The following is a 65296-nucleotide window of genomic DNA, read 5'->3' on the forward strand; positions in this document are numbered from 1 at the left end:
AGTTAATGTGTACCAGGAACTTAACAGGAATCAACATTAGGCTAATACCAGTTGAAGAAGTTCTGTGAATCTTGAATTTATAAGGACTTTGAGTTTTAGGTATATGACTGAATACATACTATGAAATAAGCTATATACAGCTGCTAAATAGTTAATGCTAAATATAATATAGATGCACTTATGCATATAATATACATGTATATTATAAATGCATGTGCATATATTGTATACATACTTATGCATATAAATACACACATACATGTATACAAGATGTATATATTTTATGGACATATATGTTATTAAATATATGCATATATGTATATAATATAGTATACATAACATATGTGTAATAATATTTCTAATATAATGCATTAAATTCATATTTATATGTATTATATAATGTAAAATGTTTTATATATGCTAATTTGGTTCTTTTCCTCAAAGCTAGTGTTGGAATTAATGAAACTTTTATATGGTTTTGACATTGGAGATATTTCTTTCCTACATATTCATAAAGTCCTAACATTTTGATTGTTCTGGTGCCTGAGGGATGTGCTCATTTTTTTTTCCTGTTTCATGAAGTCCTATATCCAATACCAACATCTTCAAAATAATCACTTTATTTCCCAATCTCTTTCTTTTCTATTTTCCAGAATTCAGGTTTCCAGTGTTCATCATTGTATGTATATAGTTTTAAGTATTTTGCTACTCCTACCTGGAAACTAGGTGCTCCAAGTCCTTTTTAGAATGAGATAGAGAAATATATGAATAAAAGTAAATCAATTACCATAAAATGCCTGTCTTGATAGATACAATTTATAGAGCTTTGTTTTCTAACAATGCATTTTATAAAATGGGTTTACTAACTAGATTTTTGGAAGTGGCTTCTCTCATTTCTACATTATGGCAGTGAAATGGATTTGAGACTATCTTGGCTTTATAAGAAAGAATATGGCATTCTTAAAAAGCACCTCATTCTTAAACCCCCCAAAACTGGACTGAAGCCATGAATTTCATAGTATTTTGTGAGTCACGGTCTCAGATACCCCATTGGCTGTATACTTTGAGGCTGCTTCATGCTTGATGAGACAGCTGCATGGAGAGTCCCAGCGTTCTTGAAAAACCGTGCCTGCCTGTCTATAAAAGGAGATGTATATATTTTTGCCTCTCAATCTTCCACAATCCTCAATATAAAGGTCCAAAGGTTTATATAAGCCAACCAAATAGATATTTAGTTGTTGAGCATATACTGGGGATTCATTACCATTTTTAAGAGTGCTGTCACTCACACAACTGGAAACAAGAATGCAAAACAGTGTTTCAATCACAACAATGGGATAAAATTGTGTAAAGTATTACACTTTGGTCGTGAAAATCAGCTTTTTTTATATGACTCTAAGTGAAAGTAAGCATTCTTTCCTAGCACAGAGCTGATTTTATATGATTTTAAATGTGATTTTTTATATGAGTTTAAATACAAAAAATAAATGTATTTTTTCAATCTCTTGCTTTAAAACACACTAACTAATCAGCTGACCAAAGCTCTACTGGCTATTATATCTACTTGCAAACTAGCAAGTTCAATTTTCAACATAACAACACAAAGTAAAATGAAGTGGAATGCTGTGATTTTAAGGGGGCTTTGCCCTCCTTTGTTCTGTGAACTTTACTGGCTTTCACACCACAGCAGTCTCACAGCTCTTTGTTCAAATTCAACATCGAATGTAAAGAATGGCTTTACATTGTGATTTTTCTTACGCAAGGAATCCAAATGTATCAAGAAAAATGCTCATCAAGGCTTGGAACAGAAAGAGGTATTTATTTTACATGTGCCCGAGTTCTGTGTAACTCAACATCATGACAAATGAGTTGACATTGCAACTGAGAGTTGAAATTCTCTTTGTCTCCTATGAATCATAAAGCCAAAACACATGGCCCAACATAACACTTTCAAATATTAGTTACTGATAGTGGTAAACATTGAAGATCACCATCTCACATACCTAAGTAGAACCAGACATGTGAGAGATATTGCAGATTTGACTGGCTTCTGCTTCTTATCTCTGTCAGATGCCTATTAGTCAATTTTCCTCTTAAACACAGGCTATAGTTCCTGCAATTATCCCAGTGTGCATAAGAAATACAAATTCTATCTGGGAGGTAAGCCACTTTGAAGAGTGGAGAGAACACTGGATGGAATTGGGAAGGGAGTGTGGCCTAATCGTCATGGCGTAAGTTGTGAAGTCAAGCAGATTTGGATATGAATCTCGGTTTGGTCACTTCCTAGCTCTTTGTTCCTGGACAAGTTATTAACTTCTCCATTCTTCCATTTTCTCATTGGTCAGATAGAGTCATGAGGACTAAATTGGATGAATAGTATTTTTGAAGTGCATCACATCACGCCAACTTCATAGTAGGAACTTGATATGGGTGGTTGTTATTAAATTAGGAGAACTACCACATTGTTTCATGCCACAACTCTCTGGAACTCATCTGCAATCATTTTCAAAATACAAATGAAAAATTTGTACCAGATGAGCCTAAATAACAACCAGATCTCCAACTGTGTTTATACTATCCATTATTTGCCTCTTGCTTTATCTCATGCTCTTTGAGTTGATTTAAATGGTGACCAATATGTATATAAGAAATTTTAAAGGGTTAAAAGATAAGAAAAGCAAGATGTCTGTAAAGTATTCAGGCTCATTTAGCTGCCATTTGTCTAAGCAATAGAAACAAAGCTATGAATTTTTTGAGAGCAAAAATATGGGGGTGGAAGGGAGTAGATAGAGCCTAAGGGGAAGTGAGGAAAGCATGAGAATAGGAAAGAATTCTAAAATCTGCATCTCCGTATCTTAGAGAAAGAGGAGAGAAATCAGCACTAAAGAAAAGGAGAGAGAATTGCTGGAGATTTTGCAAAAATGACAAGGCTGTGTATTGCAGAAATGTTATTCCAGTGATCAGAAAATACATTGAAGAAGCTTCTAGAAAAGACAAAATAGAAGTAGCAACTCTACAATGCACTTAAAAACAAAATGTAAAGAAAAGAAAAGACTGCTTATAATAGAGAAAGGGATCTGAGATGCTGAAGGCCCTTGAAGGGGATTAGGTTGCAACAAAGGAAAGCAGGCTTATGGAGGACGGCTCCTTGAACTTTGCTGTCTGGTTCCCATTACTCTTACTCTTCAAAAAATGTCATCCATTTCTTTCAGAGCAGAACATTTTGCCAAATATGCTATTTAAATATTGACTATAGAACATTTCCTTGATTTGAAAATATACTACCAAGATTGGCAAAAATCCAAACTATTTCTTTCTGTAGGCTCTGTCATGATTTATACAGGTGGTCCTTCTTACCAATACAAAATGGAAAAAGAACAGAACGTAAACTGCATAATACATGCAATTCCTGACAATGAAATGCATTGGCTGGAGGTATTGTGAAGGATATTTGAGATATTACTCAAGAGATTCTGATTATGTACACAAACATATCTGAAAAATACTGTTTCTGTTTTTAAGAGGAACATTTGAAGAACAGAAAGAGAAGGTTAAGGGAATGCTATAAAATTAGTTCTTCTTATGTATGAAAAAATTTTGGCCAATGCTTCTGATTTTTGTTATATTAACTTTGCAGTTTAATTTTCAAAGATTTGAAGAAAGGAAGTTGTTAAAGATGCATGTGCTCACTTATTTTTCTCTGCTATGTCTCAAGACCTAAAGCAGGGCCTGGCACTGAGCTGGCACTTGAAAAATATTTGTTACATGAATGCATAAGTAAAGCCTCAGAGAAATCGAATTAGCAAATAAACTCTGCAATCATCACCGGCTGAGAGCTAACTGGGCCAGAACATCCTGAGATATAAATTTAATGTCATGGTTTAGGGCACCCCAACCTGAGTGCAGAGCCTCAATCCTGATAATAGTAAATAGTTTGGTTTATAATCAACTGAGAAGAGAAATCAGCTTGTTCATTATGAAAAAAGAAAAGGAAACAATATAGCTCCTTATCTAGATTTATTGTTTCATGTATATGCCCACATGGTTATGTGTGTGTGTGTGGTGCATCCATCCATCCTTCTGAATCTTTCCATGATACAAACTCGGTCACCTTGTCTGGTTTAGATAGGTCTCTTTAGACAATACTGCTGTGGTGACTACAGCTGAAAAAAATATATCTAAAGCCCTAAGCAGCATTTTACATAGTGTTTCTAGAATATCTTTTCAAGTCATCTCTAATAGCAAGGATACTTTTCTCAGAATTGTTAGTTAATTCCCTTTGGGGATCTTAAAATATGTAATGGTCCACAATTATGTATGAAAAGTACTTCAAAATTAGACTCATCCTACCTCATCCCTCGACTATCTTATGCCTAAGTAATTTCAAGAACTTCCTAAATTACTTCTCTACATCTTCCCAACCTTCTCCCCCAACACACTCTCCAATCCACTCTAATACATGGCTCCCTCGCTTAAGAACTTATAATGACCCCTCAGTAAAACATGGCAAGGGAAAAACAGCTTAAGATTATTCTTAGGAAGCCATTATTCTTAGGAAAGAATGATATATCTAGTATAAAGCTATAAAACGACAATCACCAAAACCAGAAAGCACTGCGTAGATTTCTTTGAAAATAAACAGTAGGGTCCTAAGAGACCTAATTAAAAGAAAATGGGAATAATACCAGTGAAAACACTGCCAGTTTGGACTAATAGGTACAAGAGAAAGTAGGACTCTTAGAAGAGGCAAGGCTATCAAACTGCCTGACTGCAGATCTTGAGACTTCTCAGCCTCCGTAACTGCATGATCAACAAAATGAGACTGTAAGCTATTGGGCTGTGAATGTGCACTATTCCTCAGAAAGAAAAGGGAAGAATGATGCAGAAGGTGATTCAGAGATCATCAGAGCCGCTATTTTCACCCCAGGCCCCGGGACAGAAGGGGTTTCTGCTGGTTTCAGTGGGCCAGGATGCTGCCACCAGGTGCCTCAGGGGTAAGGCTGCCCTCCCAAGCCCTGTGGGCAGGTCCTCTGCAGAGAGCCCTGGGGCGATAGCAAGCTAAAGCAGCAAGACCAAGCCTTGCAGCTGTGAGGGTAAAGCTGTCACTGCAGTGGGCCTGGGAGATAGGACATCAGGCCAGAGAGGATGATTCTCGACACTCAAAAGCCAAAATTTGCCTTTCTACGTTTGGACTTACTTGGGACCCATCACCCCTTTCTTCTTTCCTATTTGTTCCTTTTGGAATGGGAATGTTTCTCCCGCGCCTGTCCCAACACTGTATTTTGGACATATATAACTTGTCTGGTTTCACATGCTCACAATTGGAGAAGAATTTTGCTTCAGGATGAATCATAGCTCAAGTCTCCCCCATATGTGCCATATGTGATTTAGATGATATTGAGATGAGATTTTGGACTTTAGATTTTAGAGTTGATGCTGGAACAAGTTAAGATATTTTGGACTGTTTGCATGGAATTAATGTATTTTGTATGTGAGGACATGAATTTGGGATGATTAATACTATGGACTGAATTGTGTCGCCCCAGAATTCATATGTTTAAGGCCTATGCTCAGTGTGATACTATTTGGAAATGGGGATTTTAGGAGGTTTAGATGAGGTCATGAGGGTAGAGCCTTCATGATGGGATTAGTGTCCCTATAAAGAGAGACCACCGAGGGGCGCCTGGGTGGCTCAGTAGGTTGAGCGACTGCCTTTGGCTCAGGTCATGCTCCTGGAGTCCCAGGATCGAGTCCCACGTTGGGCTCCCTGCTCAGTGGAGAGTCTGCTTCTCCCTCTGACCCTCCCCCTTCTTGTGCTCTCTCTCTCGCTCACTCTCTCTCTCTCAAATAATAAAATCTTTAAAAGAGAGAGAGAGAGAGACACCTGAGAGCTTGCTTCCTCTCTCTCCACCTCCATATATCAAGTAAAGGCCATGTGAAGATACAATAAAAAGGTGGCCATCTACAACCTAAAGAGAGAGCCCTTTCCAGACACTGGCCCTGCTGGCATCTAGATCTTGAACTCCCATTCTCCAGTACTGTGAAAAATAAATTATTGTTATTAAAGCCACCTAGCCTGTGGCATTTGTTATGGCAGCCCAAAATAACTAAGACAGACACCAAAACCCTAACCTAGATGTGCTGCCTGGCAGATCAGGTGAGGGAGAAGAATGGGGGGAATGAGCAACTGCTGCTGAGAACAGAAAATATAAACCCCACCACACAAGAAAATACACAGACACCGGTGTTCTACAGCAACACTGGTCCACAGGCTTTTCTACAATGATGGAAATGTCCTGTATCTGTGCTATCTAATATAATACAGTATCCATGAAGCACGTGTGGCTCCTGAGCATTTGAAACGCTGTGTGACTGAATTTTTAATTTGATTTAACTTTAGTAGTTCCAAAAACTATTCCCTGAAGTCTCAGAGACTATTTTGAAAAACTCTTTGAAAAATTAGTTCAACCTTTTGCCTCGTTGCATCCGAGAGAGCAAGACGGGTCACCAGCAGCTGTACTGGAGCCATCCGAGGAAATTTGGCCAGGGTTCTCGTTCTTGCCGCGTCTGCTCAAAACGGCACGGTCTGATCCGGAAATATGGCCTCAATATGTGCCGCCAGTGTTTCTGTCAGTACGCGAAGGATATAGGCTTCATTAAGTTGGATTAAGTGAACCTCCTTGTATTGGTCATCCAAGATAACCTACGTTAACTGCAGATAATCATGATACCTACTTTAATGTCAACTCATTGTACATAAAATAAAAAATACTCCAATTAAAAAAAATTAGTTCAAATTTATAAAAGAATGAAAAATGAAGAGTCAATCAAGAGTTAATAAAGCCACCAAAGATGAAAGCTGAGGTCTCTAGAAAGAAATTTGAAGATAACAAAATCATTAGGAGAAATTAAGACTAATGGGAAGCAGGAAGAAGCAAAATAGATGTGACTGAGGTAGTCTTAGATATAAAGGAAACACTTGAGAAAATACTACATTTTGCGGGAAAAAAAATACAGGAAAGTAAGCAAATAAGGAAAAACCAGTTGATTCAGAGGCAGATTCCACACACACATAATAAATCTGTCTTTACCTGAGACAGAACAAATAGAATTGAACCAAAAAAAAAATATTCAAATATATATTGTAAAAATCTTCCCGAAGTGAAAGAAAGAAAATATAAATATGTTGATTCTGTGTTGTGTTTCAGGAAAATCTGATGCAGAACAACCAACTTTAAGACACATCTTGAGCGCTTACTAAAATTAAAGGATAAAAAAAAGAATTCAACATGCATCAAAACCAGAAAAGCAAATCACCTACAAGCCAGAGAAAAACAAAACAAAACAAAACAAAAACAGAGTCTGGCCTCTGAAATCTTATCTGCAATGTTCAATGCCAAACGACAGTGTTACAATGTCTAAAGACTTCCAAGGGTATTTTGTTTTGGGGAAAAAAAAAATTTAAGTGTGGAACCCAAATTTTATATCACCAGGCTGTTTACAAACTTAAACAAACAGAATGCTATTCACAAATGAGCAAGGCTCACTGAATATGGAACTCCTGGGTAACTCTGTAAAAATCATGTGATGAAGCCAGTCAGCAAAGAGATGAATAAGGAAAACAAACAAAAACCTCAGGAATGAAGAAGCTGTAATTGATGGTGGGCAGAAAATCCATTCAAATATAAAATTAATGCACCTGTGACAAACTGGAAACCAGAAGGTAAATATTAAGAAGAGGAACGTGTAAGCATGATAAATATTTTAGAAGTTGGTTTGTGAAGGAAAGAAATGGAGAGGGAGGGGGGATTTAAGAGCATGAACATCTTTACCTGTCATAGGAAGAACTCATGATATACTTTCTAAATTTGATAAATTAGAAAAAGACCTATTTACCTTAGAAACTAATCATAGATTTGGCGTTGGTTGCAATTATCAGAAAAGCTATCAACATAGATTAAGTTGAAGCAAAAAGGTGAATTAAGAAAGGACCCTGAGGAAACCAAAAACTGGAAGGGACCTCCAGAGCAACTAACACGAAAGAGTCAAAAGATACCGGACCTCCCCATCTCACCCGCCAGCACCTCTTGAGAGTTTCACTCGAGCTACATTAAATTTTCTCCACTCGCAGAGAGGAAAAGTCTGACGAAGAGCTCCAGAACGTTACCCATTATTGCTTTAGGCTTGGGTCTTGGTTTCTTTTTCTGCTTATCCATTCTAAAATTCTGAGGCAAGTTTTCTGAGTGACCTACTTAGGTCAGGTGTTCAATTTTGAACCAATCAGTTACGACAGAAACAGGGCTGAATAAAGAGATGTGATTGGCCCAGGGTTAAGTCACATGTACACCACTGAACCTATCAACTATGGCCTGGAGGCCCTGGCAGAGGTCAAGTGAGTGGGGTCGGAGGGACAAGGGTATCCCCAAAGAAGAGAGTTATTTGATGGAGCATAATAGATTTAGGTCAAGTTGGCCTCAAATATACTCAGAGCCACCACTGCAGTTGTCATCATCTGCTGTAGTTACCAGCATTACTTACCAAACAGTTCAAATTTCCTGCTTTTGTCCAGTTAGTTGTGACAAAGTGCAAAGCCCTTCAGAACTTTCTTTCCCACAGGTACGGAAATAGAAACATCCAGGCTGCCTCATCAGGTTGGTTCTCTAGGTGTTTATGGGAAGCAAAGCTCTCCTGCCAAGCTGTGGTGGACATATGCTGTGAGAAATCAACCTTTATCGCTTTAAGCCATTGAGATTTGATGGCATTTTGTTACTACAGCATCACTTAGCCGACCCCGTTGATACTCCATTCTTTTCTTCTAATTTCCACTGTGATTCTTCACTGCCTATTGGCTGCTAACTGTATCACAGCTGAACAAGTCTACCCTAATGCACTTTGCTACTCTTCTTGCCTCCTGCTGGTAAGGAAACACCCTCCACTTCTTTTGGCCATCTATCAGAGAAGGTTCCCATAGGGCTGTAGGGTCCCTGGTGAGAATATGCCTTCTTTATATTACAGGCAATCTTCTCAAAGACACCAGATACTGGGCCCTGGGACAGACGAAGGTAGAGCACAGATTTTCAAGCACTTTTACTTCAACCATCATCCATTTCAAAATTTTTACCCTGATATTTAATTTGTCATAGGTTCCTAGATTAATGCTTCACTTTTCCAAAATTTTTATTTCAAAGCTTAATATGTCTCTTCCTCCTATCATGTGGCTTCTTTTATTGATCCCCTTCTCCAAACCATCAGACCTCAAAGGGCTCTGAGTGATGTCTTACAGTGTGGCAATACAGTCTAATACAAGGACTTTGACAGAGGAAACCTTCATAAACTGAATGCGAAGGACAAAAAAACAAATTAAAAGGTTTACTTTTTATGGAAGACTTTCTATCAATGAATGTACTAAAGCACGAAGAACTAATGGTTCTCAACCAGGGAATGACTTTGTCTCCCAAGAGGACATTTTGCAGTATCAAGAGACATTTTTTGGTTGTCACAACTTGAAGGCGTGTTACTACTGACATCTAGTAGGTAGCCCAGGCTAAAGTCAAGACTTAATTAGGAATTTGTGTCTTTAATGAGGACTTTGCTACTTCGGAGGCTGCCATGTCACTCCTTTTTTAACACAACATGCTATCTCTACTTGCAACCAACCGTAAGACAAAGGAAATGACACAATACAAGTAGCAAATAGCATTGTCCTAAGAGTCACCAAAACTCAGGTCCTATATTGTAACTCTCACTTGTTACCTGATTAAAAGTGGAAGGTTGACTCTTAAGAGAGGCTGTAAATTATTTCCTCATTTTCTTAAGAAAGACCTGAATCTCAAAAGCTTAACAATAATGTATTCTCACAAAGTTAGAAAGGATATCTGAATCACAGTTGATTTTTTTTTTTAAGTTACTAGGAGGTAAAAAAATAAATGTTGACCTCCATTTTAATACCCCTAAGGGCCTGAAACAAGGATGCAGAACAAGATCTCTTGTTCTCCTAAACAGAAGTTGAGCCAATAACATAGGGCACTTTATGAGCCAAATAATGTCTGGTGTCCTGGAGCTAAAGAAAATGTTGGCACATCTTGCAAAATCACAGCTGTTTCAGTCTCATTTAGTGACTGTCCCACTCTCTGCAGCCCAGTTTGCCTTTTGAAATATAGCACAGCGAGCTACGCCGCAGTGTGTGATTAAAGCGACTGACAAGGGAGGTTTTATTTTTTAGCTCTTTGTCTCAAAAGCTTTAGAAATCTTGACAAGTACTGCTAAGAAATACAGATTACTTTTTTAGAAAGAAGATGCATAGAGATTTCTTAATGTGCACATGATTGTGCACATTTTTATCAAGAAACTAAATGCACTTTGGAATCATGATGGTAAAAAGGTAACTTTCTAAGGTGAAAAAGAAAAGTTGAACTAATTTAATCATACAGCACAACAGTGCTGTTGTAAGAAAAGATCTCTGCAACTTCACTTAACTCTGTGCATTTTTGTAGGTTGCAAAACAGTCTGCCAGCAAGCCCTTCTGAGTCAGACCTTTGAACTAGATAATCAACTGATAACCATTAAAAAAATTAAAAGGTTAAATGAAAATAAGCTCCAAATGCTAATCACATGGTACCATTCAGTTCTCCAATTATATAACTGTGTTTTGAAAGATTGCTAAAGTAAAATTTTCCAAAAAAATTTAACATCATGACTCTCAAGCAAATAAAATATGACTCTGTAGTCAAAAGTTTATTAAGGCAAAATTTTCAAAAAGGTAAAACTGTAATTCCTATGCAAATGTAAAATGAACATGCGTCAAAGATTTTATTTAAATAATTCATTAGGGAGGGAACCACTAAAATGGTAAAACCATTTCAAAGAGTGTTTCAAAAGCTAAGGTAAAATTAGGATAAGATTGCTGGACTAGATATAAAACTGGTTAATGTCCAACAGGATAATAAAACTGTAAAGCCATTAGGGTTGTCTTTTCCACCAGGCAGAAATTATTTGCATCTCTATGGGATAAAAATCTACACATTAACCTCTGCCCTACAACATTGTTAAGTAGACCATTCAATACAAAAGCAAGGCCAGCTTTGCATTGAAAGAGCACTCAAAAATCTCTTCTGGCTATTTCCAAGTGTCAGATAACTTTTCCAATAAGTCAAATTATCTTCCATTAATGAAAGTTCTTAATTCTTGATGATACTAGTTTTTAGAGAAAAGCCTTTATCATCTTTCTTTGACCCACGTACAACTTCCATATCATATTTTCAGACTAGTGCCCGAAGTGTGCCTTCCTTTGTTCCGTGCTGAGATAAACACTAGAATTTCCTAAAATACTATGTAAATAAATCTACATCTAGGTTATTTATTCATTAGATATAATGTAATATATATTTAAAGATATGAGGGAATAAACAGGCTATTATACAAGTGCAGAGATTATAAATTTTTTGAGTGTAAGTCTAAGACATTTTATATTTTGATAAGTTCCCCAGGGTGTCTAATAAACTTAATAAATATGAATGCTATAAAGATAGCCTTAAGTATAATTCTAAGACTCACCCCCAGCAAAGAAAAACAAAAATTAAATAGTCTCTTACAGTTTGTGATAGCTGTTAACTAATTTGCATACCACTTAAGACAATGCTCTTTGTACACCAAGAGAAAGCATAAGATCACTAGTAACAATATCAAATATGTGCATATACAAACACAATCCAATAAAATTCCTAATTGTTCAATTGTTTCTCTTATCATGGACAGTGGTAGCAGTCTTCCGTACTTAACTTCTGAAAATTAACCCATGTACAAAAGAATACCCATCTACAAAATAAAAAGCATACATCTTTAATTTCTAATATTTTTATTACAGACTTTTAAGATACATATTTATTTTCATATTATCAGCCTAAAGAAAACAAGTCACAAAAATAAGCTTTTGTATGTCTGCCAAGGTAAATTGTTCTATTTCAAATTTATCAAGTTATAAATAAACCACATAATATGCTTATGTGAACCAAACCACAGCATAATCTGAGTGCATTTGAAAGGCACAGAGTACTCTCATTGTTTCAATAAGAGAAAAGAAGAGCATTACTTAGGATTAAAAGCCTGGCCCTGCAGCTATCCATTATTCAACAATAATACAGCATGAATTATTCACTGATTATAAAACAAAATACTGTGTTAAAAAGCAAAGGTGACTAAAATAAACATGTGTTCCTGGACCTTTCATTTAATATTAAGCATGTCAGAATACCTGGAAGCAAATAAGCAAAGCAAGACCCACATAAGGGAGAACCAAGCTGCCCAAAAGCTGTGTAGCTTGAGATGCAACATTAAAGCTCATTTTTAAGGAGACTGGATTCCCACCACTAATTTCACAAATTTGGATAAAGATGATCTATTCCACAAAAAGCTTATTAAAATGCAAGTATGCCACCTCGATAAGACAAGGTATAAGGCAACTTGACAAAGAGTTCTTTCAAGTCAGTGGCTCAAAATAGAACCTGGGTCTCCAAGCTTTTGTTAGGCCTATTTTTCATTAAAATCCTGATTAATGAGAGAAAAGGGGATCTTAAAAAGCCCAAAGACAGCAGGTAAAAGTGTAGACTCGGGAGAGCCAGAGTGCACAGAATGTGTGGAACCAGAGAAAGGAACTCAGAAGGATAATGGAAGAGAAGAATGGTCTGAAGACCACTTCTCCAAGGGTCAGCCCAGCAAATAAGGATGCTAAAATATAGTACTTGAATGTGAGCCTAAGAAAGTTATGCTTAGACGATCAAATGATCCCTCTCTCCTTGACCCGTCTTCTCTTCTAGTTACCATGTATTGTTTTGACATTTTGCCCCTATACATTTACATAAGTTAGAATCTATAGGTATATATTAAAAAAGAAAAAACTAGTCTTTATTGTAATGTCTTTAATAGTTCTAATTTATAGTGATATTAAGTGACACTTGATTAGAACACAGAAAATGCGGTGTTTTAGCAATAACATACAGAACTGAGAAAACAGAGAATAGAATGCATTACAACATCTTAAATTATATTTTTCAATTTTCAGGGAAAAAAGAAGTCAGTATATCAGCTTTTAAATAAGGAGTGGGTGAGGTGGGGTTGGGGGGAAATGATGACTTGTTCGAGATTTGAAACTTCTGTATGAACACCTATCGTATGTGATGACATGCATATCTTCCCAGGACACAAAGACCCAACATGTGAATACTGTATGTCTATGTCCTACGCTTAATTAAGAAGTTGGCAGAGGGATGGGCGCCTGGGTGGTTCAGTTGGTTAAGCGACTGCCTTCGTCTCAGGTCATGATCCTGGAGTCCCGGGATCAAGTCCTGCATCGGGCTCCCTGCTGGGCAGGGAGGCTGCTTCTCCCTCTGACCCTCCCCCCTCTCATGTGCTCTCTCTCTCATCCTCTCTCTCTCAAATAAATAAATAAAATCTTAAAAAAACAAAAAGTTGGCAGAGGGAGTTTGGGGAAAATTATTTGAAGCTTAATATTGTCCAAATTCACTGTTTTAGTTCTAGTCATGTGCTTTCATTGAGGAGAATTGAAAAGAGTCATGTTTTAATTTATTTTGTTCATATTTCTCATATTAGAATAAGCTAAACAATATATTTAAATGCACTCGATATCTGGTTCTATTGTCAATATCTGAGCAATATCATTTAAATCAATTTAAATATAATTAGAAGATGCCTGAAGAAAACCACTATTAAGAAAATATACAAAAACTATAGTATATCCTTTGTAAAAATGACAAAATTTGTTAAAAGAACATCCATTAAAAGAAGGCACTCTATAAGTATAGTTTCAAATAGGTAACTTATACCTTAAAATGGTTTAATGTCTAAGCTACTAGACATAAACTGGACCAAAATTGAGAAAGCAAAACTACCTAACGCATAAAGGAGGAAACTGTGATTCTTGCTTCTCAAATTCACAGAGATGGCCGGTCATTTATAGATACAATAGAATATATACTGGTGCTTTTGCAAATAACCCACCATTTCTATGCAGAATTATGGTATACCCTGGTGTTTTTGCAGATCACATGCCTCAGTTTTCCAATGCAGAACTGCCTCTGGGTCATATTGGGACGGCTCTGTTTTAACAATCAGCAACTGAAGAATGTCAAGAACCCTTCCCATCAGAACTTGGTCAGACCAGTCAGTATGGCATAAAATATGCTTTGCTGAAGGAGTTAGCACCTCTGGTTTACACTGTTCTCTTAAATGGCATGACAAATGTTTTAACAAAGCTAGCTGGAATAATAATTGCAACCATTCTGTATAATCAGATATTGAGACTCACATGATCCGATGTTAGAGAAAAATATGAACAAGTATTTTTTTGAGCAGTATGTTTTTTAAAAGGTTTTAAGTCTGCTTATCATGCTCAGACCCATCATATACACTTGGTTAAATTCATTTATTTTATATATTCATTTACACTGCCTCATTCCTAAAAAGACTTGAGGTTTGTGTACTTTATTTTAAAACCAAACACAAAAAAATGCATAAATATATCTAGTATTCTAGCCAGAAGATCCTTTTATTCATTCATAGGTAATACTTTGGCCCCATGTGCATTGATGTAAGTAAGAAGGATTTTGGCTCTCTGCTCTATGACATCAATAAGCTTTTCAATTCCTTGTCTACCTCCTTGACTTTCCCAATAAACTTTATCAAGAAACAGGGACTGAAGGAGTTTCTGCCGTAAGTGCTGGCTCTTCAAAACAGAAACTGCAGATTCGGGAAACCTGAGAAGATAAAATGATATTTCATTCTTAGTAATTGCTTAGAAATATTATGCCTTACCCAACTGCTTTGCCCTTCATTAATCTGGCATAAATCACACTATCAAGTAGTACCTGGAGAATGAAAACAGTTTTGTCACCGTCAAGCTGACACTTTTCTTAATAATAATATACTAGAAGGATATGTTTCGAGGGAACTGAAATTTCTATGTTGAATTTTCCATTGAGAACTTGACATACTAACATCTTACTTAAAGTCATTATCTGTAGGCAAAGAGAGGCATGGAATTAAAAAGAGTTCTGTTAGCCTGGCAAAAATACTTTCCTCAATCTTAAGCTCCATTTCACCCATAGAAACCACTTCAATCTGTCAAGTGGAATAGTATCCTCATAAGTATCAACGTGGGGTTTTACACAAGAAAATATGAGAAGCAAAATGCTGACAAACGCGTGACTGAATTTAATGTGAAATAATCCAAAATGTAGGTAGTAAAAAGAGAAAGGAATCATTCCATAATGCCCAATTAAATAAAGAATTGTTTCTGATTCAGATTATACTTCAGGAATTCTGAAAATCTGGGAGCATTTTACTAAATTGGAATACTAAAGTGTTTTTCAAATAAATTTAACAAAACTCAAGTTTTAGAGTCAGGCATTCCACAGTGACCCATCTCTGGAAAACCTGAGGCCAGTTTGGAAGGGTCCTTGTTGAACTACCTTAAGAGAGTGATTTGTGCTTCTTGTTCTTCATTTAGAAAGTAAAACCAAGGGGTCTAGCATGTACATTATCTGAAGAATTTTGTCAAGTTTCAAGTTCAAACTCATAAGGAATGTCTTGCTGAATTTTCATTTGGCCCATCCAGCTTTCACTGAAATACTGATGAAAGCACAATAAAAATATTGGGGTTGCATAGTAAATTTCACATAAACGTAGTTGCTCCTTAACAACTAAAACAGGAACATATCCTTGTTCGAGGAATACAGTTTGCCCAAAGTTTCAGGCCTCCTAAACGCCTTTTCCAAATTTCAATGGAATGAGCTAAGGGTGGCATTCAGGGGACATAAATGCAAGGGACTCAGATGCTCCTATGCTGCAGAAAAACCAAAGGGCACAGAGCTGGACTCATTTAATGAGTATGAGTGAGGGTGGAATTAAATAATGCTGATAAGATGCTCTGAGCTCCCTGAAGACATGTACTATATAATTTAGTGGCCATAGTATTAATTAAGCATTTTTGCTCTATGAAATATTAATAATCCATGATTTATAAATTCTATGACCCTTCAACTAATTTAGCTGTGGTAGAATGTATGAGATGAAACTGTGAAACCCATGGATCTCTTTAGTGACTAATCCTTTTCATAAAGGAAAAGCAAAAAATTACCTGTCTGTGCATTACATTGATTAATAGGAATATTCTATGCATAAATCTGGGCTAGGAATGTCTTCATTTTTGCTTTGCAATGTGTGACTTACTTATTCAAAAACAATTTAACCTTACACTCATTACTCCTCATATTGCATTTAAAGTTAACTTCTTTGAAAGCATAAATAAAGCAGTATTCATATCAATATGAATGTATAGAACAGATGGACCATATTCTTAGGCACTCCTAATTCCAAGAGAAAATTTAAAGATTTAAGAAGACCCCAAAATATCAACTCAGTAAGTGATGCCTTTGGTCAATTTTTCTACACATAAAATTTCCTTAGTTTAGTCACATTAAAAAAAGAATCTGTCATATATTCTACCTTCAATCCATGAAGAGATATAAGAATGAGTATTAACAGGGCAAGATATGGCAAAAACTCATGAAATTGGGGCTTATGAAACTCTCATAGGAACAGTATTGTCTCTAGTCCTGAAAGTACATCAAATCCACACTACCTGATTAGAAGTGCTAAGAAGAACTAATGAAACACACTTTAGAGTGTTGTTACCAAGAGTAATAGTAACAGCATGAACAAACACAAGTTACTGCAGAAAAATGATTGGACTTGGATTTGGAAGATTGGGCTTCTACTCTCAGTTTTAGACTCCTTCATGTGCTCTCCAGCAGTCACTTAGCTTCACACAGTTGGTTAACTCTTTCACTACTGCACCCCTCTATTTCCAATTCTCAAACATACCCCAGTGTCTTGGTCACTCTGATTTCTGACTAAGGTAGGAAGGCAATGAAGAGTGGCTATAAGCTGGGGCCGAACATCCAGCCTCAATCCCTGTAGCTAAGGTTGAATGGTCCAGACTCTATAGTGGGTTCCTGCCACTATTAAATGTACTAGTTTCCTTTATTTCCAAATACATAAGCTCAAGATACTTTTCTCCCTAGTCTATGTCTACTGGAAAGATTTCCAAATGCTCAAAAACCCTCCTACCTGAATTCAAACAGCTGCTGTCCTTTGATATTGTGTCCTAATCAGCAGATTAGCTCTAATTTCCCACCGCATTCAGAAAAGTCTCGAGTTTATTATGTCTTTGGACATCCTGCCATGTCACTATCTGTGTGTCTGTTAGTCCCCCTGCCCCCTGCCCTGATAATGGAGCTTCTGCCATGTCCTCATCCCTGCTCTGCCAGTTCCTATTCCTAAGGTCCCTGCATGCTTCCAACTTTACCCACATGGATTTTCACAGTGAGGGCGAAGGAAATGTCGTGGGAGTTTTGTAGGTTGCATGGGTTGGTGACACTTGACACCGTGGCTGCAATCGTTTCCCATTCCCGGGCCTCCAATCCCCAGATTCCACACCCACAATTCCTTTCAAGGGTTAGATCAGTCACACATAGCATTTGAGTTTTCTCAAAACCTTACTACTTATTTAATAGAAATGTGATGTCCCATAGATTTTACTACATCTTAAAACTTACTCTTTGATGCCTTCTAACAATTTGAAGTTTAAGTTATCTTCGCTTCTGTCAAAGAAACCCTTGTTGTCTATGAAGACCAAATGCCTTGGGTCATGCTTTCGCTGGATAACATGTGCTAGAGCCACAGAATCTTGGTTGTCACATTTTGGCCTCAGTCCATTCTGTACACAGGCATCTTCCTTTCGAGGTCGGAATCCACAGCAATTTGTATCTAAGCGATTATAAATCTGAAAATGGAAAGCAAAAACAAAATCCAAGATGCTGAGTAAAAACAAAACTTGGGAAAGTTAGATTTCTGAAGAATTAGTGCTTTCTAAATAGCTGACTTGCCAGAATCTAATAAGGCCAGGCTCATTTAATTAAAGGCAACTGTCAGAATAAGTCCAAAGTTCATATCCTTCTGACTCAGCCATGGTTAAAAGCATTTCCAGCTTCTAACAGCTCTAAAGTCAGATCATCCAAGTTAGACATCTCCACCCTTAATATTCAAAGTTCCCACTGACATCATATGTAGACACATGGCCAGAAGAATCTCTGACTCTATTCATGACAGAAGATAGAAACCACTGCACTTTTACATAACTAAAGGCTATAGCTTGTTTTCTTCCTCGAGTTGGGTTATAGAAAACCTGAGTTATCTCAGTGGCTCTAAAAGTTTACTGCATCCCCTAACCTCTCTGGACTTTAGAATTACACTATCTAACCTGAAATAAATAACATAGTACAAATCTTTTGAAAAGATGTGACATCCAATAATGATACAAAAACTACTACCCAAATGGAGCCAACAGCTAGATTCTAAATAAGTGAGCAGGATGAACAAAATTATTGGGCTCAGTGGGGTTTATTACAGGAATAGGGTTTCTATCCTATAGAAGAGGTAAACATTAATTAGAAAGGGAGAATTGTGTTATTTCCATTTCTCTTGGGCGGGAAAGAAATAATATTTATTAGTCAGGGCCAATTAAAGCTTCAGCTTAGGAATTAGATAAATTTCAACTCAAATCTCTGTGACCTTGTACAGATTACTTTATATCACCAACTCTCAATTTAATTACCTATATAATGGGAATGGTATTATGGCACTGTACCTTGTACAGTTAGTGGGAAGATTAATGAAAATGTTTATACACCATCCAACCCTAACCCAGGCATCTAGAAGATACTCAAAAAAATGAAAACAGTTATATTGTTGAGACCCACACATATACACTATATGAAATGATTTACCTCAAAACAAGCTTCTGAGACAAAAGGCAATTTGTCCACATTAATGAAGACAAATTGAGTCTCAGAGAGGTTGAATAATCTGCTCTGGGTAGAATATAAGTAAGCAGCAAAGTTAAGATATAGACAGCTATATTTATCTCCAAAATTCTCATACGCTCATGATTCAAAAGACGGCTGGACATAAAACTGTCACTTTTATTCCTTTGGCACTAAATTCCCATTATTTCTCTTCCCCTGTTTTTATAGAGGGGCTAGCCACTCTAGGAGGTCAATTGCTCAAGAAGGAATGCAGAAAGAGTAGTGCCAAAATTTAGCCTACTTTGAAATGATCATTCATTCATTCATTCATCCAACAAATGTTTATTGAACATCTTCTCCCAACTATCTGTGGGCTAGGCACCAAGGCAAATGTTGCCCATGGTCACTACCTCCCACCACCACTACTCCCAGAGGAAAATGAAGTGGTCATTTAATTTTGCCTCACCACCACAGCAAATTTTAAGAACTGGACAAACGACCTTTCTGTACATAAGTGAACTTTGTATCAAATAGCATATTTTGAGAAACAGAGATTACAAAGAGGTCAGCCTAAGCCAATTTTCTGTGATATTTATGTAAAACCAGTCACATGGGACAGGGATGGTCAGTGAGCCAAGAAGCATTTGGATAACACAGAGGGTACATTGCTGATCTACCGGCAACCTACAGATAAAGGGAGCCCTTTGTCAGGATTGGTTCCAGGCAGCTGATCCATGGGGCTATAAGTCTAAGCAATGATTTATCCAAAAGGTCACACAGGCTTACTGCAGAGAACAGTAAGTTCCCACTTCTGGTTAAAGTGTCTTTGTCTGACATGAGGACAGGGGTTGCCCAAAGGTAAGCAAGGGTGCCCCAAGCAAATCACTATAGGTTAAATGACAAAAAGCACAAATAAGAACGATTAGAAAAAATTATTGAGTCCTTTCTCTTCAAACAATTTGATTCATTTTGTGTAGTACCTTGACTGCCTTTGAATATAAGAGAAATCAAGTGACATAAAGAGATTGCATCTGGTTGGCAATTATTTAAGTTAAGATCAGAGTCAGGGAGAACGTGAAAAATAACCCTTCTAGAAGCTGCTTCTCATCCAATCTCCCCTCTTCTATAAACATTAGCTAATAATTCCCAAAGATTCTCTATACCATGCTCCAACATCATCATATGTTTATAACCAGTTATAATGACATTATACAATAGAAAAAAAAAACAACAACCCTATTTAACTTTGACCACAATATGCAAGGTCTGTTATGTTGGATAAATGGTCAGAACTTAAGTTTTAAGGACTAATCTATCAACCACTTCATAAATGGTGCCCTGAACCCTGAGCTTTTTCTTCATTGTTGATTTCATACCAGTGAAGAAAGGACTAAAACTTATAGCTACATTTCTGTTGTTTCTACTACAAAGCCATGAGTCAAATATATTAATGTTAAATAATAAGCACTTTAGAGTTTAGACCCCAACTTTCAGTACTCCTATAAATATTATACTTTTCTATTTTTAAACTACAGGAGAACGTTAAAAGTTAGAGGTGGAAAAGACCGATTTAGGTCATTTTTTTATTGCCTTCCCAGCATTAGATTGTTTCCTACAGTGTATTTTTAAAGTGTTTTGTCTGATCTAATTTTGAATCACTCAACAGTCTGTGATGATTTCACCACTTCCCTAACAGGCTGTTGTTGTGCCATTCAAGTCTAACAGACCTTATTATTAAAAATGGGTGTGTGTTCAGCTCAACTCCTTGTCCAGAAAATGTTCACCCCCCACCTTTTATTTGGACCAACTGTGAAGTTGGTGGGTATGTTAATACATGTTGAGTGTGTGTGCGGGTGTGAGTGTGCACACCTACAAATATAGAATCAGACTGTAAGGCCTCAAATAATCTGGGTTTCACTTCGTTTTTCTTATCCTCTAAGTAGAGTAAATTATGTCTTTGTATTATTGCCCTTGTCTAGCAAGGGCTTAAGTAGCTCTTAAATCTTGTTCCCTAGCTCTTCTCAGAATTTTGTTTATAGTCTTCCTTTTGAATTCACATTCACTATACCAAAAATAATTTGACCACAAAACCAAAATCCACTCCCTTAAATTCAGTGCCATGTTGCTGGGCATTTAATTTAGTTATATATTGAATATATTTCTGCTTACTTCCAAGAGAGTCTACCTATTTTTTTAAAGCCTAATAAAGCATATCCTAGATAGTTATGAATCCATAATATGGTTTCAGTATATTTCTTTGGCGCACACATTAAAACAATCATTTCATTTAACTACCACATAATTAAGCACTGTAGTTCACATTCACGGGTCTATGTCTTTAGATAATTATCCTACAAAGAAGATTCATTGGGGGTAAATCTCATCAGTTAAGCGATCGTGAGTATTGATGATCATTAATGCAACTTGTTCAAATTCACAACCTTTCACTCTTTAAAACAAGGAAAATCTTTTACAGAATCGATCTTCTGAATCTGAAGATTACTACCAACCATCATTTTCTGTAAAATTGCTCTTTCCTCTTTAGGAAAATATATCTTTTCCATGTTTACCTAACTAAAATTATACTCAGAAAAATCCAGGTGTTCCAGCCAATTTTTTTGTTGTTGGTGGGAATATTTTTAGATATACTGCCTTCTTCTAAAGTTCCTTTTTTTAATTCCACTTTCCTTGTGGGGGTGTTACTTTTGCCTGCATGAAAAAAGTATCTTTTGAGTGACTCAGTTATGTTTACAGAGCCTAAACAAGGATGCCTCTGCTGCACTGACCAGCTCTCCAAAGCCCCATAGGAATCTAGAGAAATCCAATGACTTTCCACCCTTTTGCACACCACCCATTCTAGCTGTGTCTTCAAAAAGTGGGTCTATCAAAGCAATGGCGTCAATGGGACTAAATGACTAATTTCAAGCAATGTCTGAACAAAAGCAAGAAAAAAATATTCTAAAAGTGCTGCTAATATTAATGAAAAACATAAGAGCAGTCACTTAGCAACTGTTTAGTATATGCCAGGAACTGTACACTTAATGCTTTACACGTATTGTTGCATTTAATGCTCACAGCAACCTGAAGGGATAAGTGCTACCAATGGTCCTGTTTGATAAGTGAAGCAAGTGAGGCACAAGGAGACTGGTTGGCTAACCCAAGGTCCCTCACTTCATAAACGACAGAACTCAGGATTTTAACCCAGATATTCATGCCCTTTTCCATCCTGATTGTATCTCTTGTGCATAGCCAAGGTGATAGTGCAAAAAAAAAAAAAAAAAAAATGCAAGTGCATTTGTATAGAATACTAAATATCACTACATTCAATAAATGCTGCTTATAAGGTTTCATCAGAAATACAAAAAACTGTACTGTAGGAGTTCAGGTAAAAATGCATGAAGGAGGGCGCCTGGGTGGCTCAGATGGTTAAGCGTCTGCCTTTGGCTCAGGTCATGATCCCAGGGTCCTGGGATCGAGTCCCACATCAGGCTCCCTGCTCCTGGGGAGCCTGCTTCTCCCTCTGCTTCTCTCTCTCTCTCTCTCTGTCTGTCATGAATAAATAAATAAAATCTTTTTAAAAAATGCATGAAAGAGAGGATATTACGGTTGTGTTTTGAGAGACAGGAAGTATTAGCTAAAAAATAGGCAAAGGAATGAAGGTAGGAAATCAAAAGACATCTTTAGAAGAACTGAGGGTACATTAGACCAGCACTTCTCAGACTGTCTGTAGTGAAAGATCAGGTGGCTTTGTTTTTTCTCTCCCTCAGCCCCACAATCCATATGGAGTGTGTTTGTTAAATGATTAATAATAATAATAATAATTAATTACTAGAGAAATAAGATTTTAAAAAATACAAAATACCAGCCAAATATTTGTTAGAATCAACAGATGAAATTCCTCTACCAAACTGCTATCAAAGTTTCTAAGTGCTTATTTGCAATTTTTGTACTTATGGACTAGTAAATTGGCAGGGTCCTGGAGTCACACTTTGAGTAGGACAATGCGAGACAGCACTGTCGAGCGTTAGGGGAACGTGAAGGCAGGTAGCAGAGCAAAAGGTGGATAAGAGTATTGTGCCTACAAAAAAAAGCCAAATTTCTGATGTGCCTTCAAGTTTCTATCATTTTCTCATGTATTGCTGGAAGGAAGGTCAAAGGCAAGAGAGCAGGGCATTAGGGGGAAATGTTAAAAGAACGAAAACTGAAGGGAACCAAGACAGAGCACACTTGGAAGCTGAAGAGAGAATAAAACAAAGATGTCCTTCCTCACACAGATTAGAAATTCCCCCGATCCAAATATTTTTCTCATTCAACTTTTAGTTAAATTACATAAGCCTGTAGGTGTTCCTACCGCAGTTTTTGTACACCTCTTTAAGGGGCTCAGTGAGCGTATGTGTGTATGTATGTGTGCGTTTCTGGTTGGTGAATCAATATCTTAAGATCTCACCATCTCTTTTCTTTTTTTTTTTTTTAACAACTGATAATCAATTTATTAAAAAGGTTGATTTAAGCATCTGCAATGGTGACTTCAACCTCAACTCCTGGCTCAATACTGATGGAAGTAATCTGCTTAACAATCTCAGAAGGACTGTGCAAATCAATGAGTCGCTTGTGGATCCTCATCTGAAAACGATCCCAGGTCTTAGAACTTTCACCACAAGGAGTTCTTCTTGTAGTGATTCTCAGAGTCTTGGTAGGCATCCGAACTGGTCCTTCCGCTTTGAGATTCTTTTCCTTTGCACCTCCGATCCAGTCAGCACATACCTTTTCCAAAGATTTTACGTTGCGGCTGGTGAGAGCAATTCTAATTTGGTGAATCGCCACCTCCGGTTCCACGGGTGTCTTCCCGGTGTCTTTAAAAGCCATGGCGCGGCTTCCTGACCGACTTGTTCCTCAGTGAGAGCGAACAGTAGTGAGTCAGGAGCAGGAGCGGGGCGTCCAAACCTCCGCTGTAGCTGCCACCGCGTCTTCCTCAAAGAGCCTCACCATCTCTTTTCAAGCTATTTGTTTTTAACTACTTAAAAATTGCAACTTTACAAGGAAAACCATACTTTTAGAGAGAAAGTTTAAATAATGCAATAAAACACGTAATAAGTGGAATTTAACAATTTACCATAGTAACTCAGCCAATACCTGGCACATAGTAGGCACTTGATAAATATGTATTATAAAAAAAAATTGCTGAGAGTTGGTATTCACTGTGCGTTTGGCTATTTACAAAACTCCTTCAAAACCCTGTTTTCTACTGGGAAGAATCAAATACAAAATAATGGTGGCATAGGAAGACATGGGTCTTTTTAAGGTAGCATCCAGTGAATGGAGTGGAAAAAAAAAATGGGAAGGGAACAAAAAATGGAACTGCCTGTGCTTGTCATTTTCTCTTGGTTGGCTCCTTTATGTGGGTTTAATCTCACTAACCACGGACCATGATCTTTTATATCCCACAGAGAGTCTGCCATAACGCCTTGCAGGCAATAGGCATTTGATAAATACATAACAAGCAGGTGGGACAGAAATAGCAATAGGGCATCCTCTTCTATAATTAGCAGTTTTCTGGAAGATTCCTTTGACTCCCAGTTATCTCACTGGACATCTCATTTGTTTTTAGAAAATGCATGGGAAAAAACAAGTCTCATTGTCTCATTTTCAGCAATTATCTTATTTCAAAAAGGCAAAAAGACAGTGAGGATTGCTACCATTATCAGCCCCACCCTAGGTACAGAGAAATACAAAAACATATAGACTTACTTATTTATCAGCTAATAACTCACATTGGAAAACCCTTCTATGTGAATGTGTCTTGACGTGAACTAGTGTATGGTTACCATGTTACCAGCGAAACTAGATGGATCCCTGTAGTCTAATGAATGTGTGAAGGTAGACCAGATCATAGAGAAGAGCAACCTCAAACAAATCCCACAGTCCCCATGGTACTTGTTAATACAGACTTAGTGTCCTACCTTGGGAGCTATACACAAGCAAAAGCAAAAGTGCTCTCACCAGCCTGTACCTGTATCACTTGGGAACTCTCAACTTGTAAAATAATAGATTTCATTTTTGTTCTGTGCTGCCATGGCAACAGGTGCCCATTAAATTACTACACATGTAAATGTGACTAGCAGAACATCTGATGAATGATGAGAAAAGTAAAAATAGTTCGCAATATATAAGCGTAACAGTGGCCATAGGCTTGCTTTTATCTCTGCCTCTGGAAATAGCAATCATTGCTCTACACTACCTAATCTCTAGAATTCCACATTTAAAACTATCATTATGAGCCAATTCAATGCAGAATCTCTAGTTTCTTCCCTGTTACTGAATCATAAGTAAAGATAGAACAGTATTTATTTATGCAGAAATAAAAACATGTTTAGTGCTATGATATACTTGGATCTATTTCTAAAGATGCAATGTTTAGAATCCATATACTGTAACTCTGAGTAAGTACCAGAAGTCAAACATCATTCTGTCCCAGAAAGACTCTAAAGAGAGTCAGCAGGCAAGTGATAATCCATTTTTAGAGAAAGAAAATCCACATTCTGTAATTTGCACAAGCAGAGCTGCATGGAAATAGCCTCTGCCAAAGGCACACCCGCTTTACTGTAAAGATTTATAAAGAACACTCAGACAAAGAGAAACAATAATTTTTACATTTGGTCATGTTCTGATTTATGGAATGGGTTTATATTAAACAAAGAAAATTAAAACAAGAATAACGTAAGTAAAATGTTTAAAAAGTGTCTTCTTCTGAGGAAATGAAACACCATTTTTAACAATTTAACATTAAATAGAGTTGTAAACAAGCTTAAGATCACACACACTTATATCTGAGGGAACACTGTCACTGAAAACATTCTTTGCTTGACTTGACTGTATTAATTTTTGGTATTCTCATGAAATTTCTATCAATTTTATTTTCCCCTATAATGTAGTATTTTATTACGAGGAAATTGGCAAAAATAAGATAACCTAAATGACTATGCAGAAAACACAATTCTGATTACAGTACAAAGATTCTTTGCTTAAGTCACTTTCATCAGGCTCCTGAACATTTCTCTTAGGCCCATTTGTGCACTCCCATATATAACCCAGTGTTAGCAAGAGCCCCGTAAGTTAGTTTAACCAGAACCCCCTACCATTGATATCTGATCACTGTGGGTATCTAATGGGTTCCTCATCTTCCACTGGCCCCCAGGGCTATGTCTGATTGCCTTCCTCTGTCTTCAGCAAGAATCTGGTTAGGCCAGTTAAACCAGAACTCCTCCTACCCCTGGCTCCTCCTCTTCATAATTTGCCATCCCCTGACCCCATGGCTGTATTCAGGGTGGAGCCCAATCTCTCTCCCCCACTGGAAATTCCTATTACAGTGTGTCCTATCCCTACAACCATCATCATGAATAAAGTCTTCTTGACCGTCTTTAACAAGTGTCACTGAATATTTCTTTCTTCAACCATGATTAACACAATCTAATATAACATATCCAAAAGCTATTTAAACTCATATCTTTCAATGGAAATTGGTTCTCTTTATAAAAAGCTAATTAATTCTGACACATTGATTATTCTCTGGTTATTGAAAAATAAGTACTGCTCGGGAGTAGAATGGTGGTTGCTAGGGGCTGGGAAGCGGGGAAATGAAGAGATGTTGGTCAAAGGGTACAAGCTTTTAGTTGTAAGATGAGTAAGTTCTAAGGATCAGACTATAGTTAATATTGTATATTTGAAATTTGCAGAAAAGATCTTAAGCTTTGTCTCTCACACACATACAAAAGTCAACTATGTGAGGGGATAAATGTGTTAATTACCTTGATTGTGGTAAATATTTCACATGTATACAAACATCACACCATCACACTGTACACTTTAAGTATATACAGCTCTATTTGTCAAGTACACTTCAATTGAACTGGAAAAACAACTAACATAAAGTTGAATTTTCAACCTTTTTCAAAGATTACTGCTGCATGTACTTATGTACTTATAGAAGTTCCTATTTGAAGACAGATTTGTTTTTATGCTCTTTGGGTTAGCAAGTAGCTATAAAGTAAAGCACTTTATGCATCTTGGATAAAAATATCCCAGAATACTGCTACTTCACTTTACATCATAAAGTTTCTAATTATCAAAATAACCCAAAGGGACACACATCATCTTTTCTCACATTACAAATAAGGAAAAAACTCAAAGATGGTAAGTAACTTGCCCACAGAGACAAAACTAGGGTATGATGTGAATTTCTACCAACTTCTGCCTGACTTGCCACACTGCTTCCCAGGGTAGAAAAGACAAGCTTTTTGTTTTCATGGAGATCACAGTCTGATGTTTCTAAGTATGATTCACTGTGCATCCTCCACATGGATCGGCAGCATATTTTGCATAGTGCACATACTCAAAAATTTTTGTTGAAAAAATGAAGGAATGAATGCCAGCTTCACTCAGCTCACCTACCCAAGCCTATCTGATACAGAGAGCTAACTGCCAAAAGACCTCTCATTAGGCCAGACCTCCATGTTTTCTTCTATCCGTTTTCTTGTAAGAAGCTCAGAATCTTAAAATCAAAATCACAGAATCTTACAATCACAGAGATATAATACCTTTGAGGTTATGAGCTACTATACAGACAAAGGGGAGTTTGTTCTGTTTTGTTTTCCAGAAAAATTACCCTAGGCCCTGCTTCTCAAACCTTTTTTAAGTACCTCTGACACAAAGAGTTATTGAAGACACCAAAAAGGATTAATTTAGGTGGGCTATTTACCATATAGAAATTAAACTTGAAAAAATTCACTATTTATGGATTAATTTATTTAAAAATAACACTGACACATCCATTACATGTTACCCTATTTTTGAAAGAAATTGCTGTATTTTCCAACAAAATAATAAGAGAAATGGAACTGTTCTTTCAAGTAAAAATGAGGTTTAATGAAAAAAGCAGCTAGTTCAGCTCACAATTCAAACAACTGCCTAAGTAGTTTTCCTCCAGGCCACTATACCACACTGTGGGAGGCGTTAGAAGTGCCTTAGGCATGCTTCCTGTGTTAACACACAGAATTTTTATGTTCATTTTTTTTTAAGATTTATTTATTTGAGAGCAAGCATGAGCAGGAGGAGCAGAGGGAGAGGGAGAGAGAATCTCAAGCAGACTCCGCGCCAAGCTCAGAGCCCAACACAGAGCTCGATCTCACAACCCTGAGATCATGACCTGATCCGAAACCAAGAGTCGGACGCTTAACCGACTGCACCACTGAGGGGCCCCTCAAACAGAACCCTTAAAAGGTGCATACTTACGGGTAGAGATTTAAGAAAATTCATAGTTTTACTGCTTCGTCAAGGACATTCTTAAGTGAATCAGGCATTTTCTGCACGTAGTTTTCACGTGAGCACAGAGGCAATGCAGAGTAGGACAGGTGTTGGTATAATTTGGTGCCAGCTCTGATTCATGCTAAAGTGCCGACAGATTTACCCACTACTGCAAACATCAACACAGTGAAAAAAGCAAAAACTGGTTTAACATTATTATGGAAATAGTGTTGACCACAAAAAAGCCATTGCCCCAAAGAATCCCATTCAGTAATAACTTTTTGAAGCTCCATTTATCTCTTAGTTATCTATGTCCATTAAACAACAACTTGAATATGGTTGGCAAGAGCGTGGAACCAAAAGAACCTTTATGAACACCTCTCACTTAATCCTCTCTGAGTCTACTTTATCGGGCAAAATTATTTATAAGATAAATCTTTTAAAAATGATTATATCAAAAAATATCTATATTGAGGCCAGATGAATATCTGCCTGCCCTCTCAGGTGTTCCTATGAAAATACTATTGTATTAAGTTTTCCATGATTTTGTATTTGCTTCCTGGTGGGTTTATCCAGGTCTGATGCTTACACCTCCTATTTTCCTGGAACACAGCAGTTAAGGTTGGTTTCAAACTGTCTGTGGTTCAATGGCATAGGATTAGTGGGGAAGCCAATCCCACAGCTAACTCAAACGATGCATTAAATATCAAAAGGTTGTTAGGGAATCACACAGGCTTGCTCAAATCCCCGATCTCTCCAGCCCAGCTATGTATACAACAAGATTTAGGACTGAGATATAGTGACTATGCACTACTCAATTTCAGCACAGTTTATAAATTCCACGGCAAGTGTTGAAATAAGCAAAAACGGCATATAATTAACATACACTGTGCTTTTGATTAATAATTAAATTAGAATTGACCCAGGGATGTTCAGTTGGTTGTCACTTAGCAATATGAAGTTCATGAATATAACTTATTTGACCAGACATTTTTCCCTCTGATTCAGACTGATAAAAGAGCAAAGACTATGTGAACCAATTTCCTAGTCCACGTTTTATGCAAATTAGGCTTTAGTATAATCAATGCCAGGAATCTCTGAGAATAAATGCTAGACAGTAGGTGGAAAGAATATATAAAATTCTAAAAGCTTTTAAGTAGGAAACAGACATCTGAAGAACTTGTCTGCTCCTTAACAGGAGGAGACACAGGGAAGTCTTAACGAGAAGTGGGCCAGGATCCAGAGAAACACATTCTTGTTGTAAAGGCCAAAAAGCCATGCCTCTGTGATAAACCAGGGTCAGTATGGGTAGACAACTGTTTTTCTTCAATGTTGCCTCCATGAAAACTCAAATAAATAGCTTCAATGCTGTGAAGTAAGGGAATGTAGTCTCTAAAAGTCAGGCCTCCACTAGAGCAATGATGTCAAAGCCCAAAACAGAGACTCACAGGCCAGTGCCTTTGTGTTTACTTTCTCAATCCTGTCATATTCTTGTAGAAAATTTTTAGCAGCAGACGTACATTCCACTTAAAGGCCATAAAAAGTGAAACTATTTGCCTTTTGAAATACAGGCCAATATAATTCTACTGTTGGTTTCCTAATCTCCCCAAGGTTTTGAGAAGGCCTAACTGTTAAGGGGGCAGGTACAATCTAGCAGGTCAGTTCCTTCAGGGAAGAGGGGTTTCACAGACTCTCTTTGGAAGAGAGGATTCTGAAGGAGCCAGCATGTGTCAATGGGACGTATTCCATGAATAATCAAAGGGGAATTGGCTGTGTGGATTAACCAAGAGGACATCTGGAAAGGAATCACACTGAGAAACAAGAGTACAATAGTTCCCAGGCATAGAAATGACATTGTGTCAGACTCAAAGCCAAGTTACAAAATCTCAAATGATGACCGAGTCTCACAGATTGACTAGGAATTGTCTAAAGAGAACACAGAAATTCCCCAATTCAAGTTTGTTCAATTTAAATGAATTCATGAGCAGTGTCCTGTATGTTTATAAGTCCTGAATTTTGTTTATAAAGTAAAATAAAAAGTACTAAGCTATGAGAACAGGAAAAAGAACAATGTCTATAAAGTAAACTATCTAAATAAAACACCTACGAGGCCAAGCAAAGCCTTTCATATGTCAAAGTGGCCAGAAGCAATAAATAAATGCCCTAAGGTGTTTGTTATATTAAGATGCTGTTTGGATCTAAGCAAACTTTCTTAGCTGCTGCCTTGTAAGACCTATGTTCTCAGTAACAGAAACTCCCTGATAGCCACCTCCCACAACATCCCTTTTTCTGGCATCATAAAACCACAGCCTGCCTAAACCCTGCTTCTCTCTAATTGCTAAAAGGACAGGAATAACATATGGCCAAAGGCACTTAAAGTACATAAGTTTTTTAAAACACACAAATACCCACTTATTATGCATATAAAATTATTTTTTTAAAGATTTTATTTATTTGACAGAGAGAGACACAGTGAGAGAGGGAACACAAGCAGGGGGAGTGGGAGAGGGAGAAGCAGGCTTCCCGCGGAGCAGGGAGCCCGATGTGGGGCTCGATCCCAGGACCCTGGGATCATGACCTGAGCCGAAGGCAGACGCTTAACAACTGAGCCACCCATGCGCCCCCTAAAATTACTTTAAAATTGGCTGAAAGTATGCATACTAATCTCATGACAGTGATCATCTATTTAGAGACAGAGCAGGAAGGGAACTTGAAGAGATGGTCAAAGGGGAGTTTAACTTATTTTTAATGTGTTGATATTTCTAAAGTAAATTATAAAAGCAAGCATGCAAAAAAAAAAAAAAAAAAAGGCTGACAGGATAATCCTAGAAGGTAGAAACATGGTATTTGTTATGTTAGTCTTTGTTCTTTGAGTTTTGGCAGGGGGGGTGCTGTTTTTGTTGTTTTATGTCTCAACAAAGGGACTAGAGACCTTGAGGAACAGAATCTCAGAATATAATCCCAACTAGCTTCCCATATTCTGTAGGCTGAGAACCCTGCAGTTAACAAACATGTAAGAATGTATTCTCTGAAATTCCCTCATTTCTGCAAAAATGACAACCCTTTTATCCCAAATTGACCTGAATGGCAGGTCCATGGAAACAACCTTATATGATCTCATGGTTTCCTACATAGCATCAAATGCTATAATGAGCAGCTCTTTACTGCAGAAAATTCACAGAAAAACAGACATGAGCCCTACTACACAAAGGACCTGCAGTATTTGGAGATTCAGGAAATCACAGCTATGTGTACATATGTACATTCAAATTCATATAAATAGGGTGATTCTAGATGATATCTGTGCTGATCTATTGAGTACTTTCTATCTGCCAATGCCTTAGTCCATTTGCGCTGCTATAACAAAATACCACAGACTGGGTAATTTATAAACATTTATTCCTCACAGTTCTGGAGGCTGGAAGTGTGAGATCAGGGTGCCAACACAGTCTGTTTGGGTAAAGACCCTCTTCCTGATTGCAAACCGCCAATATCTCACTCCGTCCTGATCTGGTAGAAGAGACTAGGGAACTCTGTCAGGCCTCTTTTCCAAGGGTACTAATCCCACTCATAAGAACTCTGCCCTCATGTCCCAGTCACCTCCCAAAGCGACCCCCCAATACCCCACCTTGGGGGCTAAGATTCAATGTATGAATTTTGGTGAGACACAAACATTCAGACCGTAGGCAGCCAGGTATCATGATAAGCATTTCATGTGATAAGCATTTCATTTCACATCAGTCTCCAAGTGAAGTAAGATCATTCTCCATTTAAGTAATAAATGAATCAAAGCTCAGAGATTACAAACTTGCCCTAGATTACAGAGCTGACTATTGAAGAAGCAGGGCTATGAATCCAGCTTTACAACAAACAATACTATTGTTTTACTTCTGTTTTACATCAATACAATTCTGTGTTGTTCCCCTATGATTTTAACGTACTGAAAACTTGTGAACATTTTTTAAAAAGATGTTAGAAATTCAGGGGAAAAAGGGAGCTTAATATGATTGAGTTAGTTCTAGAAGACTTTGTAGAGAAAGGATTTGATTGGAGTTTGAGGGCCAGACTGTACATTAGATGGGAGAGTAGAAGCAGTGGTGAGTAAAGCATGGGCAAAGTGGGGACGGGGGGGTCCAATAGACAGTGTGTAAACCAAACCACAACACACACGCGTGCACACACACACAAAAACACACAGAGGCCCACACAACCCTGCAGTTAACAAACACATACCTCCTTACATGTTTGCTAACTACAGGGTTCTCGGCCTACAGTACAGAAGTACTACAAGAGATCATGGCAGATGAGCAGATAAGAATGGAAGGGAAGTTAGAAGGTCAGTTCATTTCTTTTTGCCTCAATTTTGGATTTTAATGTAATTACGCATATTGTCTTTCTGTGTGCTTGTCAACCTGGAGTGCCATAAACATTTCTTAGACAATAAATTTTTGCAATTTAAAAAAAAAAAAAAGGTCAGTTCATGGTGTTTCTTAAAAGAAATGTAAACAAGGGGCACCTGGGTGGCTCAATCGGTTAAGTGGTTGCCTTTGGCTCAGGTCATGATCCTGGGGTCCTAGGATCGAGCCCCGCGTCCAGCTCCCTGCTCAGTGGAGAGCCGGCTTCTCCCTCTCCCTCTCCCTGCCACTCTGCATACTTGTGCTCTCTCTCTCTCTCTCTCTCTCTGTCAAATGAATAAATAAAATCTTAAAGAAAAAAGAAAGAAAGAAAAAGAAATGCTAACATTTTGGGGTTTTTATTTTATTTATTTATTTGACACAGAGAGAGAGAGAGAGAGAGAGAGAGAGCATAAGCAGGGAGAGCTGCAGGCAGAGGGAGAGGGAGAAGCAGGGAGCCCGAAGCAGGGTTTGACTCCAGGACCCCGGGATCATGACCTGGGCTGAAGGCAGATGCTTAACTGAGCCACCCAGGCGCCCCTACATTTTTGTATATAAATTGTACCACTAGACAACCACGTATTATATCAACTCTACCACTAGAAAACCAGGTAAGAGATGAAGGGAAATTACACCTTAGAGAAGTATTCCAACTAATAAATGAAGACGTGATGAGAGAACTAGAATATCCCCATTTCTCAATGTCTAGTGAATTAATGGATCAACACTGAGCATCCATAGCTACTACTGTCACAAAAAAGAAAAACCAACCAGACATTATCTCTCCTAGTAGAATATACAACCATCTATGTAGAAGTCTTGCAAAAACAAGTTAAATCTAAATCTGATCAAGTCTCTAAACTCCACACCAATGTCTATGGAATACAAGTGACAGGAAGACAAATAAAGACATCGTGGAAGTACAACCAGCAACTTCCAGAATCTAGAACTCTAGAGAACAAGGCAAATGCTTTCTTCAATAAGTAAACTGGTAAGGAAAAAAAAGGAAGAGGTGGATGTGGAGTCTATAGATTAAAAGACATATCAACTGATCACAAAGTGCAGGCTTTATTTGCATCCTGGTTCAAATAAACAAACTGAAATAATAAATAAGCAAGCAAACAAATAAGTAAATAAAACATTTATAAGACAATTAAAAATTAGACCAGTTACTGAATATGTTACTGGAATTATTGCTAATTGTTCTTTTGGGTGTTATAATAGTTATATGCTTATGTTTTATTTTCTAGTGATACTGAAATATTTACGGATGAAAGAATATGATGTCTGAGATTTGCTCCAAATTAATGTGGGCATAGGGAGTAGACTGGCATAGAGATAAAACAAGCCTGATCATGAGTTTATTAATTGTTGAATTTGGATGACAGGTACCTGAGGGTTCATTTACTTTTGTGTATGTTTAAGTTTTTTCATACGAAAAATTTAATGCATTAAGGCATTTTTTTTGAAGATTTTATTTATTTATTTGTCAGAGAGAGAGTGTGCACAAGCCGGGGGAGCGGCAGGCAGAGGGAGAGGGAGAAGCAGGCTCCCTGCTGAGCAAGGAGTCTGATGTGGAACTCAATCCCAGGACCCTGGGATCATGACCTGAGCCGAAAGCAGACGCTTAACCGATTGAGCCACCCAGGCAAGCCTAATGCACTAAGGCATTTAAAATTTATTTCCAGGGGTACCTGGGTGGCTCAGATAGTTAAGCATCTGCGTTTGGCTCAGGTCATGATGTCTGGGTCCTGGAATCGGGCCAGCGGCTAGCTCCCTGCTCAGTGGGGAGTCTGCTTTGACCTCTCCCTGTGCCCCTCCCCCCCCACTAATTCTCTCTCTCTCTCAAATGAATAAATAAAATCTTTAAAAAAAATTAAAATTAGAAAAAAATATTTTCCAATCAAATGGAAGTTTTCAGAGTTTTATTTTTTTTATTTTTGCAAGAAGCAATTAAAACAATTTAAAGGAAAGTAGGAAAAATAAACTCAGCAATGGTTTACACGGTAAGTTGCAGTTGAGGGAGATAGAGACAGGAGATCAGCTAGAAGTCTCTTACAACATCTGGACCTATACTGATAAGATTTTGATCAGGATAGCATTAGGAGGGATGAAAAGGGAAACATAATTGGAGTGGTTTTGAGGAACTGTCCAAGTTTAGTGCTACTCGAATATGAGGCACAAAGCAAAGGAAGATTCAAAGATGACTCAAAAATTTCTGACCTGACAGATTTTTAAAATAGTAATATTATGGCAGAGTAGAAACAGGTAAGTCAAGGGGGCAAACTGTCAGGGCATGAGGTGACAATTCTGCTTCTAGATATCAAGTTTGACAGGTTGACATGACCATTTGCTATTTAAAAAAGTGAAGTATTGTTTTGCTACATATGCATAAAAATGTTCTTTGTGCCCTCTCCAACTGTGATGACTTATTTAAAAATGAAGTCATGAATTTAAGTTGTATAATAAAATAACTGAATAAAAATATATAAGTCAAACCTCCTCAAACCAGTAAGATAGCCCAAATCCTTCCTTAATAAACATATTTTCTTGGCATAGCTTAGCCATTTCATCTATATCCTTTTCTCTGCAAAAATCTCTATATTCTTTGATACAGAAGCAAATCTGTAAACATTTTTATATCACCTCCCCTGTCTCTATATATCTAAACATAGGTGCCCAGTAAATACCAGCTTTTCTGGCCAATTTGCTCATGTATGGTAAGTAGTACTTAGAAGAATAAAAGTATATGTCACAAAATAATTTGGTTATTCTTCTGACACCTCTCTAAATAAGATAATCCCTTGCATTATAGCATCAATAATACTGAAAATAATTTCTCCTAGTGACAAAGCATGAACATGTGTATAGTAAGTCAGACATTTGAATTTCATTTATAAGAAATGGGACACTTAGCTTTATACAATTAGAACTCTGCAGAAACCACAATATATTTTAGTTCTTAGCACATCTGTACCTTCGAAGTTTAGAGTTGGTCATTTTTAATGCCTAGAATATCACACTCCCATGTCCTTTACCTTAGTAAGTGACTCTCTCTAATAAAGTGAACCACTGTGATTCTTATCATAAAAAGAAATTAGGGGGTGCCTGGGTGGCTCAGTTGGTTAAGCGACTGCCTTCAGCTCAGGTCATGATCCTGGAGTGCCAGGATCAAGTCCCGCATCGGGCTCCCTGCTCAGCAGAGAGTCTGCTTCTCCCTCTGACCCTTCCCCCTCTCATGTGCTCTCTCCTTCTCATTCTCTCTCTCAAATAAATAAAGTCTTAAAAAAAAAGAAATTAGGAAGATTTTTCAACAATTAGAAGCAGTAATATGTCTTCTCGAAACCCTCTGATCCTTGGCCATCTTTGCTCCCTCAATCCCTGTCAACTCAGCAACCAATATTAACCAATATTGCCAAAGCTAATCACTTTCTTTGCTACTTGAAGACAAGACAGTATCTGACTCATATCATGTCTCACTGTTTGCTAGCAAATGAACAAAAAATTATGTTATTTGCTTGCTCGGACTTAACAATAAATACAATGCTACAGGCTACTTGGATTGGCAATGTGCTATTTCTGCAAAACAATGAAACTGATCCAAACTATCAGAAATTCCAGTGTTCAAGACCCTGGATCAGTATGCCTCTTGCTGTCAGAGCACCTGTCTGTGAGTGATCTCTGAAAGTTGGAGGCAAAATCCTTGAGAACTGAGTGGTAGGGATAAAAGGAAGGGATGCTTGGAAGACCTTCATAATCTATCATGGAGGCCACAATTGGAATCCTTCTTTGCCTAGCATTTGGATATTCCCACAGAAACAAATATTCTTTTAGTGAAAAGTTATATTTTCTCTTGTTTAGATGATAGCTGATTGGAATTTTTACTTTTACTATTATCATATCATTAAGTAAAAAAAAATGATTCATAGAAAAAAGAGTGGAAGAGAATAGGTCAAAGATTAATACCCATTAATCTAATGCATTATATTCAGGAACTAAATCATTAGAAGCCAGGTAAGAGCTAGGAGAGTTGCCTGATAAAAGATAACTCTAGGGGGACAACACATACCGATTCATACTATTGTTCGTTGAATTTATGAACATAAGTTTATTACTCACAGCCACCTGGGGGAAAACTACCTAATGGAACAATAAGTTTCCATAAGCATAATTTTTCCCACTCCGAACTTTTTCACATCTTTAGCCCTTTGTTAGAATCCCTCTCTCTGAAACTCTCTTCCTCTCTCCTGTACTCACCTGATTTCTGCAAGGTCTTCAGTTTCTAGATTAAATGTCACATTCTCTGTCCACACTGTCTACACATCTTGAAGAATTAGTAGCATCTTATTTGTTTCTAAAGGATGTTAAACTTAACTCAATTATGCCACCTGACACATTCTGTTATGATTATCTATCCCTGCTATTAGACTGCATAACTCTGGAGGTCAGGGAAGCAGCTCATCCATCTTATCACCAGCACTAAACCTGCCAAGTGTCTGGGACAGAAAAGGGCCCAAAAAAGTCTGTCAAGTCCAAGTGGAAAGAAATATATATAACTTATTTTGTTGAAGGTGGAAGCACATATCTCCCAAAACACATCTCTGTTAGTCCTCCTCTACTAAACACTCCTTAATTGCTCATCAAATAAACAGTTATTCTTAGAAAATATAAGTACAGGAAGAACTCCATTAAATAGTTAAAAATATTAAATATTTTCTACTCATTTGATTTTTCATTTTCTAAACTTCTAATTATCTTATTTTAACAAAACTTTATTTCTTTATTGCAATTACACTTTGTTTTTTTCACCTTTAACATTTTTAATTTGATAATTTTGATTTAATATTTTAATATAACGAGGTAGTTTTCTTTGATCAAAAAATAAATAAATAACACCCTGAGTGTGACATTCTCATATACTCTGCTACTAATTGAAAGGTTACAGAGTTGGATAAGACAGGGACTTGCCCTTGAGAAATTCACAGCTTATTAAAAAAGACACACTAGTCAAAAATAATTAAAACTTAATAGGCTAAGATCTCTAATATAAGTACATAAGAGTAGAAAAATATAATGATTTGGGAATGACTTACAATTTAATGAATAAAAATAATGATAAAATATTTTAATTCTTATATTGATATTAACCTCTACTATTATTTCTGGATGATCAATTTCTTAACATGTAACACTCACTGAACCTATTACGTACCAGGCATTATTCTAAATCCTTCATGTGTGTAAATATATTGAATTCTCTCAATAGCCCTCTCTATAAACAACATTATTACTCCTGAGGGAACCAACGTAGAGAGAGGTTAAGTAACTTCTCAATGTTAAAAAATTAGTATTGGTAATTTGGATTGAAATTTAGCAGACTGGTTCCAGAAGCCCAGTTCCTAACCATTATACAGACTATGAGCTCAAAAAGCAAGTTTTATACATCCTAAATCTTTTCTGGTTATTTTATATGACCTTTTGATAGAAATTTTCCAAGTCTTAAAAACTCAAATTCTCTCTAGAATACTATTCTTTGGCATCCTAACGGAGGTGACTTTTTGTCTCTGCAGTTCATACCCCCACGCTTCAAGAATAAAAGGTTATTTGTGCCTCTATCACATTTTACAGACCCAGTAAAATGGCATAGCCTTTATGAATGTAGATTTGTTAATTGGGTAAAACAAAAAGAATGTTGTGTACAGAAAATTAACAACTGGGTTCTGTATTCTCTTGCCTTGTTGTAGCATCATAGAACAAGTGATTTTAGTTTACTTCAGGCAGAACTTTTCTAAGATTGTTAACAAACTCCACCCAATACACTCCCAACACATTCCCAATCACCATTTAAATAAGGCATATATTTGACTTTAAAGTAAACATCTCAGTGTAATTGATGAGAAGGATTATTGTATAAAAGATAACATTACGGTACTCATGAAAAATGGCCTACATATGTTCATTTATTCATTCATTTGTTCAGCAAATATTTTTAATAAACATCTCTCTATAAACATTGTATGATGCTAAATACAGGAAGTAAAAAGGTCAACTAAGATACAGTCTTATAAAAAATGTAAAATTTCTCTGGAGTAATATCTACTGTGAGCAAAGTCAAATGAAAAACAACAAAGTGAAAAAATTATTTGAGATATATAGCATTGATAATGGCTAATTTTCAAGATATACAAAATGTTTTTATAAATCAATAAGGAAAAGCTATGGAATGCAATAAAAAGAGGAATGATATGAATAGGCAACTCACAAAAAATGAACTATAAATGAGTATTTGAAAATATGATATCCTCAATATCACTCATAATGATAAAACCGGAAGTATAAACAACACCCTGCTACCCTCCATAAAATTAGTAAAAATATTAATCAGTTTTCCACCTCTCAAGGTCGGCAAGAAAGAGGAAAACGCTCATTCTCCTACCTTACTGGTAAAATTGTAAAACGCTGCAACATCTACTGGAAATTAGCTTTTTGTCTGTTGCACTATGGGAAGCAAGTAAATGTTGGATTAATGAAAAACTGTAAGTCTATTCTCACAGATGCCATCCTCACATATATAATTTGATATATAGATACCAACCAAAGTAACTCTTAACAATCGAATTTTCTGACTTAGATTCAGTGCTTTAGCCAGAGCCAAAATTGGGAACTCCAATATTGGTGTCATAACTTGGACAGGATCTAGTAAAGTCCTGCAGAGATCACATCTTCATGGATTATCAAGAATGTGAAAGACACCCCCACAATCTCCCAAAGGCAGAAGGAATAAGAAGGTAGATTACAATTAGAACTGACCTACAATAGAAGAAGTTCCCTCAGAGTTAGCAGCAGCCTGATGCCCAATATCTCAAGCCAAAGGTGATCTTGGCCTACACAGTTTGAGTGGACTGGAGGAAGTCATCCAGGTAATAAATGACAAAGCCTGAACTAAGCTAGGAGCACAAGCCATACGTAAAAGAAGATGGCTTGGGGAGGTATCAAGGATTTGGTCACTGTATGGATGTGAGGGTAAGTATCACAAGGCATATAAATGACTCCCAAGTTTTTGACTTGGGAAATTGGAAGATGATGGTGCCACTGCCCTACACAATGAATAGGAGGAAGCATTGCTTAGAAGTTTGTCTCTTAAGCCAGAACTCCTCAGTTGGGCTCCAGATTCTATTGGATACCAGCTATGTGACTCTAGCCAACTTAATTAATTTCTCTTTGCCTTGATTTCCTCATTTCTAAAATATGAATAATGATAAGATCTACTTCATAGGACTGTTATGAGGATTAAATAAGTTAATATATTAGTGCTCAGTACAGAGTGCTTAGAACAGTGCCAAGCACATAGCAAGTGTTATATAATTGTTAGATTACTAATAGTATTAGTTTAAGGACTTAAAATATTTGTCTTCTTTGAAAACTTATAATAGTGATGTGTCTACATTCATCCTTGAGACCACAGACAATGGACACAATGATAAAAGCTGCTGATGCACTCTGGAGACTGTGGCTCAGTTGGAATTCATTCCTCTTCAGTCAAGGTAATGAACAGAAAGAGTTACAATGTGAACACACCTCTTGTGAAAAAAAGCTCTCTTCCTCCATGATCTGTCATATCTCTTATAGGCAGGGAGCATCACTACTCCCCTAAGTGACTCTGTTTCAGACAAATGGTGTATTTGGGATGCCTTAAATATCATGTGAACCTTGCCAACCCCATGTCCTTCCTCACATCTGTGCCTACCCTCTTTATCATTTATAGCCTGCAATCTTACTCAAACTCTTCCTCCTTTACTATTTTATGGCAAAGCCCTCTCCCTTTTTTAACCTCATACCGGTAAGAACTTTTTCATTGTCTCATCCAGCCCTACTTACATGTATCTATTTTTGTTTCATACTATACTTTCCTTAGTGATTTTTTAAAAAACCAAACTTGGGGTAGGGCAGGGGGGGATAATCGCCTTTTCTACTTTGCTACCTCTGTGTCAGTTTTCTTCAGTATCATGCACAATAGATGTTGCATAAACACATCATCATTGATTGAATGATAGTTGTAGTTTTTCTCAACAGAAAGGAGAATGACAAAGACAGAAGGTAGGTGGAGATTTAGTCAAAGTTTCCAGAATTAAAACAAATGTCATTAGAGACAACTTCTAAAAGGGTTTGCCCTCTTCAGTGTAGGTTAGTTCTTATGTTCTTCAGCTACAAACCTCAAGGTCATTCCCTTTCTCATAGACTTCACTGACACATTCATGGATCTCCTCTCCCTCCTGCCTCTAGTCATCACCCTCAGGAACTTCAACCTCTATACTGACTACTCCCCAAACACCTGGCCTCATAGTAAGTACCTTTACCGACTTAGCCCTAGAGATCTTCACTCATTCTTCACTTTATTGCTAATACATTTTATCACACCAACTCCCTTCATTAACCTAAGGATACCCTGGTAGTTGCCATACAATAATGGTTAAAAATATAGAATCTAGTGTCAGCCAAACCTGCCAAATTCTCTATTTGGGAGCTTCCTAGCTCTGTAATACCAAACAAGTTAGGTAACTGTGAGAAACAATTCTCCATGGCATTTCTGCACATCTTAGATGAGGTTTTGCTCTGTACTGTCTCTTCAAGGATGTTAGTATAGCAAACAACCTTGGGAAATACAAAGAGTGTTTCCCACTGATGTGAAAGGCAGATTTGATTTATCTCTTCACCAAGATAATAAAGATAATTTCTCCTTCTGGGGCAATGTTGGACAGGTTTGCTAGCAACCTCTTATAAGATTGGGGGTTTCCTAAGCTTAGAGTTCCTCCGTAGTGACACAAAACCCTACATGCAGCATTCACCAGGGCTACTCTCTATCATCCCAATGGGACATGAGGGGCAAAGGAACATGAAGCTCATGCCACTTGCTATACCACGAGTAATGAAGTAATCTGCTGCCTCTGACCCAGGAATGTTTTGTCCTCTGCTAGCATCTATGAACATGTGGCTGGCTAATTTGTTAGCTTGTGAGAAAGGTAAGATCTCAGATTTTCCACAGTTCTTTATAATAACCTCTTTATGCTTCAGTATCCCTTTTGCCAACCCATAAAATGGAGAGAAGATGCCTATCTCACAGAGTTAGTATGTTAATTAAATGGAAAAATGAGATAATATATATACAATGCTTAAGACCAGTCTGAGCCTCATAGCTGAACTCTACAACAGTTTTTGGTGACTTCTGACTGCCTCCTTGCCAGTTCTGCTGGCCTGCTCTCCGGCTCAGTTCTCACTGGTGGTTTTGCAACACTGACACCATAAATCATCCTCTTCTTGAAAGTTCCTAATCCCTTGAAATTCTGTGACTCTGGTTTCCTTCTTACATTTTTATCCCTCTCTAGTGCCTTCCCAAAATGTCACACACACACACACACACACACACACACACACACACACACACACAGAGGAATTAACAAAAGGAGAATGTTTTACAAATGTCCTAAGACAGTCCTAAATTTCCACAAAATATTAATTAGCAATGCAACAATAGCAGCCTACAGGTTTTTCTAAAATGGAGGAAAGGAAAAGCAGTAATCAGAATGAGGGGATGAAGAGAGTCATAAGATCTTTATCAAAAGGAGATAAGAGTTATAAGACACCTATGACATTCTGTGTCACTCACTTATGTAGATGGTCAATATTTATTATTCTATTATTCTCCAATGCCTGATCTTAATGAAATATTTACAAAAAAATTACTAGAAAGAAAACAAGAGAAATGTTGGCTGTAAACTATATAACCGAGTGACCATCGAAACATAATATGGAATGATGGAAATACAGTGTGAAAAGAAGACAAATTTTTACCATCAACAGATCCCAGGAAACCCCAACTCCAGCTTTTAGTAGTTGTCAGAATGTGGGTGAGTTCCTTCACCTCATGAAACATCAGTTTACTCACCTCACAAATGAGGGAAGACCATGCACCTTGAAGAGTTGTTGATGGGTTTCCTCAGTAAGTTGGATGTACGATGAGTATGACTATGGCAGGGCCGAAATACTGAAGAATTACTCCTTCAGAAACTCATATAAGAGCTGAGGGACATTTCTGAATATTTCCCAAAAGAATATAAAATTTTGCAGTGTAGTATTATACTTGCCAAATATAGCATTATAGAACTTAAACTCTGGCTTCGTGAAAATTCAAGCTGTAGAAAATCCCTTAGTGTTAGACTTACGTAACTCAGTGTCAGCCTTAGATAACCCCTTACTTGACTTGATAAACTTACCTGTAACAAAAAATCAAAGAGTGCTAGCTTGGACCACTCGTGGTGATGTATTTCAGTACAACCCCATTCAGGCTTGGGTACTCGACCATTCTGCCAGCACTTCTGTTTCAACGACTGTTGGTAAGTTCCCCAGGTGAGCTTAACAGAAGAGTGGGTCTCATTACTTGTTGGAGATAAAGATGAGTCCCAGAGAATGAGAGGACATGGGCGGCCATCTACAGAATCCAAAAAAAAAAAAAAAACCAAACTCGCTTTAGCATGTTTAGCATGACTCAGTATGAGCCTTTAGGCAGTCCCTCACAGCTTCACCCCCTCACCTACCAAAAAAGTTTGATTAGATGATATTCCAATGTCCCTGTTAGACAATGAAAGGAAAGATTTTTGAGACAAGACGTTTTATTGATGTGGCGCAGGAATAAGCCACTAATCACCAATAACAGTGTTCTGGTCAATGTGGTTTTATTCCACATCTAAAAGCAGCCACTACAAAAAGGGAAAGAATCCAGTCATTTATAATTGTCTATTCAATGTCTGAGAGGGGCTGCTCTCTCTTTGTAATAACAACTGTCTGATTTTCTGAGGCCATGGAAAAAGAATTTTTTGGAAGTCGCAAATTTAAAAGTGAAATTGTATGGCTCACACCAGCTACTATAATCTCCAAAGAAAGAAAAAAGAAGCAAGATGGAAACTTTTTTCCTTCTCTGAAGGAAACAGTAACGCTCTCGGTAACGGATCATTTTTTCACACATAACCTCACAAAGTGCATTTAAGCAAATGCATTTCTTCAACTGCAAGCCCATAGATGATATGTAAAAAAAAAAAAAAAAAAAATCTGTCATTCTAATTGTTTTTGTCTCACTCTTTTTTTTTTTAAAGATTTTATTTATTTATTTGAGAGAGAGAATGAGAGATAGAGAGAGCATGAGAGGGGGGAGGGTCAGAGGGAGAAGCAGACTCCCTGCTGAGCAGGGAGCCTGATGCAGGACTCAATCCCGGGACTCCAGGATCATGATCTGAGCCGAAGGCAGTCACTTAACCAACTGAGCCACCCAGGCACCCTTTGTCTCACTCTTAATAGTTTAGAAATGCCACTGCTAGACTGTATAAAGAATGATGAGCCCAAGTGAAGTTATAAACAGGGAAGACCACGAAAGTCCATTATATGACACTTCAAGCTTAAAACCAATGACATCACTTTCCAGCCCCCATTTCCGACAAATAAAGTCACTGAGAGATGATGTTAAGTGGCTTTGCTTGTGGTTAAAAATCAGAATGATGCTCTTGGTAGGGGGGGGAGTCACAAAGATCTGGAAAAGCCCACTAGACTCATTCTTAACAGGCCTGGACAATGGAAGCCTCTGAAATTATGACTGGAATGTCTAAGACACATCAGAGGAATTTTTAAAAACCCTTTAAAATAACCTGAGGGGCTCTCGATCTATGACTGTATTCCTTTTGGATAAAGACATTTATTTTTACCATCTTGCTTGTTTGCCTTTTGTAGAGCTCTTATCTGCCTAGTCTTTACTACAGGAAACAGTCGTCTACTCTAACCTCTCCTCAATTTGCTGTTACTGTGACCTCAATAATTTTAGTAGTGCTCTCTTGGTCATTTGGATCACCTACATTCCAGTTTTATTCAAAAGAAAAATCTTCCTCCTTTTTGCCTTGCAATTTCAGCCTGGGTTTGCAAGAAGTCCTTTGGATTTGGGGAAGTATGCCACAGTCACCAACACACAATCAAGAAAAAAAATAGAGAAAGAACATAGATCCAAAAGACATTTTCCCTTTTTCTTTCCTTTGACTTTCCTAAATGGTTTTGGGGCTGCTCAGACCTAATTGTCTCCTTAGGTATAAGATAACTATAAATTATATTTATTGCATAAATATAATTTTAAATGAGTGGACTCCAAATACGACGCCAATTTAACAAATAATAATAGTAAAATCCAGGTAAAAGCAGTCCATCATGAGCGGGACATGTGTAGAGACCAATGTAACCAAATATGAGCGGAAGACACAACATCGCTTTCAAAGACATGTGTACTTCAGACTTCGAAAGATAAACACCAAGGAGTTCTACCCATCGGTGTCTCTGGACTAAAGTTATACACAGACAGCACTTGAGATTCTCAGGGCTAGGAAGTATTCAAAGGGAGTTGAAACCTAATCCTGAACCTCAACAACACAAATCAATACAGGAGACAGACAGGCAGGCCGTTTCCTCAGCAATTCACATGAGGCCCGCAGAGAAACAGGGAAATGATCTACATAAACAATTGAAACAGTTAACCTTCTGGGCTGTTTTTCGTTTCCTTTAAAACATTTGTTTCTTATTTTAAAGCAATTAAAAGCAAATCTACTCATTTTGGGAAATGTGGAAAAACATTAACATGTAAAGCTAAGAAAACAAAAATCATCTATAAGCTCAGGATAGGAGCTTAGTAATTGGTTCTGTGATTTATATACTGACTTCTGGTATTTTCCCATCTCTTTCTTTCTCACCTCAAAATGTACATTGTTTTTAGAAATTTAAGAAGTAGAGCTTCTGGTGAGAGCTTAGGCTCTGGAATCCAACAGATCTTTTGAATTCTGGTCACATTACCTCTTAGCTTTGTAACGTTAGACAAGTTAAGCAACCTCTCTAAGCCTTGCTTTCATCCTCTGTAAAATGGGGGTGAGAATGTACCTTCCTTTTAGGCTTTTAGGATTAAATGGGCTCTTGCATTTGCAGTCCTCAACCTGATGCCTAACATATATGCACATCCCAGAAAGCTTCTGCTATAACTATTATTACATAGAGACATGATGCAATGACACAATCTGTCAGTCTTTGACTGCCTTCATTTGTTTATGGAGCATCTACTATGCATCAAGCATTATTCTAGAAACTGAACCTAAATAAATTAATAAATAAATGCCAATTTCTAGTTATCTTCTTGGCATTGACATTTCCACCGGGGGAAAGAGGCAAAAATTATGCAAGGAAAATAAACTATTTGGGACTGTCTCATATATACAGTTTGTCATGATTGTTTTACTAAATATTTTACCACAAACATTTCTCTTATAATTAAATATTTTTAAATGGCGTCAGTTTAACTGTCATACAATAACCTAGCCTAGTGGTCAGCACATTCTGTCAAAGGTAGGTAGTAAATATTTTAGGCTTTGAAGGCCGTCCAGTCTCCATCACAAGTATTGACCCAGCAAGTGTTCAACTCTCCTACAGCACGAAAGAAGTCAAAAACAATGTATCAACAGATGGATGTGACTGTGTTCCAATAAATCTTTATTATAAACATTGAAATTTGCATTTCATATCACTTTCAAGTGTCATAGAAATATTATTGTTCTTTTGATTTTTGTCAACTATTTAAAACTGGAGAAAGCATTTGTAGCTCACAAGCCACTCAAAAACAGGCAAGGGGCCGTCTTTGGTACACAGACTGTAGTGTATCAACCCCTGATCTAGTCTTTGAGAATACTGTATTTCATTCGCCATTTCTCTACTTTAGCACATCAAATTTCCTGAATGATACATTTTCTATACTATTATTTAAAAAGCTGTTCTCAAATTGCCAAAGGGAGCTTTCAGCTGCTAGGAGTAATTGGTTTTCAATTAATATTTTGGGTTTTCTCCACATCCACCCATGTCCCCTCAGCAAAATATTTTGAATGCTGACTGTAACATAGAAATGTTCCATCCTGCCCTACTGGAAATCCGTGTACCTCAGGCAAGGGGGATTTCCAGAAAGCAAGAAGAAAGCAGGGTGAGTAGCAGTTCTCAGGCTGAGCGTGGGTGGGGTGGTTCCTTTGCACACACTGGTCTCCTTCCTATGTCTCAGAGCGTATGGCCCTCGAGATAATAGTGGTAGTCAGAATGGCTCCAGATCTCAGAGCCATCAGTACTAGTGTGAAAAGAATTCCACTTTTTATAAAATATGGCTGTTAAAAGAATTAAGTGAACTTTGATAGATCTGAAGGGATGACAGAAAAATAGCCTCTGAAAACAGGAAACTGGTTAAAGCAACTTACCCTGAAGTGTTTCAGAGATGAAGAGCATTCATCTCTTCACATTCAGGTTTGTCAAAATGATGCAGTACTGCACTCTCTAGAGAAATCTTAACAGTGAAGAGATAAAATTCTGTCAGAGTGGTGAGAAAGCAGGTTTCAAAAGATATGTGGGTGTTCATGTGAATTAAAGGTTATACAGCTGCCTTAAAAAAATGAGACTTGCCAGTAAAACTTTTTTTTTCCAAAATCTGAATATTTCCCCTGAATTTTGATGTTCCCCCAAGTCATTCTCTATTCAAAAGCACAAAGAAGACATTCTTTTGAGAAGATGAACGCGAATGTTCACCAAGAATGAGTCCTATACACAATCCCCTTTGCCTGGATTTATTAAATGCCCTTCACTTTGAACACTGGCTGCCTGGTTTTGTTGACCTACAGGTGAATGCTAAGCATGCTGGGTGGAGTTGTGAGGGTCTGTCTGCATTTGTCACTGAACAAAAATAAGTAAAAACATTCTGAGTTCTGAAATCAAAAGTCCTTTCTATCATATGGGCCAGATTCTAAGACTGTTCCAAGACTCCTTGTGAACAAGACAAAAAGGAAAGTGGCAGTTCAGCTCAGAGCCCTTCATCAAAAACGACTCTCTAAAACCTATTCAAGAAAACAAAAGCCAATCAAAATTTGAAACTTATCTTTGTATAGGAAATGAATTCTGTCAGCTTCTACCACAACTATCAACAGCACACTGGAGGAAAACCTTAATGCCTTAGATCTCTAATTGTTAAAGGCAATTATTGGTGTTGATGTAACTCCAATGATAGTGTAGCAGGTGTCTAGTTGTTAATGATCCCTTAAGTACTGTCTGCTCTATTTTTCAGGAGTGTCTCCCAGGGCGCCAGGCTGGCTCAGTCGTTAAGCGTTTGCCTTCGGCTCAGGTCATGATTCCAGGGTCCTGGGATCGAGTCCCACATCAGGCTCCCTGCTCCACGGGAAGCCTGCTTCTCCCTTTCCCACTCCCCCTGCTTGTGTTCCTGCTCTCACTATGTCTCTCTCTGTCAGATAAATAAATAAAATCTTAAAAAAAAAAAAAGGAATGTCTCTCCCAGTAGGGTTTTGGCAGTTAAAAGTATTAGACTGAAGTGAAGAAGCAAGTAAGATCTCTTGGCTTAGAGTTGGTAAATGTGAACAAGTCAGTGAACGTGAGGGAAGGGAAAACAGAAATGCAAGATTCCAGGACAGCCTTGAGGGAGGAGAAAATTGGAAGGATTTGATGACATTTTAATTCTGCTCAGGGTTTTAAATGTTGTTAATTTACTTATTCAAAACACAAGTTTTTACAATCATCCTCAAGTGGACCTTTGAGTTCCCGGGTTTCAGATAGAAAGAATTCGGTGAGGCACAGCAAACACAGAGGCCTTACAAGATCCCCATCCCAGCTAAGGCCCCAGCCTCAGAAACAGACAAGTTGCACACAGAATGACAATCAGACAAAAATATTTGCCAGCTGAACAAGTGTTTGAAGGGAACAAGAGAAGGACTAACATAAAGATGGAGCTTTCAGTGCACAGTTAAGAAATGAAGAATTACTGTGCCCTACTAGAATAGCTCTGTGCTGAAATGTCGCAGTTAATAAGGGGAAGAAACTTCACTAAAAAGGAGCTAAGAGTACGAGTGTGGTAGAAAAAGAAATCACAAATGTTGATTCCATTCCTGACTGATCACTGGTCTCCACAGAACGTGAGCCGAGTTCCTCAGCCACCTTGACTCAGGCACTGAGTTCCCCAAGGTATGAGAAGAGTACCTTCCAAATCTACCTCAGGATTGTGTGAGAATCCAGTGAAATACTGAAAATATAGCACTGTCAAATATTTAAAAGAACCAAACCTATGTGAGGTTTTTATGATTTAAAAAAAGGAGAGACAGAATTCTATAGATTTCATATGTATAGTTTCTCTATAGCCAACCAAGTCCTGTATACAGAGACCTGTCTCAGAAATAGATTTCTGGGTGATTTAGACATTTCTTCAAACAACAAAGAAAGTATTTATTTACTTATATAACTGTTTTTCACTTTATGACTTGCTTTCTCTAGGTTGGACTGAGTTAAAATAATCTCCATATTTCCTTAAGAGTTAGCTAAGTGTGAAAGCTGAGGAAGCAGGAAAGGAGAATGTCTTATGACTTCCGCCGTCACAAACTACTTAAACAATCTAAATCATCAGTTCTACTTTAAAAACAAAGTGTCCTTCTCTTTTCTGAACCTTTGACTAATGGACAGGAACTTCTGCTTTCTAGGTCTGCCCTGGACTTCTGCTATATATATAAATGAAAATTCCCAGAAAATTCCTGTCTTGGTATTCCATTTAGAAAAACAGAAATCAAATGTGACTTCTGAGGGTGGTGATGATGTGGTCACTGTGCCAGCCTCTGCAAACAATCATATTTTGTGAACAAGGTCCTGGTCACGTTGGGGTGACCCAGTCCTGGGCAATTTCGTGTTTATTAATGTAGATAAAGGAGCCATGAATTCCTGCCCAGGGTGACCTTCCTACAATGCGAAACTCATTATATCACTCCCCTTCTTCAAACCCTTCAATGATTCCCCATTATCTGCAAGATAAAGTCCATGTCCTTACATGACATCAAACCCAGCCACTTTGGAGACCACAGCTTTATCTCACTTCATCCCCGCCCACAACCCTCCCAAACCCTCATCTCCTTCAGAGCTCTGAGGTTTCCTAAGCACCTCTGCCTTCACAAGTTTTTCACACATCTATTTTCTCTACCCTTCCAACACCCACCCTATCTCTCACTCCACCCACAGTGACTTCATATCCAGTTCTGATATTAGCTCTTCAAGAAGTTTTTACAATGCCCCACCCACCGCCCTACACACACATTATGAGCTAAATATTCCCCCTCTATGCCTGCAAGTCCTCCTCAAAATATCTCCATTGAGATACCTTTTTTATATCATACCCTTTTTATATGGTGCAGTTGCTTAGCTGTCTCCTACCCTCCAAACTGAGTGTTCTGTGAGAACAGGGACTATTTCTTAATCACCTTTGGACCTCCAATGCCTGACATGATATCTGCACCAAAGCAAGCACTCAAAAATGTTGGAGAATGGGGGTGCCCGGGTGACCCAGTCAGTTAAGCGTCTGCCTTTGACTCAGGTCATGATCCCAGGGGCCTGGGATCAAGCCCCATGTTGGGCTCTCTGCTCAGCGGGGAGGCTGCTTCTCCCTCTCCCTCTGCCACCTCCCTCTGCTTATGCTCTCTCTTGTGCTCTGTGTCAAATAAATAAATAAATCCAAAAAAAAAAAAAAAGGTTGGAGAATGAATGAACAAATTTTTCAGAATCCCTCAATTTTCATCTATAGCCCTGAAGTTCCAAGGAATAGTCAACGGGCTCGAATCGAAGTCTGGTTAATGGGACATCCTTACAGTAAGCTGTGATTGAATTGTCCTCACTCTCAATTGAGTTAAGAAAGATCAGAGAGAAACTTGAGAAAAAAAAGGTGAGGATATGCAGAGGTTTCCATGACTTGGTTCCATCTAGCTTGTGCTCAACAGTCCACTCCCAGGTCTCCATAATCCTGTGAGTCACTGGAATAATGAAAATTAGGGTGGTGGGAACTCCCATCTGCCTCTCTCTTCCTGACCCCAGATCACTATCATGAGAAGGGGAGTAGTTAAGGCGTCATGGCTACTCAGGAATCAGACTGCAAGGCAGTGGGGAAAGCAGGTTACAACCCGGATGTATGATTAACTGGAAAAGCCCCAGGCCACAACTACTGGAGGCTAACACATGAGGTGAGGGCCCATGGGGCACAGGATAGCACAGTGATGAAGAACAAGGCTATGGGGTTCTTCCAACCATGCAACACATGACCTGTGGGCCTTTGGAGGACATGCGTTATCTTCTGAGCCTCATTTTTTCCCACAGAAAATCTGTCTAACAATACCTAACATATGGGGCCATCACGAAATTTCGTGAGATAATAAATGTAGAGTGCTCAGTGTCCCGCAGATGGGAGATATTGGTATAATCCACTCTCAACTCCAAGCACTTTCTTTCAGTGACCACTTTAGGTGCCTGTTTACTTAGTTCAAGTAAATGTTAACCTAGATAAACAAATAAAGAAAATCTAAGCAAACACATCACCAAGAGCTAAATCAGCATTAAAACTGGATGAAAATAAAAGGTAACATTTACTGAGTGTTACAAAGTGTTAGGCACTTTTATAAATATTTTTTTTCATATCAACTCACTTAATTTTCACAACTTCATGAGGTAAGTACTGTTATCATCATGATTTTTATTGTCATCATCCCTAGTATGCTAATGAAGAAAAAAGGTACACAGCGAGTAAGTTAATTTATCCCAGGTCACACAGCCACTTGATTCACAAGTGGTAGAATCAGGATTCAAACTCAGGAAGTCTAGATTGTCAATTGCCATGAACTGAATTGTGTTCCCCCCACGTTTATATGTGGAAGCCCTCAGTACCTCGCAATGTGATTGTATTTGGAGACAGGGCCTTTAAAGAGGCCCTGTTAAAGAGTGAAAATGAGACCGTTATGGTGGACCCTAATCCCAAATGACTGGTGTTGCTATAAGAGATTCGAACACAGAGAGACATGAGGGAGGGCACGTACAGAGGAAAGGCCATGTGAGGACAAAGGGAAGGCGGCCATCTGCCAGCCAAGGAGAGAGGTCTCAGAAGAAAGCAAACCTGTGGACCCCTTGATCTTAGATTTCCAGCCTCCAGAACTGTGAGAAAATGAACGTATGTTGTTTAAGCCGCTCCACCTATGGTATTTTGTGATGGCAGCCCTAGAAAACTAATATGACAATCCACGCCCTTAACTACAAAGCTATTTGAACCAGTGTATGGCTTTTTCCCCATGTTTAAAACAGTGCCGCACACACAGAAAGTAAATGTTAGCAATTACAACAGAATATGACTGCAATATTTGCCCATTAACTGAAACTGGAGCGAGGCTGTCTTGTCCTTCTGTACCTGTGTGGCCCTTAGACCAACCCAGAGACGATAACAGATTCAGTCCTAATGGAAAGACCATAACCTTGAGCTCAGGAGGGTTCTGAGTAGATTCTGACACCAGTGGCAGACGGAGATGCCCTTCGGGCCACCAAACTCTCACACTGCCCACTGGTGTCAGCTCTAAAAAGGCAGAGATTCTTGACTGTTTTGTTCACCGATATAGCCCCCAATGACTAGAAGAGCCACTGGCACAGAGTAGGTGCTCAATAACATATTTCTTAAAAGAAGAAAAGATGACTGTGATACCGGAGCAGGGAGCAGACTGCTTGGAACTGAGAGGCACATGCATCCTTCACGCCATGGTAACCATTCATCGTCCTTTCCACCCCGGCCACGTGTGGGATCAAGGGACAAGCTGCAGAGGCATGGCAGAGAAGGTCCCCAGGTCCCCTCACTTGTCTACGAAGGTATGTAGTGAGCAAACAAGGGGACCCTGGAACGGATGCTCAGCAAACTTTTGTTCACCAATGAATGAAAAGTATTAAGCTGACCAGCTCAATTTGATTGCTAAAGAAATACCCTTAGGGCTTTTCTGATAACACAATGTGCTTTCAGTCCAGATTTTTAACAATAAAATGTGATTCCTACACTCCCAAAGAAAGCTTTTAAGAAAGTTTGCACAAATGTCCAAGACTTTTAGGATTTTGAGTCAATGTGTTTTCAGATTCTAGGGGCATCTAGATTATTCTCATTATACCCTGCAAAATGTTTCTGTCCTGAGAGCCTGAGACAACATGAAATGGGCAGGTGCCATCCCCCTGCTCTGGCAACTGCCCCATCACCCAGCAAATATGGTGCTACCCACATGGACTCGAAAAGAGAGTGGAAAATACACACTGTTTTTCTCCTACTTTATAATAAGATGAGGCAATGCAAGTTGGAAGACAGAGGGCAACTTGGGATCTACAATGAATTTAAATGGAAGTTGGTGGGGTGCCTGCAGTTTGTCATTTAAGCAGCCTTGACATACAGAATTCCTGGAACTAGGCTACCTTAATTCGGTATGACAGCTCTGTGGCAATAAAGCAGCATCCTAAAAATAAAGCATACATAATGCATCTTCCATGCTGGGCATGAAAAATAGTACAATGCTTAAATGCTACCAAAATGGTGTCCCTTGGGATTCATTCACATTACTGTGCAGACTGCTAGGGAAGTTTTGGCAAAGCCGCTAAATCGAAGATCACAGAGGGGTGCTGGGTTTTCTTATGCTCTTGACTTTTATATGGATATAGTCTGCTTTTCTAATCTTATATAAACATTTTAAAATATTTTGTTAAAAAAATTAAATATATCAGCACCATACAGTATCTGGTGACCCTTGAAATGATTTATGACTTTTGCAAGGATAGTTTGGCAGAAAACATACCAATATGTTCAGTCATGTGTGCGTATCTATGATCGGTTATGGTAAAACAAGAAAATGTGGTAAACATCGGCTTGCATTTAAAAACAAAAACAAAAACCTTGCAACAGTGTTCAGAGTGGTATGTCATACTTCCTTTGTACAAAAATATCACCCATGTTAAATTGTTAAATTGAAAACAGAAATTAAGTAGGAACAGTAGTGGCAAATCCGATATCACCATGCTAAAATTTGCCCATTTTTGCCACTATCTCATAATTATACCAAGTTATATCTGAGAGGTGATGTGGGTTAAGAGAATCAACTTGAGGGGGCTTTATGTATCAGACAGAATGGTTACAAATTTCAGTTCCATTGTTTACTGGCTATGCGTCCTTGGGCAAATTTCATAATCTTGCTGAATCTCAGCACACTCTGATATTTAAAGTGTCGACAGTATCTTCTTTACAGAATGAAGTGATGCATAGACATATAATGCCAAGTGCAGTACAGGAACTGGGTGATGTATGACACTAGATTCATTACAAACTCACAGTTGAAGAAGACGTCATTGTTGCAGAAACTGATTTTTTTAAAAGCCCTTTGATTCTATATTTCCAGTCAATTTTTCATTTCCCACATAGATATGCACAGGATGAGACTCTGTTCCAGTGATAATTGCTAGATTTTGTTGCATGGCACACCACCGGCACCCCCTACCTAATTACAACCTTGCCTTTCCCCAAGGACACCCTTTCTCATTTTCGGGGGTTCTCTTTGGAGTCGCACTGTCAGAAAATGGCCTGGTATACAGTACCAGGTCAGTGAGTCCACGAATTTCACATACATACTTTTTTGTATTCAAGAAGAATCAGATAGAATTCTTCAAGTTATACAACCAAAAACCTGCCCCAAGCTAACCTGAGCTAGTGGATCTTTGCTGATAGGATCACCCACAACAGTTTTACTAATTAAAAAAACAAACAAAACCTGAAGATGAGCTTTACAATTGAGACCTTTTGTCTTCCGACTGAGTCAACAGAAAGACTGATCTGAGAGGCTGGGGGCAGGTAGATCATTTAATCATAGCATTGGACTCTCTCACATCTCCCTCTGCATCTCATGTGTCCTTTTCACATACAGGCAATTATATGACTTTGAGCAAAGTACATAATTGCTCCGGGCCTCCACATCTACCTCAGAAAACGTCTCTCCTTGAGGATCCACCCTATAAAATGTTTATGAGGATTTAATGAGATAATTCATGCACGGTACTTAAAACAGTGCCAAGTATATCATACCTCAACATTACTTTTGCTCTAAAGGTTGTTGCCTCCTTGAGAAAAAAGAGGCTCTCGTAGCCTGTACCAGTTCACAATATTAAGTAACCAGATAAACTAATAAATTGCGGTGATAGAGAAAAAAAAAGTCCTACCTTAGGGCCCCTTAAAGGATTTGTTGAAGGAAGCCAATTGATGAAAATAGGAAAGACAAGGAACTCTTTCTGGATAACTAATTCATTGTATGACCTAGAGGAATCTTCTTACCACCTTTCTTCCATTTTAAAATTAAGGTTAAAAAATTTTTTCTACCGCAAAGGTTTCTTGGAAAGATTTACTGAGATAAGCCAAATATCTATATTTGATTCACAGTACAGACGAACTATGTTCTTGGTACTGGGCATGAATTTATTGTCACAAACATTAATCAACAGAGAACAGAAACAACACTTAGGGCAGGATTACTTACAGGATTTTCTGGCTACTCACTCTCCCAGATATTAAAATACCTATTCTTAGACCAAGCCAGATCATCAGAGAAATATATACCTAAAACAATCCAACAGTTCCTCCTGCAGAAAACTCATTATCAAATTACATTACCATGTGAGGCCAGCAGACCATATTGATGGTCCTCACAAGAATAAGCTCTATAAACCTCATTATTTGCATAACACAGAGGTTGCCAAAGACATTTTTCATTACCTCTACAGTGAGTTCTTTATAAGATCCTCCAGGAGAAATCTCAGCCTGACTTTAGGACTAAAAATGGTAGTACTCATCTCCTGAGTATTGGAAGCGGAAGCAAATACAGATTCACTGTTAAGAGTCAGTGGAACAAGTCAAGAATGTATTTCTGCATTAATTCAAAAATATTTATTGAACACCTACTATGTGCCAGACTCCCCACTAGGATCTAGAAATGCTAAATAAGACAGGAAATGTCTCTGTCTTCACAGACCTAGAGACTAGTGGGAATGAAATGATGATTAAATGAGCAACTATAATACAAAGAGATGATATAAAATGAGCCAGAAATAGGTCCTGGGCAACTAGGTAAGATCTTTCACATCCTTAGGTAGACAGGGAGCCTGAAATAAATCTAAGCTTGGACCAAAAGAAGAATAAGAGGACCCCAGAGGAAAATATACACTTCTGTGGAAATTGGGAGAGGAAAGACATGTCAGGAAAAGCCTAGAAATAGGTGGATAGAGAGAGATACCAAGAACCTAAGACTGTCTATGTATCTCCTGCCCTGACCAGAATTGATCTATTTATGTACTTTACATCAATATAATAGCCTACATGAGTAGAATTATATTGTGTAGAGTGTTCATAACTATATTTAAATCATGTCATAGACTCCTGAGGAAATTGGCTTGATTTTATGTCTCTAAATAACTACACAGGAGAAGTGTCAAAGAAAACACAAAGAAAGACAGTATTGTTTGACATATAATCTTAGGTAACTCATGACACTAAGAGTCATATTGATACAACCTTGTTGGTTTCTTTCCATCACCACTTACATCTGAAATGAGAGAAGAACACCAAGATATATGGGGATTATAAACCCCTCCTTCAAATTGAGTGCAACCGCCCTTTTCATCCCCACAAATGCTGGATATTCAGGGGTGCCTGGGTGGCTCAGTCGGCTAAGCATCTGACTCGATTTTTGACTCAGGTCATGATCTCAGGGTCATGGGATCGAGTCTCATGTCGGGCTCCACGCTCAGTGGGGAGTTTGCTTGAGATTCTCTCTCTCCCTCCCCCTCTGCCCCTCACCTCACCTCTCTATCTCGTTCTCTCTAAAATAAATAAATAAATCTTTTTTTTTTTTAAATGCTGGATATTCAGAGCACAGAATAAATATATACAAGGAATCCCAATATTGAAAAGTTTAACTGAGCAATCGAGAGACCAGGGCTTTAGATCTGGTTGTGTCATGTAAAGACATGATATGTGAGTCTTGGAGGCTATGTGAGTAACTCAGTAAACTTGGTACCTCACATGTGTAGTGTAGTAACAAAAATAGACAATATTTATTGAAGATCTACTCTGTGACAATCACTCATTCCATGGGTTTTTCATGTACTAACTAACAACAACTTCATGAGGTAGGTATTATTGTCCTTTTACAGCTGAGGAAACTGAGGCATTCACAGATACTGTAACATTTCTGGATCACGTGGTTGGTAAGTTCCTACCCACTACTTTATTCTCCCAACATCCATCCATCCAAGAGCAACCCAGAGAAGTACCATATTGGGGTACCATGCCTCAGGATCTATTCAAGAATTCACCTTCTCTACCCAGGGGCCTTTATGACATGATAGTGAATGGCAGTATAGGGTAATAAGAGTGACTCTATGCTACACCCTGCTTTGCCCAGGACAGGCTTGGTGGATGCCTATTATCTCAAAGCTCACCAATATCTTCTTTTACTCCAGGGTGTTTTTCCACTTTGGATGATAAGTTATACAGTCACTTAAGCCCAGTGGTTAACAGCTTAAGTTCTGCAGTTTGCTGGGTGTATGTTTGAAACTCAACTTAGCCATTTACTAGCTGTGGAAATTGAGGCCCATTATTTTAGCTAAATAAGTCTCAATTTTCACATCTACTGAATGGAAATAATAATGGTACCTACCTTATAGCTCAGTTGTGAGAAACATAGGGTCAAAGCATGTATCAACTATATGAATCAATTAGTATAATGCCTAGCAAATAGTGAGCACCCAAGAAAAGTGACTTTTTACCAACCTTTTATCAAATGTTTGAGAGGTTATCTCACATCTGCATAATCATGGTGGACTATTTTGTGAACTTGAGACATCAAAACATACCTGTGAATCTGAAGCACTTAGACATGGACCAGGATAAAGTAAGGAATGCCAAGTCTTTCTAAGTAAATCACTGGTACTTCTAGAAGTACCCATTTTAAGACTAAATTATAATCCTAAAGCCATTGGAAATAGAGTTTAGTTCTTGGCCACTCCCAAGAATTTTAATCCTTTCCAGTCTGGACTCCATAAAATGCTAAATTTCATGATGACAAAAAGTAAGAAATATTCTTTGAGCTTATAATCCCCTTGTGGTCCTTTCTAGCCTGTTGGGCCAGCCTCGATTCATACCGGCAAATTCTGGGATTATTCTGCTTTCAAAAACGAGCCACTGACCCACCCTACTTTGTATTCAAAGCCTGGAACAGCCTCAAGACTCAGAGAATATCCTTCATATGGCATGAGCATGGCCACAGACCAGCCCCTTTGCTTTCCACTAAAGTGACTGGCTACATACCCCAGAGCCTGCCAAAATGTTTGTCACCTGACAGAGTCTTAGAAATCAGGCTCAATAAATTATGGTCATGGGCTTGAAGAAACCATATAGCTAGTTAGTATATACTGAACAAATTACCTATTTTCACTTCATTTTCTTTGTAAAATAGGGGGGTTAAATCCATTGTAAAAGAACCAAAGGGTCAGATCTAACATGGTCTGGCTCTGGGCCTTTTAAAAAGATTCCATCTGCTGAAGAAAGATAACCCCCTCTCCCCTTCCCTTTTTGGATGGGAGATCCCCTTCACTTTTTAAAAACTCCTAAGGAATGAAATTCTACTTACCTCCACAGTAACCTCTCTAATAATATGCCTGACTGTCAGCAAGTTCTTTGCCTCCACCCGCTTCCTCTTCTCATCATGCAAATTGCCACTGGCTTTAATTAGATTTAATAAGCCACTGGGAAGTGCAGTGAGGGAAAAGGAGAGCAAAGATTACACAGTGTGGGCTTACCCTTGCATTTTGAGTACAGCATTTCCCTGGGACGTTCATATCCTCCCAAAGTTGGGAAATAAAAAATGCCAAACGTATGGAAAGACATGCTGCTGCTGTCCAAATGTGAGACGTGGGTGGAGAAAATCATTTCGAAAAAGAGAGTGAGGGAAAAGAGAAAAATCAACCCGAATCCCCAACAGCTGCAAATCAGGAAGCACGTGAAGCCGTTACCTTGGATGAACTCTGATTTCCTGCTCACAGACGGCAGGGTCCTGTTGAGCCCAAGGATCCTGTCCAGGTGGAAGGCAAACACCTCGCTCATGTCCAAAGGCTGCTTGAGTAGTCCACAGGGGCTGGGGCCACAGCCGGGCACAGAGCCAGCGGCACTCCCCTCTAGCACCAGCAAGCGCGCTCCGCTTTTAGAGGACAGGAGCTGAAGACCTGCCACCGCACCGTCCGCCAACAGGCGCATTCGGAGGATGTCTTCTTTGCTCAGCCACGAGGGGGCGCTCTCACTGTAGATCCTGATGTTGCTCTCCTGGGTCTTGCGCCGCTGAAAATCTGAGCCCGCAACGTGCACTCCTGAGCCCCTGAGCCTCCAGGGTCGTTCCTCAGCCTTGGCCAGATTTCCTCCCTGGACGTACCCAGGCACTTCAGCATCAGCTGCCCTTGCACCATCCTGTGGCTGAAGGGATGGTCCGACCAAAGCCTCCTGTCCCAGGGCTGGTGATGCCACTGCATACTTCTTCCTGCGCTTGGGTTTCACGGTGCCACGGATATTGGCAGGCTTGCTGCGCTTGGAGCGTAGGGTAATATACACCACATTGAGCTGCAGCGTGGTCCCATTGCCCTGAGACTCTGGAGGGGCCAGGGTACCATCCAAGGGTATCTCAGGGAAGGGTGCCTCGGCGGTGTCGTGGCTCTGGTGTGGTCCCTTTTCTGCTGCCCTTCCTTGCTGGAGAGAGGCACGTCCCACCTGGCTCACCAGAAAGCCCAGGTAGATGGCACAGGCAGTGCCCAGCAGGAGGTTCCTCCGGGTCCTTGGGCGCCGGCTGCTCCAGAGTTTACGCACCCGCGGGACGCACAGGGAGCAGATGAACCAGTTTATGAGCTGCCCTGGCTTGTCTGGACAGGTCATTTCTCTGCTGCATCCACATGTTGAACAGAGTTTAAAGTCTGCAGTTGGTTCCTGCTGACATGATGCATGGTTTCCTGAATTCAGCTGTTGCCTCCGTTTAGGTATATAAGTGGTCTCCCGTGGGTAGAGTAGAGGTGGAAGTAAAGGGATGGTGATGAAGTTGGGAATGTTTCTGACACTCGCCACAACAAATCTTTTAAACTCCTATCGGCCTCCCCAAGGAGAAGTGTGGCTTGTTTCTGGGAATGAATGGAAACAGAGTTAACTGAGTCACAATCTCAAACGAGTTCAGTTCCTCTTCAAGAGTAAAGGAAAAAAGTAACCCTTTCCTTTCACAAATATCACCACCATGAAATTTCTTTTAAAGAAAGTTTAAAAAAGAGTAACAGGACAGACATAGAGATTCGATATTCAGTTTAAATTAGTGAAAACAAACCACGAAAATCCAAGAGTATTTTATAACTTGTGGCTGGAGTCATTTAATTTGATTCTGAAAGAAAAGTATTAAAATTTGACAAATCCTTTTTGAAATCTAGTAATCATTTCAGACAAGTGAGAGATGGTTTTTAAAAACAATCTATAGCCATCCTGTGTTTATTTTTTAAAGTCCTGCATTACAAATTGGGCAGAAGCACCAAATATTAACGTTCAAATTCGGAAACATATTCTCTTAATCTGATGGTACAATTTTTTTCTTCATTCTATGTTTCATCATCCCTAATGAAGAATGATTTCAATATAAAGCCATAAATGTCCATATATCTCAGAAGAAGTTATGTTTATTCAGTCACACACACACACACACACACACACATAAACACAAAACACAAATCCGATTGCTTTTCATTTCTTTTCTTCCCACAAAAGTCAGCAGAAAGAAAATAAAGGGATCTCTAACTCTATTTCTTTCACATTCTTAAAAAGAAGAAGAACTCATAAGCAACCTTACTTACACAGCTGGCCCCATGCTTGGCTCCAGGAAGAATGTAATCCCTGACTGTAATGCAAAGAACTTTTAGAGGCTGAGGCATGTAAGTAGAACATATTTCATGGTCAAGAGTGTTCCACATTTCAAATAGCTCAGCTTTAAAAGCTCCCTTGAAAACTCCTGATTGCAAAGCAAAACGGTCATTTGTCAACTGGCCACTGGTATCCCAGTTTAAGACGTGTTAGGTTTTTTTGTTTTTAATAGTCTAAAAAATAAACTTTAATTTTAAGATCTGAAAAAACAAAAGCCAAAGCCGTACAGAAGCAGTTTTCATTCAAATCATTTTCCACTTATTTTTAACCCCTGGGAGCCCTCTAGTGTCCTGTTTGGAAACAGACTCAGAAATGTCAGTCTCATGGGGTTAAAAAGGATTGAGAGTGTTTGCTTAGCGGCAGCAGGATAAATACCTTATAAAATGAGGAATGCCGGAACCCTGCTGTCCATCCCGTGTAGCTGGGGATTAGAGCACCAAGGTTCCCAGGGACTACGACTCCCCTTACTGTCTTGACTGTTTACAGAGTAATATTTGTCCCCCACCTCTTCTGAGAAGGTCTAGAGGTTTGTAAAAAGGTAAGAAAGAGTTAAGTTAAAAGAGGAAAAAAATAGACTGGTGAGATAAGAGTGCACACAGATAGGGAAGACATTTATAGTGCGCTCTTGCATGGTGCAACGGCTCACAAAAAGAAGTCATGGATTCTCTCTGATTGGAAGTTGTTTTAAAAACAGGTTAGTAATTGGCTTAGGGAGTTTGCATGTCCTGGCACAAAGGCAGGGTTGATGACCTCTGGGTCTCATTTAAGCTCATGCTCTTTGCTTCGAGGGCAAATAGAATCAGAAGGTAGGACAGTGACAGGGATTGTTTGCCCCACTGGAAAAGAAGTTTGTGATACTGGGGGGCGGGTAGGAGATTAGCGTATGGTGTATAATCCTAAAAACACTGCATTTTACAATGCAAAAAAAATCAAGGGATTGAAACATAGAAGGAAAGAATAAACTCCCAAGGGATAAAATGCCAAAAAATTATAATACAGCTGTTACTTTAGCACTCGAACTCAGACCTGTCTTCTTTTTTAAAGGTTCTGCCACATGGAGAAAGGAGAGGAACAATTCCAATATTGACAATGGTCTAGAAGTACCTGTAGATTTTGGCTAAACTTCATGAGACTTCAAGCATTTTTCCAAAAGCATTCTCCTTTGTGTTCCAAAACTCTAAAACTCATAAGCACAGAATTATTTTCTAGGTAGTAAATGTTCACTTTTTGAAAGGAAACCATGACAGAGTTGTTTTATTATAACGATATTAGGGGCATCTGGGTGGCTCAGTCAGTTAAGTATCTGCCTTCGGCTCAGGTCATGATCCCAGGGTCCTGGGATCGAGCCCCACATCGGGCTCTCTGCTCAGCGGGGAGCCTGCTTCTCCCTCTGCCCCTCCCTCCACTTGTGCTGTCTCTTACTCACTTTCTCTCTCTCAAATAAATGAATAAAATCTTTTTAAAAATATATTATAACGATATTATTATTTTCACATATCAAGAAGAATAACTGACTTGGACTCTAAAAATTAAAAGTACATCTTAAATTAAAAGCAGAAGCCAGGTTATAACCAGCAGAAGCCTCTGCTGGCTGTTTCTAAAGCAACTTCTTTAGTAAAGAAATGTTTTGGAAATTGATGAGTGATGTCTGAGTTGGCAGATTTGCTTGACTGCCCCCTCACCCCAACGAAGGTCTCTTTATTAGAAGACCAGCACATTGCCTCCTTACAGCCGTAGGAGGGATTAGTAGAGGCTAAAAGGTAGGATATTTAGAGAATGGGCTCCAGAGGGAGAAAGCCTGGCTCCTAACCCTCCTGTGCTTTCTAGCTGTGGTCCCTTGTGACAGGTGGTCTTACCTCTCTAGCCTCAGTTTCCCTCTCTGAGAGACGACTAATAATAGCACTTACCCCATCAGTTTCTTGTGATGGTTAAATGAGATAGCGGTGACAGAATGATAATTTGAAAGATTAGTCACTATTTTTTATTCCCCGGGCACCTTATTGAACTTCTCAGAGGCCTTTCTCCCAGCCCAGGCAGCTTGACAGGGCATCATCACTGCATCAAAGGGAAACTATCATCGTATAATTAGGAACATGCTCCTTGAATTATTGGTGTAGTCAATATATGGATATAACCAACACAGTGGACAAGAATGCCCATCAGATGTAATCAGAAAACAATTTTCATTGGGGTTGCTGGGTGGCTCAGCCAGTTAAGCATTGGACTCTGGATTTTGGCTTAGGTCATGATCTCAGGGTCATGAGACTGAGCCCCGGGCCCAGTTCCACATTCAGTGGGGAGTCTGCTTAAGATTCTCTCTCCCTCTCCCTCTGCCCCTCTCCCACTCCCAATTCCCCCCACCCCCACCCCCACACTCACTCATGTGTTCTCTCTTTCTCCCTTCTCTAAAAAAAAAGAAAATAATTTTCATCATTCTCCCCACTGCCTATTCAAACCCACTTGGTGGCCTAGTAGCACTTTCCAACTCCCTTGGCTAAAAACCCACACATGATTTTTTTCCTCGTACTTAGAATTTTTAAAATGCCTCCACTCATTTTAGTCACACACACACACACACACACAGCTCGCACAAAAACTAATCAAAATGTTTGATCCAAGGAGTCAAAATTTTCAAATTTAAGTATAAAGTATTTTCCTTTTCCAGAAATTAGCTGTCCCTCAAAAAGCATAGCCAAAGCCCACTGAAAAGGGGGAGAGGAAATCCATCCCAGATTGTTTTTTTTGTTGTTGTTTTTTGTTTATTTTCCCATCTAGACCTTCTTCCCCACCTACATACCCACTCACCTCACTCTGCATCCAGCTCTGGCTATTCTAGAGTTGAAGGGTAGTGGGGACGGAAAAGTAGTAACAGTGGAAATATTCTTGCCACTCCACACTAGGGTTATGAATTGGTTTATAAGCTCTCCGGGCTTAGCGCAGGTATATAAAGTTGACCATCAGGTGGGCATTTTGCAGTCACTTCAAAAACACCACTGTTATTGTCTCTCCGGCTGGCTGTTGATGTCTCCTCAGCCCCTTGGGGTCTGGCAGCCCTCTGCTCTGTTGAGGTCACCATCTCTCTTCAGGCCGTTCTCTTGGGCAGGATTTAAAACGGCCAACAGGGTGGCTTTCTCACTTGGGCCTGTCTGTATTGCCCACAAGTGGTCTGATATGCACAATCACCATCCTTTGCCTCGCAACCTCAGGCTTCGTAATGCAGCCACCTATTTCCCTTGGCATGGTGGACCCTCATTTTGGAATGGGGAAGTGGCTGCCATTTATTGCTCATTGTCACGGTTGAAAATGAACAGAAGGTACTTTCTACCATCAAGCTCAAGAGAGAAGTTTAAGGGTGCCTGGGTGGCTCAGTCGTTAAGTGTCTGCCTTCGGCTCAGGTCATGATCCCAGGGTCCTGGGATCGAGTCCTGCATCGGGCTCCCTGCTCGGTGGGAAGCCTGCTTCTCCCTCTCCCACTCCCCCTGCTTGTGCGTGCTCTCTCTCTCTAATAAATAAATACATAAATCTTTAAAAAAAGAGAGAGAGAATTTTAATTTCATTTTAGAAAAATAAACCTAAATTCCTTGAATGAGTAATGGCTTGAAAGTTTGTTGTCAAATATGACATTCACATATAACATGTGAGCGCTCATGTAACACTCCAAATATTTATTGTTGGTATTAATATTTGATCAGAGAGATCAAATCCTCATACCTAAAGTACTTTCTCTCCATTAAAAAAAAATCCACGAGGAAAACAAAGCGGGAAAGTAGACAATAAAACAATGGTATGGCTCATTAAAATTGTATGGTGACTAACATAACATAATAAAATTAAATTAAATTAAAAAATAATAATAAAATAATATTACCTGGGAAAGTTTTTATACATTTATGGAGGCAAGAGAGGAAAATGAGGAGAAGCAACATGAGCAGGGTTAGGAGCCTCTGGTAACATGCAATTTCTCGAACTACATAGTATTTATGAAAGGATGTTTATTTTGGGACATTTTGTGGGCTATACGTTTATGATTTATGAAAGAGATGGTAGGTAAACAAATATTCTTTTTATATTCTTTCTATCTTGCGTATGTTCTATGTAGAGTAGAAGTAATAATTTTTTACTTATTTTTATTTACAATGAAGAGTTAGTGATGTTTTCATCATTTGAAATTAAATTTAAAAAGCTAAAGAAAAATAAAATCATTGAAAAATTTTAAAATATATAGATACCCAGGCCCCATCCACCTCCCCAGAGATTCTAATTTAATTGGTCTGAGGTAGAGCCCAGCAATCCATACTTGGAAAAACTTCCAGTGTGCGGGGTTATAATTCACTCTTCTAAAAGTTAAGTGGCTAGTTTCAGAAGCAAATTAAGACCTTCTTGCAGTTAAGCGATAAGTCTTAGGTTTCACTGGCAGTAAAATAATCTTTAAATCCTCCAAGGCTTCCAACTGTAAGTAAGCCCCGAGGGCAGTAAAGGCTGCTTCTCCTTTGGGCTGGGAGAACTCCAGGACCAGATTGGACAGCGTGTAGGGCTCCAGATTTGCCATTCACACGACTCACATTTCTTGTTTCTCCACTCCTGTCAGGTGTACCTGTTGCTGCTACCATGGGTTCAAGCTCAGCCACCGCCTCAGAGCCATTCAGAAAGTGAAAAGGAGCATCTAAGGACTCCAGTCACTGAAAAACTAAGTATCCAGCTTTTCCTTGCTGTTGTGGACCCAAGCTTGTTACACAGATTACAGACCTACAAAGGAACACTTTGTTCCTGGCTCTGTGCTGACCAGACCCTTCCACTGGGACCTCTAGCACTTC

The 65296-nt window shown here is 38.5% G+C and overlaps 3 protein-coding genes across 4 annotated transcripts; 1 reads left to right on the forward strand and 2 right to left on the reverse strand.

Annotated features, from left to right (window-relative positions):
- Window positions 1-6136: 6136 nt before the first annotated feature.
- Window positions 6137-6770, forward strand: LOC112825788 (small ribosomal subunit protein uS14-like). The gene is made up of 2 exons (XM_073891270.1): window positions 6137-6157; window positions 6464-6770. The coding sequence occupies exons 1-2, from the start codon at window positions 6137-6139 to the stop codon at window positions 6668-6670; spliced, it is 228 nt and encodes a 75-aa protein (XP_073747371.1). The 3' UTR covers window positions 6671-6770.
- Window positions 6771-11844: 5074 nt separating this feature from the next.
- On the reverse strand, window positions 11845-60550 carry GASK1B (golgi associated kinase 1B). 2 transcript variants are annotated; one of them, XM_025874403.2, is made up of 5 exons: window positions 60416-60550; window positions 58556-59701; window positions 42844-43058; window positions 17631-17857; window positions 11845-14768 (listed from the first exon to the last, which is right to left on the reverse strand). In XM_025874403.2, the coding sequence occupies exons 2-5, from the start codon at window positions 59460-59462 to the stop codon at window positions 14561-14563; spliced, it is 1557 nt and encodes a 518-aa protein (XP_025730188.2). In that variant the 5' UTR covers window positions 59463-59701; window positions 60416-60550; the 3' UTR covers window positions 11845-14560. The 2 variants fall into 2 exon arrangements, with proteins under 2 accessions (XP_025730188.2, XP_073748522.1); XM_073892421.1 differs by having other exon boundaries at window positions 60412-60522.
- On the reverse strand, window positions 23354-23772 carry LOC112826193 (small ribosomal subunit protein uS10-like). Its single transcript, XM_073891229.1, has one exon. It carries the CDS (start codon window positions 23742-23744, stop codon window positions 23385-23387), a length of 360 nt encoding a protein of 119 aa, XP_073747330.1. The 5' UTR covers window positions 23745-23772; the 3' UTR covers window positions 23354-23384.
- Window positions 60551-65296: the final 4746 nt, after the last annotated feature.

Source organism: Callorhinus ursinus, unplaced genomic scaffold (genome assembly GCF_003265705.2).
Source record: "Callorhinus ursinus isolate GAN/ISIS: 27379988/994484 unplaced genomic scaffold, GSC_fseal_2.0 scaffold4, whole genome shotgun sequence".
NCBI lineage: Eukaryota > Metazoa > Chordata > Mammalia > Carnivora > Otariidae > Callorhinus > Callorhinus ursinus.

Excerpts from the sequence above, each read along its gene's own strand:
- LOC112825788 (XM_073891270.1), top strand. The coding sequence starts at position 6,137 with ATGTGCTGCCTGGCAGATCAG. Across the intron at positions 6,158-6,463 it reads TGTGCTGCCTGGCAGATCAG|TTCAACCTTTTGCCTCGTTG; the intron begins GTGAGGGAGAAG and ends TTGAAAAATTAG.
- GASK1B (XM_025874403.2), bottom strand. The coding sequence starts at position 59,462 with ATGACCTGTCCAGACAAGCCAGGGCAGCTCATAAACTGGTTCATCTGC. Across the intron at positions 17,858-42,843 it reads TCTTTGATTTTTTGTTACAG|ATTTATAATCGCTTAGATAC; the intron begins GTAAGTTTATCA and ends TTCCATTTTCAG. Across the intron at positions 14,769-17,630 it reads TTGTTAGAAGGCATCAAAGA|GTTTCCCGAATCTGCAGTTT; the intron begins GTAAGTTTTAAG and ends TTATCTTCTCAG.
- LOC112826193 (XM_073891229.1), bottom strand. The coding sequence starts at position 23,744 with ATGGCTTTTAAAGACACCGGGAAGACACCCGTGGAACCGGAGGTGGCG.